This window comes from Rhinolophus ferrumequinum, chromosome 4 (genome assembly GCF_004115265.2).
Source record: "Rhinolophus ferrumequinum isolate MPI-CBG mRhiFer1 chromosome 4, mRhiFer1_v1.p, whole genome shotgun sequence".
Classification (NCBI taxonomy): Eukaryota; Metazoa; Chordata; class Mammalia; order Chiroptera; family Rhinolophidae; genus Rhinolophus; species Rhinolophus ferrumequinum.
This window is the reverse complement of record NC_046287.1, coordinates 78,071,183-78,132,517: the sequence shown is the minus strand read 5'-3', so window position 1 is coordinate 78,132,517 and position 61,335 is coordinate 78,071,183. Positions and strand designations below refer to the sequence as shown.

General features: G+C 43.5%; 2 protein-coding genes and 1 long non-coding RNA gene across 3 annotated transcripts; 1 reads left to right on the top strand and 2 right to left on the bottom strand.

The window, feature by feature from the left end:
• Positions 1-866: 866 nt before the first annotated feature.
• On the bottom strand, positions 867-4,130 carry LOC117021390 (claudin-22). Its single transcript, XM_033104493.1, has one exon. The coding sequence runs from the start codon at positions 3,465-3,467 to the stop codon at positions 2,805-2,807; it is 663 nt and encodes a 220-aa protein (XP_032960384.1). The 5' UTR covers positions 3,468-4,130; the 3' UTR covers positions 867-2,804.
• Positions 4,131-4,956: 826 nt separating this feature from the next.
• Positions 4,957-5,704, bottom strand: CLDN24 (claudin 24). The gene has a single exon (XM_033104494.1). It carries the CDS (start codon positions 5,679-5,681, stop codon positions 5,025-5,027), a length of 657 nt encoding a protein of 218 aa, XP_032960385.1. The 5' UTR covers positions 5,682-5,704; the 3' UTR covers positions 4,957-5,024.
• Positions 5,705-13,133: 7,429 nt separating this feature from the next.
• Positions 13,134-15,486, top strand: LOC117021772 (uncharacterized). The gene is made up of 3 exons (XR_004422913.1): positions 13,134-13,324; positions 14,985-15,174; positions 15,380-15,486. It is a non-coding gene; the product is annotated as an uncharacterized LOC117021772 (long non-coding RNA).
• Positions 15,487-61,335: the final 45,849 nt, after the last annotated feature.

The window sequence follows — 61,335 nt, the reverse complement described above, 5'->3', positions numbered from 1 at the left end:
TTACTTTGCAGCTCTCATGTAGGGGGTCCTATCCATAATTTATGGTAAGGAGTTGGGAGGCAAAGAGAAGAGTGTGCCTGGGAGGTTATTAATTTCATGTACACACTAAGTCATTTGTTTAAAAGAAGCCATTCTAGATGAACAAATTGAGAGATGTGAACTGACTAAAGCATCTTCCAGTGTAGAACTTAAGCTTACCCAATCCAAGCTCTTCTTAAAAGAAACAAATCCCCAGTGTAGCTCTGCCAGCATAAAGGCTTTTAAAGTAGTTTTATGCAATTTAAGTCATACTCATCACTCAATCTGTAATACTGGCAGAGGTGAATTTTGGTTAGCTATCTTATATAGCAAACTAAGTCAGTTTCTTGTTTTTTGTGTTTTTTTTTAGAAATGCAAAAATCATCTTAAAGGAATGGGCCCCTTTCGTATTCTGTGGCCCCCAAGTTCTATTCCTAAGCCTCATTAGCAAGAATTTTTATTTTCATGAAAGTAATTATACATATTTTGGAAAGTTCATTTTATCAGAATCAAAATTCAAATTAAGCAATTCCTGAGCCTAGAACTTTAATTATTTTTTCCTAAGTGTCCCACCACTTATATACAAATGTCTTTGAAGCTATAACTGGACGTGACACTAATTTGAACAAAAACCAGCCTCGTGAATTGACTGAGCACAGACCTTCAGGGCTGTCCAGTTCATTCTATTAGATGACCAAGGAAAACTAGAAAAAGAATACCATTCATCCTTGTCAAGGTCAAATGTGAAAGACAGAAGTTTATTTAATGTAGAGTTAAATGAAGGTCAGCTGTTTTCAGCTTCTTAATTTGACCGTGAAAATGTTTATAGAATATGTGTAGTTGTACCGTACGATTTTATTTTCTTCATTTATTTATTTACGGTCTTATTTATGTTCTGTTTAATATATAGTTCGGTTCTGGCCATTTTAAATGTTGGACATAGAAAAGCCTATATTGGAATATTTACAGCTTTATAAATCATCAGATTAGCTGTTTACTTTTTAAAATACAAAAAGTTTCAGACAAGTATAAAAGAATAAAATCTGTCTCAGGCTGGTAGTCAACAGTTGTGACCACGAAGCTTTTGGTTTTATTTTATAAAATTTGCTCATTTCTAACATGAGAAACTTATTTTAATATAATCCTTTTCCACACTTTAAAAATCAGCAATTGTGTTATGTATTTATAGGCAGCTTTTAACAATCCTGTCATATTTGTACTAACCCAAATGATTCACCGTGACAAAACATTTTAATAACTTGATCACAAAACCATACAGACAATATGAATTTTAATATTATAAATGCTATTTTTAAAGGTAGAATTTATTCTGCACAGGGTAAAAAGAATGTAATATTTAGTTCTCAAGTTTGAATTATCAGTATGTTATTACAATTTTGTATATCAGAATCTAAGTGTTACAGGTACAAAAAGAATGTTGCTGGCCAGATGAACAAAGTTTAGCTGAATCTCTCTCTGTAGCATGCAAATCAAATAAATTTAAAGTCTTTTTTTTTTTTGCTATTACTTTATCTATATTGTATTAAATATCAAAAGCTCAGGACTGAACTAAATATTTAATCAGGTTAAATTCTGAATATGTTTCTGTTTTAATGTCTTGTTTGTAAAGGTGTGCAAATACATCACATAGATTAACTTTGGTTTCTGCACTTTTCAAGTGTTCGTGGGTGGAAAAAAATTCAGTGAGTTTTTGTTTTTTTTAAACAAAGATACATATTGCCTAATACTTTATTTCAGTGTCGTTTATTGTTCAGTTAATTTCCCTGATTGGCTCAAACACAACAATTTACTTGAACCGTGTACCAAGCAAATATAAAATCTTTCATGAAAAATTCCCCAAGCCAGCAGTTTGTTTGTGAATACTTCTTGGTTGGATGATATGTATTGCTGATAAAAAAAAAAAAAAAAAAAAAAATCCAGAGTATTTTCTCTGTGCAAGCAAACGAAGGGCTCCAAAATATGAGCTCTGTCATCACACTGCCTGGACTGGCCCCAGGAGGGTCTCTGCCCATGAACCCAGTCCTGATCTGCAGTGTCCCCTGTGGCTGCCCCACTGGGGGAGGGAGGAGACGTTGGCCGTCTACAGCAGAGCACAGGACACAGAAGCAAAGGCACGTTTGTGTAGTAGATCTCACGGAATCTTCCAAAACAGAAGACCGCCCTCTGCTTCTGACATAGTAAATAAGGCTTGAATGGATGTGGACAACTTGTGAGAAAGTCTCCTCAGAGGCTCTGAGGTCTCTGATTAATAAGATGATGTGTCCCACATCTCACCTCTCCAGCTCTCAAAGAGCCAGCAGTTTTTTTAGTGTAATCAGATGTCATACATTTTAAATAAATATGCAGCAAGATTATAGTTTCATGAAGTAGGTGATCTTAAACACTTGAAAGAAGTAAATGATTAGCAGTAACATTTCCAATTCCCAAAATATTCATCTCTATGAATAACACCAAAAATATATAAGTACTAATAGAATGTTTGATTTACTAGTTTTGTACAATCACTGAATCTATTTTAAAACAAAAATTCGTCAGTACTGAGTATGATTACTATTAAGTATTGATTTGTTTTGGTTTCACAGTAGAAGATAAAAGTGGTTTATCGTTTTAGAAAGAAATCACAATTTAAGAAGCTAATAGCCACAGGGAGAATGCATTTTAGAAAATCATAAGCATAATGGCTGGGTGACCATGTATTAGGAAATCCTACCAAATCCAGGGTTGGGCGAGCATCTCCTGAGGAGTGGACACCACTGATGGCTGGCTTAGATTTTCAGGTGAGTGTTTTTCATCTCCAGGTGTTGATGGAGATACTGTGTTTCTGCCACTGCGTAGTGGCCAGAAGCTAGAGGAGCTTGGGTGGAGCAGGCCGCACAGTTTAGCAGACACCCTCCTAGGAGGAGAGAAAACCCAGCAAACCAGCCGATGAAGAGTGCTTCCCCAAACTCCCACCTGGGCACGATCTCTGGGATGGTCTCATCCCAGAACTCCTGGACTGTCCTGTGGGCGACCCAGGACACTGGAACAAGGGCTGCGATGCCTGCTGTCCAGAAGAGAATTCCTCCCAGGATTAACAGTCGTTTCTTGAGCTCTTGCTGTCTCTCTCCAATTCTCAAGCAGTCCAGCCCAAACCCAGAGACCAACAGGCCCAGAAATCCGAGCCCATTTGACAGAAACATTAAAATCCTGGAGATTCTGAGCTCGGCAGGCAGAGCCAGGAAAGAATCAAAGTCCTTGCACTGCATCCCCACTTCTTCTTGGATGACGCAGGTTTGCCAGAGTCCCATGGTCCAGTTTTCCATTTCATTTAAGTCCAGGTTGAGGTTTTTCCAAAGTGGCAGGTAGTTTGTAAGACAGGATAAAACCCATCCCAGCAAAGATAATGAAATTCCAGCCAATTGTGCCACCGTTCTAAATACTAAAGCCATTTAAAGTCCTGCAAGCTTTAGTCTAACTCCTACCTTTCGGTTGCTGGGAAAAGTGTGATGCTTATGTTATCACTTGCAGAGCTCAGAAATATTTTTTCATTGTGTATGTAGGAGGATTCTTGCCAGAGTTGCTATTGTTTGATTTTATGTTGAATAGGTTTCAGAAAAGGATAGGGAAATAATTCTGCAAACCAGTAATGCCAAGGTGTGGCCAAGATCAATTTCCTAGTAAGCAATTTGTCTCCAAAATGACACTAAGTGGTAGTAATCCTCCTTTCATTGTTAATGTTTAAATGGCTTTCATGTTGTTCCTGAGTTTTCTCACAAGTCAAAGAATTAAGAAGTCTAAATGCAAAAAGTTTAATAGACAGTTTCGGTTCACTTCCTACCGCTTTATGTCTTACTAATTGCGCCTGTCAGATTTTCATCTGTTACAGTTCTCATATTCTTGGTACATATATTGTGGTAGCACTAAATGTTACCATTTTTAAAAAATAGGTTCAAGAAAAGTATTTTTTAACCAAATAAATCAGTCTTATCACAAATCCCTCTAGACCTTAAATCAGGCCTATTTTTTTTTAATTCTTATATACGCCTCATAACGTGAAACAATATTGAACTAAATATTAAATCTGTTTACCTATATGCCTTTCTGTCAAATTCATAAACATGTGCATAAACACTTGAGTGTTTCTTTTTTTGTTGTTTTATTTTCTTTGCTTAAATATGCTTTCTATGCTGTAAAAAAGTTAAGCAAAATGACTTTGTAGGTTAGGATCACCACCTCTCTATACACAACGAAAGTATGTATATACAAAAGCTTGTGATTTTTAAGTAAACAAAGGACAGTTTTTATTACGGCAAATGAACTGTCAATAACTCAATATCAAGCAAAAGTTTTTTAATTGTTCATCTGTTTCAAATATAAAGCTTTTAAGGAAGAAAAAAAAGCTTTTGAGGAAAGAGACAAGAGAGATTTGCCAGTATTTTGAATCTGAGAGTATCAGGATGTACTGAATGAAAACCTTCCAGCCTCATAAAACCCTGTCACACATGGTGCCTTGTAATTTCCTAAAGACAAAGCACCTCTGATCAAAAAAGACCAAAGTTACTACTATGGAAATAGCACTTAGGGATAGACTTAACCTGTGGTTTGAGCAATGTAGAATGCCTGAAAGATTTCAGTTTGTTAGTTTTTCTCTTTAGGAAACAAACTAATTAGCATTTTCAGCTACCAACAAAAACAAACAAAAGTTTCTAATATAAAATTAACACATGAAAGCTTAATACTGACTATATTGGATATACCACCACATTTTTATTTAAATAACTAGATCAATGCAACTTTTTTGCTCAGACCTATTCAATGCTTAACGTAATAATTTTCTTTTAAATATAAGACTGCCTCATCTCCCTATTTGGAGAGGATGGATATCTAGGATAGAAAAATAGTTATTAAATGAGAAAATGTGAGCAGCACAGGTTTAGTTACATAACAAAGACCCTTTTCTCATGTACATTTGATGCAGAAAATAAGTCCCTCTGATCTTGTCCAAGTCACACTTTAGGACCTGCAGTTGCATTTTCCAGGCATGGACACTGTGTTTCTGCCACTGCGTAGTGGCCAGAAGCTAGAGGAGCTTGGGTGGAGCAGGCCGCACAGTTTAGCAGACACCCTCCTAGGAGGAGAGAAAACCCAGCAAACCAGCCGATGAAGAGTGCTTCCCCAAACTCCCACCTGGGCACGATCTCTGGGATGGTCTCATCCCAGAACTCCTGGACTGTCCTGTGGGCGACCCAGGACACTGGAACAAGGGCTGCGATGCCTGCTGTCCAGAAGAGAATTCCTCCCAGGATTAACAGTCGTTTCTTGAGCTCTTGCTGTCTCTCTCCAATTCTCAAGCAGTCCAGCCCAAACCCAGAGACCAACAGGCCCAGAAATCCGAGCCCATTTGACAGAAACATTAAAATCCTGGAGATTCTGAGCTCGGCAGGCAGAGCCAGGAAAGAATCAAAGTCCTTGCATTGCCTCCCCACTTCCTCTTGGATGACGCAGGTTTGCCAGAGTCCCATGGTCCAGTTTTCCATTTCATTTAAGTCCAGGTTGAGGTTTTTCCAATGTGGCAGATAAGTTGTAATAATGGATAAAACCCATCCCAGCAAAGATAATAAAAGTCCAACAAATTGCATTGCTACTCTAAAGACGAAAGCCATTGCAACAAATCTTGCGCGACGTTTGCCACCCCTATAGGAGCCACTGTCTTTTTTGTGGTTGACAGTAATGTGATGAGCTTGGTTCTATGCTGCCTGGAATATAAGCTTTGGTCATTAACTCCTTGGGCACTCTGAAATGCGTTTTTGTTCTTCTTGAATATAATGTTTCACGTAAAGGACGAAGGACTCTGTTAAAACTATGAGTTAGGCTTTCTGATAAGGATTTGATCTGTTACCTTCCAATTTGCTTCGTAAAATTATATCCCCAATGCTTGATGATTATAAGTCTAAGGATGAACAAAGAGGGCTCTATGACCCCTCACCCTAAAAGACAACAGAAATCTTTGTGCTTCAATATGGATTAATTAGATTTTAAGTGGTGATAAAAGGCCAGCTCTCTCTATAACAGGACTTCATTGTAATAGCTGAATCTGAGATTTCAGGATGCAAAACAAGCCCTTGTAAAGAAAGGTAGACTGTTTCCCTATAATCTTCACTCTCCTCAGACTTCCTTAACCTACACAAGGGCCTGGCCCACGTTTCTGAGTGTCACAGGGACTCAGCCGAGACTTGGCAGGAAAGTTTTCTTCAGATTCCTTTGAAAGGTAGAGGCTGGTTCACTGGGTTACTTAAAATGAAAAAGACAGAGGCTCATGCCCAGAGGTACTTAGTGAGGAAGGGAGTGTGCAGGGAAGCTCTGGATTTCACTGGGAGATTTTCTCTATCCTTGTTAAGGACTTGGGGTAAAGCATGATTTCTTAGTATCTGAAAGATGTTTTCTGTCCAGAGCTGAGCTGTCTTCACTGGCACTTAAGCCACAGAGACAAAGCAGCCCCAGCATGAAGACATGGTCTGAAAATAAGAGCCACAAGAGGGCTGACCGTTGAGGCCTCATCTTTGTTTGTTTGTTTGTTTGTTTGTATGTAGGCCACACCTTGAGAGCGTATTGCAAAGCTGGCCCCTCAGCACAGGACCTCGCAGGCCAGGACAAGCGGTCACATGCCAGGTTCCCAGGACTGCTCCAGGTGCTGCGGGGCCCAGCGACTCTCCACAGGGCCCATGGGCGTCCTGCAGCCACAGAGAGAGGCAAGCTGTGATGGGCCCCCGTGGCACAGCACAGGCAGGTCCCTAACAGGGAGCCCCTGCCCTGGGAGAGTCCCCTGGTGAAACAGAGCCACCACCCATCCATTCAGCAGGTGAGTCTAGTCCAGGACTAGAGAAGATCTTTTATGATGTAGCTCAATAGAAGATCAGAGAGACAGAACGCCATCCTGATGAAGCCAGACTAAGCATTAGGGTCGGGTTAGACGAACAGTGCTGGCTTCAGCGTTCGCCATCATTTTAAACATGGATTCTTTCTGAACTTGGACAGACTTACAGAATCCCTTAGGATATGTTACTGTCCTCAGTGGACTAAAATAAGAAGAGCCTCATCACCAAGGGATGGAATACCAGGGAGCTAGAGCTTTCCTTCCGGGAGGCAGGCAGGATGGAGAAAGTTCTAGAGAGCAATCATTCACAGTTATAGAAAGGTAATTCTTAATATCACATTGAACCCTTTTTTAATAGAATTGACTGCTCGGGGAGGTAAGGAGCTCTTTATCTCAAAGGTGCTTATAAAAGGCTAATGCTTACCTGTCAGGCCTCTCGTGGAGGAAACTTCTGCTATGGTGGGAGTTGGACTGAATAACCTCCAAGTGTCCTCTCAACTCATTGATTCTTCCAGCACTTAAATAAGAATTTTTTGAGCACCTCCCAAGCAGTAAGTGCTAAGGACACAACCACCTGCCCACCAGGAAATAAGAAAATTCAGAAAAATGAAAAGAGAGCCAGGTGAGGTGGGGAGTATTCCAGGCAGAGGAAATCCCAGGGCAACAAACCACAGACTGGAAAGCATAAGCCCCACCCCCAGCCTGGAGGCTCCCCTCTCCACATTTCAGGCCATGGATTAGCTGCTTAGACCATGCTGCTGCAGGATTTGGGGGGTGGGTGGTGCGGTGGAGTGAAATTCAACCAGAAAACAAATACTGTTGCCACCATACTGTTCAGCATGTGGAGAACTACGTTATCTCTGTCTCAGGAACATTAATCTAAAAGAAGGAGGAGGAGGAGAATGGGGAGGGAGAAGGAAGAGGGGAAGAAGGAGAAGGAGGAGAAGGAGAAGGAGAAGGAGAACCCTCTTAGAGCCCAAGATGTCTTTTCTGATAAACCAAAGATTTGGGTGATCAACCATCCTAGTTTGCCCAAAGCCACACATTCTAGGAAACTGGTCAGCCCAGGGCAAGGGTTGATAAATGTCCCCAAATAAGCCATCCCAAAATGGAGTCACTTTAACAATCATGTATGTTGCTTATGAATCTGTGGTTTGGGTGACACTCAGTGGGGACAAGTCATCGCTGCTCCCAGTGGTGTCGGCTGAGGCTGAATCACCTTGGATGACCCAGTCTCGGAAGCCACACCTCATCACTTGTGCCATTGCCTCCTGGACGAGGCAGTCACAAAGGCCTGCCCCATTCAAGGAGAGGGAACATGGGCTCCATCTTTCGATGGGAGAATTGCAAGGTTCTAGAAGAGCTTGTGGGACTGTGGGAAATACCTTTGTGATCATTTTTGGAAAATAAATCTGTCATGAAAAGTAAATCATCTTGACCCGTAATGAAGCTGTTGACCAAATCTAGATTCTAGGACATGCATGGGAAGCATTGCATAGAAAAGATGGTCCTTTTTTTTTTTAATCTCCTCAGTTTTATAATTTTATGCTCCAGATTAAATCTATGGTCACAACAAAACTCTCTGGGTTATGCAGACTTTGAGAGGTTTGGCACAAACTCCTGCCACTGCCAGCCTGAGCAGTTTACCTCAGCTGCTTGCCTGGCTGTTTCTGCCAGTCCGAGGCTGCCATCAGAGAAAGGCGTCGCTAGGGGGGCTCACTGATTCAGCCTCATGTGGTCAGGTGTGTGAGGGTGGAGGGTTTCTGAACCCCTAGTTATCTGAGGCCCCAGCTGAGATTTTATTCCAAGTCTTAAAAGGACCAGTGCTTGGAAAATAGTGCAAGATCTCAGTTCTGGATACTGAAGGGAATATCCTGTCATGCAGCGACCGATGGAACTAAGAGACAGAATAAAGTGTGATGATAATGGCCAGTGTTTATTGAGCACTTACTGCTTGTTAGGCATTAGGATAAGGGCTTTATCTGTGTGATCTTACTCATCCTCACAAGAAACTTTGAACGTAGGTGCTATTATTACCTCCATTTGACAGATAAGGAATCAGAGACTAAAATAAGCCAATTAGCTTGCCATCCACAGAGCAGAGAAGTAAGCCCGAGCCTATAGAATACCCAAGTCCAGACCTTAATCATTTCCTGCTGTAAAAAGCCATCTTCGGCCATTGTCACCATTGCCTTTCCATTTTGTCTGGAAGCTTTACCTGCTAACCCTCAGCTTTCATCGAGCACAGTGCTTCCTCCTTGGTCCAGAGTCAGCCGCTGAATACATCCGACAGCAGTGAGGGCTGAAGCCAAGAGAGCTTATGCTGGCTTTGGGGCTGTAAAATTAGACACTGACAGCAAAGGGGATTTAAGGGGAGGAATATGGGAATGTCCATCCAGGACACAACTTCCACCTGCTACACAAATAGGAATGAAAGCCCTCTATCTCGGGATGAGCTGGGTTCTTTCCTTTGTAAATCCTTTCTAAATGTTAACCTGGGCTCACAGCCCTCATGGTAGGCTAATTTCCAGTGAGCAAATAGGAACATCATTGCAAAGCAGTGACAGCGCTGGCACCTACTCTTGCAGGAGGTGAGTGTCTAGAGATCCCAAAGGCTTCCCCAACACTCAGACGCCACAGCAGCTTCATTTCCTAGGGAGCTGAGGCCTGGAGACCTGACACACCTGTTTAGGTCCAGTGTAAAGACTAAGACCTGGCCTCCAGGCTCAGATTCTGGCTCTTTACATGCTCCCCCACTGCTGCGTTCTGGCAGAAATCCACAGCCCCCGCTGGGGCCCCAGCCTTCAGAGTATTTGTCTTTTCTCTGGGAGAGAGACCAGACTCCCTGCACACATTAACTGATGAACACTTGCGGTGGTCTGAGAACTGCCCTAGAAGCCGGGGAGGGGCATAGGAGGTGGGAGGGCATGACTCCAAGTGGAGGCAACAGGAGCAGAGGCAGAGCTGTGATGGTAGGTAGCCCTTCTTTCCAGATCCTGGTGAACAGCCAGAAGGACGAAGTGGACAGGGGGAATGACAGGAGGTAACACTAGAAAACTGGGCTGGAGTCACAGTCATCAGTTACTCAACAAATATTTATTGAGCAGCTACTATGTGTTTGGCACTGTGCTAGGTCCAAGGGTAAGAGGGATGACTAAGAAATGCACAAGTCCTTGCCCTTCAGGTAGGGAGATTGACAATAAACAAGTGGAAAGGAAAGAACAAGGTGATCCCAGACTCTGATAAGATTCATGCAGGATGGTCTAAGTCTCTCTGAAGAAATAGCATGTGAGCCAAGGACTAACCAACAAGAAAGTCACCCAAAGACCTGGGGAACCATTCCAGACAGAGGCACCATGAGTATAAGCCAGATGGGACATTCTTGACCTATTTCAGGAACCAAGCAAAGGACAGTGTGGTGGCAAACCTGTGAGCAAGGTGAAGTGGGGATCAGTGAGGCAAGGACGGTGCAGGACAGGTGACGCCACCTGCAGGCCAGGAGGGTGGGGACCCGGGCTGAGGTTTCCGTGTCATTGCAGCAGCCTGGAGCATTGACATGGTCCAATGTCTGGTTTTTAATCAACTCCTTCGGCTGCCGGAAGGAATGGATAGGGCAGGGGTTCTTGCAGTGGAGAGGGTGTTGCTCAGTCTGGGGACGGAGTTGTGGAGATGCCGAGAAATGGAAGAATGTGTTCTCTGGAGACTGAGTAGGCGGGACCTGCTGATGAGCCCTGTGGGGGATGAGGAGCAGACAGTGACATGGGATGAGGAGTAGATGGCGACACTACGGAGCTGGGTTTTCGCCTCTGGGTGACTAGTGGCAACAGGTACTGAAACGGGAAAGACCCGAGGAGAGAAAAGGATGAGAAGAGTCAAGAGTTCTTTGGGTTGTGTTACACTCGAGAACTTCTCAGTCATCCACAGAGGGATGAGAGTAGGTGGCTGGACGGAAACAGCTGATGCGCAGACCCCCGAGCTGGAAGCCTACCTTGGGAGTCATTATCCTGTGGTGGTATTTAAGGCGCGGAAAAGACGTCATCACTAAGGGATTACGAGGGACGAAAGGACAGCGCACAACGAAACTCGGGAGTGCCAGCATCTTGGAGAGCGGTAGAGGAGGGTGAGTCCCACAGGTAACCGTGAAGCACTAGTGGAAAATCAGACGTGGGGTGCAGGAGCCAGGAAAGGAGGACGCTTCTCGTCCGGTGGCGTGACCGACTTGCCTGGCTCTGCTGAGAGGTGGAGAACAAAGAGCACAGCAAAGACTCTGAGTGGCTGAGGCCTGAGCCCATACTTGCCGTGTGAGAATGAGAATGTCCTACAAGAAAGGGGAAGCTACAAAATGATTGGGAGCAAGAGCTTGACATTATCAGGTTTGAGTTGAGGATGAGCTAGAGACCAGTTAGAAGGTTCTTCAGTAGTGAAAGCAGAGCTGGGAGACCTAATCTAGGGCAGGAGCCATAAAAACAGGGCGTCAGGAAGAGCTCATGAAGGCAGAATCGCCAGAACCCAGTGACCTGTAAGAGCGAGAGGAAGAGATTTCAGTACTAATGTATGGAAAGGGACAGCCTTAACCAAGATGAGAACTAGAGGTGCAGCAGGTGGGGACAGGTGGGAAGGCGGGGATGGGCAGAACTGAGCTCCATCCTGAACGTGTGGAGTTCCAGCTGCCTGTGGTCCACCCCTGTGGCTTCATGGGTCTCATGAGCAGGGGAGAAGCTGCAGCTGGAGGTGAGGTTTGAAGAGAGACCCATGAACAATAAGTGAAGCCCTGGGCTGGGATGAGTTTACTCACAGAGAAGATGAAAAGCAAGAGACACAGAGGGCCAAGGCACAGTGGACTGGTAACTTCTGCTCGCAGCCTTTTGGATTCTGCGGCTGACTTTCCGAACACCCAAGGGTAGATTCCTTCTGACAAGTGCCAGGTTCACTCAGGAAGGTTTGGGGCTCCATAGGATCGCATGTCAATCCTCCAACCTTAGGGAGCTCTGGACTTCGTTGACTGAGGGGTTGGGGTTGTGCATTCCAGAATGACTGCAATGTCAGCCTAAGGACTCTGGGAACCGGTCAGCCCAGCCGGGAGATGGGGAATGTGTTTCAGGGAACCAAAAGGTAAAATTTGAATTTGCATCGCTGCCTGTGTCCAGCTTGCCTGGGGCCATTAGATCAGCTTGCCTGGGACCACCATGTTGCACAACTTCCAGGATGGTCCTTTACATAGAATGAAATTCTGTTCCTTCTCTTTAAACAAGAGGTAGACTCTAGAAAACTCAAAAAGTTCTCAGTCACTCAGTTAACAAGTGTTTATTGAGCATCTACTGCCAGCCACAGGTCATGGTCGCTGCCCTCAGGGAGCTTGGAGTCTCAGAGTTTTGGCCTGGAAATCCACATTCAACGCCTGCATGGAAAAGCATCTGTGGAAAAACAATCAAATAAGTTAAGTACCTACAAGCATCTGGGCTTCTGGGAATCGTGCCCCCTAGTATGTCAGGGTCACTACACTCAGACACACACCAGTAAGAAGTGGGAAATCAGCACCCCCGGAGGCAGTGGAGGGGAGCCCAGGCAGGCTTCGGGGAGCTGAGCTGGGGAAAACTCTGCTACAATCATGCCTGACCCCTCAAATCTCAACAAACATGCAGCACGGTAGAGGAGTTCAGGTCACATGCTTACAGACCTATCCAGAGCAGTGAGTCTTCCCGGGGACCCATCTTAGCAGCCACCTGTGTCCCAGAGACCTTCGAACCAGCCTGGGGCACTGGAGGACTGGTAGTTCCAACTCAAAGCCAGGCAGGCACTGCCCGGCCCCAGGTGGCTGAGGCCCCTTGGGCCTCTCCACCAAGTGCACCTGCTGCTGTCAGGTACGCCTGTCTCCCCAAACAAAAAGCTCTTTGTTCTCTCAACAGGTTGTTCCATTCCGGTTTCCCCAAAAACAGTGTGTGAATGGGCCTGGTGGGAGATTTCTCTCCTAAATCCCCTTGCAAAAAAAATCCTTGTAAACCAACGATATTTTTTGTCATGGCCTTTTCTTTCATAAACTTGTTATCTGTTAATACACCTGCTCCCTGCTCAAGGGCCACCTGCTACAAAGGAGGGGGTATGTGGCCACAGCTCCACCCAGTCGTGGGGCCTAGCAAAATAAAGCTGTGCCAGGCAGTTTCCACAGGGGACCCTGCTTCACCCGGTCAATATAAAGGACCTTTGAAAACCCCACTTAATACTCCTAAAAATGGTCTCATTTCAGAATTATGACATGGATTTTTCCTGCCAAGAGGATGAGACTTTTCCATTAATCAAAAATTATTTAAGGGAAATGGAAGAACTTGAGCTCGGGAACCGGAAAGACCTGGGTTCAAACTCTGCCTCTGCTGCTTACACTTATGCGACCTGAGGCAACTTCCTTCTCGTCTCGGAGCCCCAGTCTCCTAACCGGTAAAATAGTAATAATAGGAACAACATGCCAGCATGCACAAGTGACCGGGAGGAGTAGGGATAATGACTGAAATCTCAGCGCACATCAGAGGCTTTCAGTAAATGTTGCTATTTTTATTTTGTGTTTTGTCTTTCAAATGCACCACCTGCGGAGGATGACATGAAATTGCATTTCTTCTGTGCTGGGTTATCGGTCATTGTACGCTGGCCAATACAGGTGCCTTTCCCAAAGTCTTTATACAACGGGATCCTTCTGAACTTGGGGTGTGTGCCAATGGAAAAGGCTTGGTAGGCGGGCTTGGCTTGGCTTGCCTGCGCCTGAAACCCATTCTTTCTCCTCAGACACAAGAGAATGGTTCTCTCACCAGCTGGCCCCTCTCTCATGCTGGGCCACCGGTGGCAGCTTTGTGTGACTGTCTCACTTGCCTGCAGATTAAGGGGATCAGATACCTGGGTCATCAACTGTGGTTCCTGTGGCCACCAGCCCACCTGCTTGACCTGAGGCTGAGACTGGGAGGCTGGATCCAGAGTCCGTGTTTCTTGCCAAGTTTCTCTGGGATCCTGCTTTGGGAGAAGGGCTATAGATATTATCAGCACGGAGATTTCCATCAACCTTAGCAGGAAGGAAAATTTTATATTTACGGGGAGAGAAATTGATGAAAGAGATGGTAAATGTGAAATACTTTGCATCTGCCCCAAATCTTTTCATCCATCCACCCACCCATCCATCCATCCAAACATCCTATCCTTCATCCATCCATCCTTTCATCATCCATTTACCCTTTCATTCCTGCCCTGGGCATGCCTGAGCTGAGTGCCAAGCGCACAAGGCACAGGGCAGCAGAAATGGAGAGACGGATCCTCACTGTCTAGTAGCTCACAGACCATTCAGAAGATGGACAAGCAAAGAGGCAATTAAATGCAGTGTGATGCGGATGAAGCAAGGGGAAGACAGAGAGAGAGTTGAGGGACGGCTTGCGGAAGGGAGGTTGAACATTTGCTGGGAGTCCTACACTGAGGCTGCACAGTCAGGGAGGACTCCTGCAGTGGGTGATGGTCCATGTCCACGCAAAGCACAGTGGGAGCCAACAGAGCAGAGAGGAGGAACAGGCAGTGCAGGCAGAAGGAACAGAATGTGTGAGGCCCAGCGGTCACAGCAGATTCCCAGGCTAGAGAGGCTGGTGGCAGCCACCAGGGAGAGCTGGACTCAGGGTGTCTTAATCTTTTTTGAGCCGTTGATCCTTTGTGCAGTTGCAAGAGGCCTATTGATTCCTTTTCAGAATAATGTTTTTAAATGCATAAAGTAAAAGAAATTAAAAACTATATAGGCTGACAAAGGAAGCCAATTACATTGAAATAGTTATCAAAATATGTTTTTGAATAGTACTAGATGTGCTTCTTTATTAACACATTAAATAACAAGCTCTGGCAGAGGGACTACTAGTACCGTAGTTTCCAAATGGTGACAAGTGTAACTCTTCCAGCATGTCTGCAACAACCACAGTGTGATATGAAAATATCTGTGCTTTCCTTTGGTGTCAAACCACAGGCACTATTAAACCACTATGGCTTATTGCCCACGCTCATAATGAAAGGAAATGCTAAATTCCGGGTGGAAGTTAGTGGAAAATGTAATTTGTCCCCATTTCCCATTTCCAAGGACCCTCTTCTTGAAGTTCACGGACTCCACGTGTACCAACACCTGGCCCAGCTCAGTGCCTCCTGCCCACCGCTCTCAATTCGGACGTATCTGTTGTTGTTCATTGGCTTTCTCTCCTCACTAGGACGTGAGCTCCCTCTGGGCAGGTGTCCATCTGTCTCTTCAGCTCTATCCTCAGAGCCTGTTAGGGGTAAGTCTCTGCATATGTTAAGTGCTCTGTAAATGTTTGCTGAATGAGTGAATGACTCATGCCACACTGAGGATTTTCAGCTTTGGAAAGGGATTTGGGGGTGGGGGTGTGAAGAGGCATGAAGAGATTTATTTGTGAATTTCAGAATGTAGGGAAAAAAAGTCTCCAAGATGCTACCGTATCTGCTCCATCTATTCTGATCCAGATGAGGAGCCAAGATGGATGCAGAGTGACTGCTGCTTTTGAAGTTCGTGTGGTGACCTTGCTGTTCCTATCATCCACTCAGCTGACACTTACTGAGAACGGACCAGATGAAAGTCACTGTGGGAAGAGCTCTGCCTCACCCTAGAGTTTGGAGTATGGTCCACAAGCAATATTTCATATTCAAGAATTGACTTGTTAATTAATCAAATAGATATGTAACGTGAGCTAGGAGTGCTCTGGGCAGTTGGATCTGGCCCCTCCTTGACAGAAGGTGTACAGTCTTATAGGGAAGAAGAGACATCCTCCTAATAACTAACATCCAAGGTAAAGATGGGGAGTGCCATAGGCCAGCTACAGATGAAAGGAGATGTATCATAGGGGACAGAGGGCCAGCCATGGAAAAGAAAGATATAGGTCGATTTGGGAAAACACCATTAAGAAAACGCCATTTGAGCTTAGCTCAGGAAGTTGGGCAGAATTGAATAAAATTAATTTTAAATGGTTTATTCCTTTCCAGTAGAGAGTGATTCCAGATTGAAATTCTTTGCCTTAGTCCTTGATATTTCCTTATTAAAGGTCCAGCTCAAACTATCAGACACTGTGAATAAACCGTCCCTAGCTGAATTTTATGTACCCCATGTGTCTTCAGCGTTTGATTGGACAATAAAGCAATCATGACCCCTTGCATTATTTGAAATTTATTTCTGTGAAGGTTTCAAGGTGAAGTTTTCAAACAGTTCCATAATCCTTATAAGAAGGAAAAGATAAATATATTTTATTTCACGCGTGGAATTCATGCGACTCCTACTTCACGCTAATAACAAAGGAGAAAATCATGTCGAGGGTGGGGGTAGGGGTGGGGATGGAGGTGAGGGTGTGGGGGGAGCTTCTTGGCAAATTTGAAGACCTGCTGTGGAAAAACAAAAGGAACTCAAAGTAGGAGTACATCTTAACAACCAGGGATGTAATTTAATGTCAAAAAAATATTAGAAAATATGAGATATAGTGTTAATATGTCACTAATTTGAAGCTCAAAAGAACCAGAAAATAATGGACTTTGAATTATAAGGATATGTATTAAAGCAGTGTTTCTTAAACTTGAGGAATTTATAGGGAAATAAGTTTTTGGTCCTCTCTCAGAATTTGCTCGTGAACCCCAGTTTGAGAAAACAATAACTTAGGAAACTTAGTCTTTTTATGAAAATATCTAATGTAAATTACCATTGTAAGTTTTCTCTTTATAATTGCTAATTTTAAAAAAAATTATCACTACGACGAAAATACAAAATTAAAAGCTAGCAGATGTTGAGGCATCTATGATTTTCAGTTTGAGGAACTTTATATTCTAAAAAAATATGGTTAAATAAATAGGATATCTGGTTGCCTGAGAAAGAAGAGTTGCTACTGTCTTTATTTGATATACTAAAAATTAAATTTTAATTATAAGCAGTTAAAACCTATGGTAGAGACAAAATAGTAGAATCAAGGATTTTATTTTCACTTATTAATTTAATTTATATCCCACCTAACCTACTTTTCTAAAAAAAAAATCTGAAGTTGTCTAAGACAATTATAAATTGCAGAACAATACTATTGCAAGAATTTTTAGTTTTTATTGATTTATCTCTTCCAGAGTATTGCAACTTAAAATTTTGAAGATCACATTGAAAGATTGCTTTATGCAACCATTTTTAATATTAAAGACATATTAAGTAAACTCTTTGTTTCAGTGAAGACTAATGTGCAGTCTGTTTAAATTATTAAATGAAAAAGTTGTTAATGTATTTATCGTCATTGCAGAAAGTTAAAATGGTCATGGATGGGAAAGAATATTCGCTGTGACCAGCCCATTCTGTGTACTCTGACAAGTGGCCTGTTTCTCTGTCTGCCTTCCCTGCTGACTGGATGCTTGAGGAAGTCCTTGAAGGCAATACCATATTCTATGTTTTTCTGGAAGTTTCTTCTACTCACAGCACATTTGGTTCTTCTGAGATCATTTTGCCATGGCCACTCAAAACATAAAATATGGTTGGGCCACCTCCCCTGGCCCAACAATGCCCGTGCTCTCTCTTCTCTGCCAACTAAATTCCTGAGCGCTTTGGTTTGGACCACCCTAGGTATTCTTCTTGTTGTTCTGAGACCGAGCTCTCAGCACAGTTCTCAGCTCTAATCATTTTTTTGTTTGTTTGGTTGATTGGTTAGTTGGTTTTTGTTTTCCTTGCAGTGGCTTCAGATTTGAATTTCTGCACCGACCCCAATGCAAGGAACCCTGCCCCCACCCTGCCCCAGTGTAGTGTCTAGAATTTGTGGTTGCTCATTCGTGTTTGTGAATTAAACTGAATGAAGTGTGGCAATGAGAGTATTCAGGGACCTAAAGTGGATTGTGATACATGTGTGATGTTTGGAACATCTTTGTAGATCAACATAAAAGAAAAGGAAATCTGCTTCTGCACAACACAGTTTTAATTGATAATTTTTGTTATTTTTTTATTTTCTGGCCTCATTATATAAAGGGATTCTGAGGTTGCTAGAACAAAGACTAGAGCCTGAAATATGTTTGGAAGAAACGACTCTAGTTTTACCAAAGCTGCAGGATAACTGCCAGATCCCAGAGCCCTTGCCTTGCTCCTGTACTTGGGAGTAAGTCTCACCCATCTCCAGCTTCCCAAGTGGAGAGAACCCAAAGGTTCTTTTGTCCTGGCTATCGCGTAAATTTCTGGTCCAACCTTGGATTGCTGTAAATACCAGGGCTAATTTATCCTTTCATCATCACGTATGTTCATTCATCCATCTATTCTTTCAACAGGTTGAGCCGTACCCCAGGCACTGTATGGGGGCAGAAAGGAGGTGGGTCAACATGGTCACAGCCAGTCAAACACAGCCCAGTGTGACAAGTATAAGAAAGAGGAAAGGACAGGATGCCGTGGGAACACTGAGAGGAGGTCCTTACCCACACGGGAGGTCCTGGAACAGATTACATCTAAACAATATGCATGAGCAAGAGCAGTGAGATGGAGGAAGACATCCAGGCAGAGGAAACTGCAGGTCTGGAGTCTGGGCGGCAGGGAACCCCACAGTGTATGGATGCCTCTCCCATCAGGATCCCCTTGGCCAACCTCAAAAATCTCCACGGTCAGGAATGTGCCCAGAACGGAGGCGGCCTCCTGTGAGGAGCCTCCCAACTGAGTGCCATCTGGGTTAAATTGTTCCTCCATCTGTGGGGGGCTCAGTCAGCTGCATTGGCTCCAGGTGGGTGGAAGGGTGTTATTCTCCCCAGCTGGAGGGGAGGTGTTGGATGCATTAGGGCCTGAGCCTCAGCACACACACAGGGTGAAATTTCCTCTTTTTGCACGTGGGGAGACGCAGAGTTGAGCTCCCAGTCTCCGTGTAGTTCCCCAGAGCACCCCTCTGAGACCCACAGAACTCCATTTTAATCCACACTTTCATGAAAACCAAACTCATCACATTAACCCCAACCACCTTCTGGAAAGGTGGGTAAGGAGGGTCTCTTAAGGGTGAGTTTGCAGGTCCAGACTAATATCCAAGAATTCTTAGATTTTGCCCTCAGGGACAAAGCAAGTGGAGTCTGCATTCATGGAGTCACTGTGAGATTCGCACATATGGTTCCTTAGAAGTCACTTAGGTTATAGGGAAAGGACACCGGGCACTGGCAGGGTTGCCTCCTGATTGACCCCTTTCTTTCATCCCTGGGTGCAGCTTGCTGCATTCTTTCATGCTAGGATCCCACACAGACCTGTGGACATCTGGCCCATGCCAAGCTGATGAATTTCAAACCCCCAGCAATGACAGAAATGTCGCTTAAAACAAACCTCCCCTCTATTAAGCGAGCACAAATTTTTTTTTTTTTAAAGAATAAAGTACAATGCTGGCAGGACTTTAAGGAAATAAGCACATTCAAACACTGCTGGGGGCTCTTTGTAGTGGTTCTCTTTCTTGAGAAGAATTGGACGATATGTAACAAGAGCTACAGAACTCTCTGACCCGGTAATTCCACTTTGGGGACTATGATATAGGAAAATAATTCCAAAGGAAAAAAAACTTAATATGTACCAATATATACACAGCAGCAGCAATTTAATACAGACTAAAACTAAAACCACCCAGACACACAACAACAATAGAGGGAAATGACTAAACAAATTATGCAGGGACATGAAATACTCTATAGCCATTAACAACCCCAAGTACATGAACCAAATCAGTGCATACAAGTCTGAATATTTAAGCAATGATAGAATGTAAAAGCCACATGTGCGTTCTGAATGTAACCATATTGTTTTTTGAGTGTGTAAGTATTCTACGAACAAAACATCACAAGATAACCAAAAACTAAATAAGAAATAAGGCTGCCATTTGCCAAACCGCTTGGTCTCTGATTTGCACATCATACTTGCACACCTGCCTCATGCAGAATAAACCTGTCTCTTTTCTCAGAGCACTGCCGGCCAGCCAGCCCAATGCCAGGGAAGCCACTTGTCTCGTTTCCGCTTCACATGGTGCCCAGCAGGAACTGAGAAGAGGGAGGAAGGAAATTTTCAGTTTGATTTAGAATGGCCCCTTCCCCTTTGGGACAATGGGGCTGGCAGTTGTTGTGCTGGGATGTGCAGAAGTTATACACAAAGAAGTAACACAAAGAGCAACAACTTAATGTGTAAGATATTTGGGGTGTAACAACTAAGAAAGTTATGGGCACCAATCCTGTTGCAAACTGGGGCTTTTGGGAAACAGCCACTACCAATTCTCTTTGCTTTATTGTATGACTATTAGATTCCAATCCAAAGACTATTTTTTGTGTAAGTGCTTTGTTACGATATAATTCATATACCATACAATTTTCCCATTTACAATTCAATGGTGTCTACTCTTCCTTGTTGTAAGCTCTTGGTGCAGCTGAAATAGGTCAGTTCTTTTCTGCCTGGGTCATGACAGTCCAGGATTTCTGTTTTGGGGAGACATGGGAGACTTACAGCCTCCTGACCCCCAGCTCCCAGGAGCCGAGCCCACAACTCCCTTCCCTCAAGATCACACCCTTGTAATGTGTCACCCTACTTGCCCCCGGGTAGCACCCCTTCCTCCACACTCTGGCCCTGCCTCCTTTCTCCCCACCCCAGTTCTTGTAGGGGGAGAACACTGTAATATTTCTTCACTGAACCCCACTTCCTCCAACCCCAGCACATTGCTCACAACATCCTGATTTGGGGCCCAGTGTCCTGCCACACCTAAACACCCTCAAACAGGACCTTCTACAAAAGGGGCTTGAGAAATGTACTGAGTGTCTCGGCCCCTCGGCCTCACATGACAGTGGCACAACTCGGTCTTACATGTGAGAAATAAGACCTACTGTGTTCCTTCCCCCCTTCCTACTCCCCAATGCTCCCACCCTGGGTCTCTATCTCCCCAGGCAGCTTGTATCGTCGCCCCAGAGAATGCTGGGTACCGGGTGGGACACAGGAGGGAGGCAGGTGGGACACTGAGAGCAAGAACTCAGAGCTGCCTCCAAACACCAGGCTCTGGGTAAGGAGCTGGAGAGAAGGGGGGGCTATCGTTATTTAATAAAAAGGCATCATTGGTGTGATTTTATTTACTAAGTGTGGGTTTTACATTTTTATTTCTTAGAAACAGTTTTCACCTCAAATCACTGAAGAACATACAACGCTCACTTTGGTCTCTTCCCACATGTAGTCTGCTTCTTTTGCCAATCCCCACAGTGTTCTTACCCTGACTGTTTTATCAGTCTCTGCATCTGAGACAAAAAGCCATGCATAATACCAGAAGAACATCATTACTTGTCATCGCAGAGCCAATACAAAGCGTACTCCTCAATGGGTGACAACTGCCCAGTGGGGTGGACGCAGTAGAGGGCCCATCCAGTGTCTATTTCCTCCTTATTCCTTCCTAACAGATCTCTCCCCCATCCCAGCTTTGTTTGGTTAGCCGCACCTCCCCGAAGGCAGCTGTGTGCCTAGAGGAAACCGAGCAAGCTCATCTCCAGTCAGGGTGGGCTGATCTTACTCGCCTCCCTGTGATTGGTTCCAGAGAGGACATGGGACCAGATTCCAACCAACAAGGAAATGTTTCCTCTGGCCTAAAGGAGATGCGCAGAAACAGATGGTCCTTCTTCTTCATCTTGAGTAGGAGACGTGGAACTGTCCCAACCAGTTTGCTTCCAGCCCGAGGAGGACATTGAGGATGGCAGAATGGAGAGAACCTGGGTCCTTGGTGAGACTAATACACGGAGCCAGCTACCCGAAGGCTGCCCTACCTCCTGACTTCCTGTTATGAGAAGACAACTTTGCTTATTGTTTAAGCCAATTTGAATCCAGGTTTTAATTACTGGCAGTTTAAAACATCCTAGTCGACCTTAATGGGGAGGCCCAGTTTTCTCTGAATTTATAACAAGGGAGACTGTTGTGTCTACCTAGCAGTAATGATTGTATGGTTATATCTATGTCTATATCTATACCTATATCATCTATATCTATATTTATATCTTGGTGGGGAGAGAGAGAGAGAGAGAGAAAGAAGGGAGAGGTTTTTTTCTAATCAAGAAATTTCTTCATGATTTTTACATTTTACTTTTTCCTGGATAGGATTAAAATTTCAAACCATCTGACTTAACACCTGAGGCCTATGTAAGTAAATGGAGAAAAACCCTGCGAGAGCGAGCAAGGGAGCCCGCCTCCGTCCTGGCCCTTTGGCCGAGGCTCAGTGCAGAGGAGTGGGAAAGCATCTGAGTGGACAAAAGGAAGGCTCACGTGTGCCCTGAGTGGAGGCTCTTGGCCCGGGGAAGCTGCAGGAGGGCTAATTAGAAGCGGGGCGTCCTACGGATGGTTTAGGGTGCATATTGGGCTTTCTCTGATTGGTCCGAAATCAGAAGCAAAATTAGAGAAGCTGCCAGTTATTAATCAAGTCCAAGCCATTAGGGGCTGATTGCCACAGGGGTTGTTGTTTGACTTCCTAGAGCAGCTGCTAGGCATAACAGTCGGACAGAGCAGGCTGGCTTCCTGGGCTGGTTACTGTAGGTAATGGGTTGGCTTCCTGGATTGGTTATACAGGTTGTGGGTCAGAGTTCTATTTGTATATATGGTCCGACCACTGTCTAGTTGTATATTCACGTCTAACCCAGGTGCAGGACCCAGTGAGTGCTCCACCACACGTCTGCACAGCTCTACTTGTCCTCTCTAAGCCTCAGCTTACAATAAGCTGGGGCTAATCATTCCCTCGTTCAGGTGGTTGTAGGGATTAGGTGAAATAAAGCACCTGTCACAAACTAGGCATTAAGTGATGGTGTCTGTGCATGGTAGGTGTGTGGCTAGTAGCATCTTCAGTTTAATTCGTGCTGTAATCGATCCGCGACGTGAAGGAGATTAGCAGCAGCTCACATTATGAATCCACTGACTTAAACAGAACATCACGGCTATGCACTAAGAATTTGCAAACCAGGAGTCCACAGACTAAGACTGTGTATTTGGTTTGACTTGCCCAGTATTTCTTTAAAGTTGAGACAGCATTTACCATTGCTGATGTGGAGACAGAGCCCCAAAAAAGCAGTTTCCAGGCTCTCGGACTCACATAGAAAGGTGCTGGCTCAGGTAGTAAATGGCCATCAACTGTGATCAAGTGGCCATCAGCTGTGGCTAGTTGGCCGTCAGCTGTAACCAGTGAGCCATTGGGCACTAATATAAGTGCCAAGGCTAGGCTAGCAGCAAATGGGGGCTAGCAAGAAGATGGTGGCTGAGCCTGCAAGCGGCACAGTGAGGGTTGAGAATTGTGTGGCTCCTGTTCCTGTGTCTCCAACCCAGCCGCCAGCGAGAGTATAGTGGTGTGACTCCCCTACCTATGGCTCCGTGGGTGTTCCTTTTTGGCCTCACGATGTCCTGCATTCTTATGTGGGGAGCGGGAGCTGAGACCCCGCAGGCTGCCCCACATGACAGCTGAGAATCCACATTTTTAAGAAAGAAAAAAGAAAAGATTTCGGGCTTCTGTTGAAGATTCGGAAGGCTGTATGATAGCAGCGGGGCACCCTGGCCCATGGCTGCGATCAGCAGGGCTTTCCATGTGTGTGGACAGCTTCTCACCGCTCCCACCGCTGCCACTTGTCTGATACCAAACCCTCCCTCCACCTCCACTGTGTTCTTTATTACAACTAGAAAAGCTTTCACACTTAACCATTTTGCTCAGGTCTTTTAAACTAATGACTTCTTAGTCCTATTTTATATTGCCAACAGCTTCTTTCCTAGTAAAATAAATAGAAAGAATGGATATTTGAAAGTCTTAGTCCATCTATTCCAATAGTTCTGCTTTGAATGATATATGTTGTCACATTTTTTGGTTTTTTTCTTTTAGGATATTTTGCGCCCGGAAAGCCTAAGCTTATGTTCCCTGGAGTATCGGCCACTCTGTAGGCAACGCCCATCAGAGTTCAAGGCCCGGTCTCAGTCTGGGGGCCTCTTTGGAAGCTAAGGAGTGGAGAGGGATGAGCTCCATGGCAGAGTCAAGGGTACCCCTGCACCCCTGGTTGACCACTTCTGTGTGCTGACGTTCCACCATGCAAATCTTTTCCTCTCATCTAGTCTTAAGCAAGCAACACGGGAGAGACAGTCTCCACATGGAAACTGAAGAGGGTAGAGGAGTGAATGGAGCCCCAACCATTTCCATCCACCTCCCGCCCTCCCCTTCCTGTCCTGACTTTTGTCCTGCCCTGAAATTGGTTTGCCTCGGACGCTAGCACCAATGGCCTGATTGTTGCTGCTGATTTCTGTGGCAAATGGACAGGCAAGGATTATCCCAAAGCCTCTTGGGGAAACAGGAGAAAGAAGAGCTTCTGAGTTTTGTTAGTTCCTCTAATCTATGCCTCTCTCTCCAGGGTTGGCTGGGAGGTGGGCAGCAGGAGCTGCTGATCTTGACTGGAAGCCTTCACCAGTTTTCTTATTGTAGAAAACCACCTCTTTGTACCAGAGGCAGACTTCCATGATGTAACTAAGATTAAACTTTGGGGCCCTTTGCCTGCATATGCACATTCCAAACTCTGGGAGGGTGCCTAGCAATTTGTTCATATGCTCTTATTTTTTTGCTCAGTTTGCAAGAATAAGATATTTTCACTGCAGTTGATCAAGACCACAGCTTCTTCCTACCCTGCTTGTCCTTTTATCACCCTTCCTCTCACTTTTCCTCCCACCCACCCCCATGTTGGTCAGCACTGGAGCATCTCCTTTTGAGGGGCTTCAACTAAATAGAAAATGAGTTAGGGGTACATTTAATTGAGGTTAGTGGAAACAGTTACTTCCAAGTGTTCAGCTACTGACAGCCCGTCCCAGTGTAGGAGCCCCTAGGAGCCCCCACCCACTGTGCTGCCTCTCCCAGCACCATGGCTAGAAGATGCTGGCCCAATGGCAGTACAAATGTGACATACAGGGGCTGGCACCAGAAATATGCAGGCAGCGTGAGGAGAAACAAGTTTGAAATGTACAGAGCCAAAAGCTGGCCTGTGGAAAATCCTTCCAATCCTCAGATATACAAAATCATAAGTAGAGGATTCAGCTTTCATTAACACCTTGTCAAAATGGAAGTTCTCTCCTGTTTGAAATATAGTTCATAATGCATTGTACACCACTGTAAACACACCATATTTCTTTTGACGGGGGAGTGGTATGAAGTAGAATTTATCAAAATCCCTGTGTTTGCAGACACAAATCTCTAGCAGTATTTCAAGCAGAAAGTGCATCTGTGTGTGAAGCTGCATGTTTTCTGTATTCAATGTATCGTGTCAAATCGTGGTGTATCTGACACATCTTTTGTCGTGATGACGTCTGTCAGTTCTAGATAAAACATTAACACATAGCATTGTATGAACACAGTGAAATAATCTGAAGAGACAAGTATTTCCAGTGACAAATCTGCCCATATTTGTCGGTGAATCAATGTACTTCATCCAAGAGTTATGTACTATCTCATCTGTACAGCTCAGCACAACAAAGAACAATTTAAAACGCACTTGAATTGCTCGTGAGTATAGCTTCATGTTGCAATTCTTTTCTTAAGGAACACCCTCCGTCAGGCCCCACAAAACTTGGATCTGCCTGTTCTAAATACCCATGTCTTGAGCTAAAGTGGGAAAACAAAAGATAGATGGGAGGAGCACGTTTCCATTAAAAGAAAAAGGTACGTTTATTTGTAGGGATAGAGTATTCCTATACGTGTACGATGAACGTAAAGCATATCTGTATTGATTTTTCTTAAAACTGGCCCACTTTACTCATTCGTGTTACCTACCTGGCCCCCGTGAGTATCTAACTTTGTCACCTCAAAAATTGTGTGAGCTTGACTCGGAGGCAAATGACAGCCAAATACAGTAAAAAGGGATGCACATGAGCTTTCAGTCACTGCTGATTTGTGCACAGTCCTGTTCACACAGGAGATAAGGGTGATGAACTTGCTGAGCAGAGCAGAAGCTCTCTCTTATCAGACAAGAGCAGAGCTGGTAGTCATTTCATGAAAACAGTCACTTAAAGTGGGGAATCATGAAAAATAACACACGTTCACCTTGATCATATTACTTTACTTCCAGAGACACAGAGATACCATCATCCGCTCCTCTTGTGATGTCAAGCCACACTGTACTATGAGAACGGGTCAGCTGGCCAGAGCATCTCTGACGTCTGGGCAGGAACCACACTTGAACTCAGCATCCACCAGTTCCACTCTTGGTTTCTTTTAAGTGGAGTAAAAGCTTACGGCACTTGAGAGTTTCAGGTGCAGAAGACATCCAGATTGTTACGCTTTTTCCCTCATCTTCTTTGATTGTCTCGCCGATACCTGATATGAGAGCAATTTTTGGTTATTTACCTTTATCTGTTTTTCCAAGCATTCAAGCAGTGTTTTCATATAAACAAACTTTTTCCTACTCACAGTTAATCAGTTTATGTGAGATTTAACTAAACTATAAATCAATACCAAAAAAAAAAGAGACATAAACGGGGTGGAAATAAACACCACTAATTTGAGGTGAGCACACAACACAGCTGGTGAGAGCAAAGTTCCTGGAGAGCAGCCCCCAGGCTGACGCTTGCTGCCTGCGGTATCCGTCACAGGCTTCCCAGAGGACTAGAATTCATTCAATTAGACTCCTGCATAATTAGGAGAGCTTCGGGCTGAATATCTTCTTTTAGTGGGCACAAGGCAATGTGGTGCGGTGGGAAAAGCCTCATCACTAAGACTCGGGAAACCTGAACCCTAATTTGGCTTGTCTCCTAACCATGTAACTTGCAGGAAATCTTTTTCACTTTCTGGTCCCTCCCACCTGCCAGGCTGATCCATGGGGCTGCTGAAGAACCGCGTGATTTTGTTTCCTAATTCACTGGGTGAATAGAAGCAATCAGAAGAGCACTTGTACACGCTCCTAGCACCACACCTTCTTACTCTTGTGCATTCCACCTGTCTACTATAAATGTACGGTATCTACCCCCGGCTTTCCCTCCTGGTAGGTTATTGGGACAGTCACTGCCCTTTTTAAGCCAACCCCTTTCCTTGACCCCCTAAATCTCATACTCTCTAGCAATTCTCCCCCACCCCTCTCTCTCTCTCTCTGTTACATCATATATTTTTCCCTCTTTACTGACATTGCCCATCTGCATACCATAATTTCTCTCACTACACAACAACAACAAAACCCTCTCTTGCTTCAACAACCACCTTACATCTCTCCTTCCCTTTATAGCAAACTCTAAAAAGACTCATCTATACTTGCTGTCCACAATTTCTCTATCCTTTCTCTCCCTTGGACCCACGCCAGTCAGGCTTTTGTCCCCACCAGCCCCCTGAAATAGATAATTTCCTCTTCTTAATTGACCTAGCAGCAGCACTTAGCACTGCCTCCTTGAATCACTTTCTTCACTTCCATTCCAGACTAGCTCATTCCTCTGGCAGCTCCTTCTCAGTCTCTGTTATGGGGTGAATTGCGTTCCCTATACAAGATATGTTGAAGTCCTAACCTCCAATACCTCAGAATGTAATTTTATTTGGAAATAGGGTTGTTGTAAATGTAATTAATTAAGATGAGGTCATAGGGGAGTACATAATTTTGGTTATGGGGCCCTAATTTAATACGACTCGTGTCCTTATAGGAAAATGGCCATGTGAAGACACAGAGAGAAGGCACAGAGAGAATGCCGAGTGAATTGGAAGGAAGAGATTAGAGTGATGCTTCCACAAGACAAAAAAAAACGACAAAGATTGCTGGCCTTCACCAGAAGCTAGGAGAGAAGCATCAGATTCTCCCTCACACCCCCTGAAGGAACCAACCCAGCTGACACCTTGATTTCAGACTTCCGGCCTCCAGAACTGTGAGACAATACATTTCGGTTGTTTTAAGGCCACCTACTCTGTGATACCCTGTTATGGCAGCCCTATTTCTAGTGCAGTCTCCTTTTCTGGTTCCTTTTACCTTAACATTGGAATATTCCAGGACTCACTTCTTGGACCTCTTCTCTGCTCTACAATTGGTAATCACATTGGATCTCAATCGCTTTAATTCATACCTAACATTTTGAGTACTCCCAACTTTATATCTCCATCTTGGTTCTCTCTCCTCAAACTCCAGGCTCACATATCCAACTGTCTGTCCAATGCCCCTCTTAGGTGACCATAGGCACTCAAGTGAATGATCTCCTGATTCCTCTCCTCCCTCTGCCTTCTCCATCTCCTAAACTCCATCCTTCTAGTTTCTCAGGCCCAAAATTTTGCTGTAATCCTTGCATTTTCTCTTTCACTCATACCCCTCATTCAATCCGTCATCAAATCTTGACAGTTCTAACTTCAAATGATCCAGAACTCACCCACTTCTCATCACCTTCATCACTTCCACTTCATCTCCTTCCGGAATTATGCAAATGCCTCCCACTTCCTCCCCTGCCCCTTTTCAGTCTATTCTCTACCAGCAAGAAAGCTTAGCCAATAAAAACTTAAGACAAATTGCAATAGTGGGAATCCTAGAAAATATCTAGCAAGTACTCCTCAAAACTGTCCAGGACATCAAAAATAACGAACGTCTAAGATACTGCCACAGCTAGAGGAAGTAAACAGACATGGCGACTAAATACAATGTGGTATCCTAAATGGGACAAAAACTGTGGCAGTCTAAATAAACTAGGCATTAATAATAGTGCATCCATTTTGATTGATTAGTGGTAACAAATGCTTCATACTAACGTAAAATGTCAGTAAGAAGGGAAACCAGGTGTAGGATATATAAGGGAATCTCTACACTATCTTCTCTTAAAATGTTCTTTAAAAATAAAGTCTATTTAAAAAAATGTTTGAGTCCTTTCAGTTCAAAACCCTTTATCTGTTTCCCAGTCCTTACGAGACCCTCTGGCTAGACTCACTTCCTCTCAGACCTTTCCTCCTAGAGCCTTTGCATTTTCAGTTCCCACTTTCTAGAACAGTCTTCCTTTACAGGTGCACATGGCTCACTCCCTCAGCTTCCTAATTAAAACCACAACAGTCCCTAAGCCTTCCCATCACTTTCCCTACTTTATTTCTCCATACCACTTATCAAGATGTAAAGAACTTATTTATTTACTGGTTTATAGAATGTCCCTCCAACGCCAATTAGGATGTAAGCTCCATGAGTGCAGAGATATTCTGGTTTGCTTTGTTCTCTGCCATGTCCCCAGCACCTAGAATAGTGTCTGACACGTGGCACACACTCACTACAAATTAGCTGAATGAATGAATGAGGTGTGTGGGACTAGGAGGGGATGCTGCGGTGCATTGTAACGGAGGGTAGGTGGAAAGTCCAGGTGAAGGGGGAGGGACCAAAAGAACAGCAAAAGCCAATGGCGTGGACAAAGGCATATGGGAGGCCTATCTGGATTTAACAGAGCAAGGGAAAGCAGGACTATGATTCTGAACTCTGAGGAATCTCAGAAAACCACACACTCAATCATCTGACCTACTGTGAGGATACCCAAGATGGCACGTATCCAAGTTCATCAGGAGAAGAGAGTCCCCAAGTCCCCGTGGCCTCACAAAAACCAGGCGGCATGATCGACATGTCTGGTTTATGATTCTCCAGGCTAGTGAACACAGGCAGGAGGCAAGTCAGGTCTCATTTTAATGTCCAATGAATTTCACTCCAGTTGGCTTGTCTGTAATGTTCTTTGAAAATGTCAAATTTCATGCAGTATGTAACTTGTGTTCATCACTTGCCATCTGGTGAGTTGGGGCAGATAAAAATGTACCCACCATACAGCAGTTGCTTTATTCACTTGGAACTTTGTGACTGATCTCTTAGCTGAGACCAGCCACGAAAGGAAATGGATTGGCCGTCCTCAAAACCATCAAATCTACCCAGACAGCCCCTCTGCTTGGAGTTTCAGATATTGTGCCAACAGATGCGCATGAGATGACATCAGTGTGTTAGCATGACAGAAAAGCACGTGGCAGACGTTAATCTTGTGTCCATTTTTAATTGTTTTTTTTATCTCTTATTTTGAGTTCGTCATTTACTGAGCTTTTTCACCACATCTCTTACGTGACTTGCTTCTAGCATATGAGAGGAATTGAAGGATGCTCTCCTTTTAACAGCAAGAAGTCCTAAGACCTGCCTTTATTGCTTCCCAGTTATGTGGGGCCTTTCGCAGAAACTTAATCAGAATGTCATTGATAATTTGGGTTCCGTAATCAGGGCTCTTTCCATCGTAAGTCACAAAAACTTATCATGATCACGTTAATCAAAAAAATGAAATGTACCAACACATGTCACTGGGAAGGTCCACACAGGCATTGCCTGCGGAGCGGACTAGACTCAGTGACCGACCGACCTCACCGTGCCATCAAGCCTCTTCCTCCAGGCTCCTGGCTCTGGTATTCTCATTTGCCTCTGCCTCACCTGCATTACCTCCCACCCAGGCTCACGTGAAACGGCTTTCTCTGCTCTTTTTGTGTTCTGTATTGAACTGACAACAAACCCGCAAAGCCCTATGAACCAAGTGAGATACACAGGGAGTCCATTCATGTTGTGAAACTAAAAGGGTTACTGCCAAATCCATGGGAAACAACAGTGAAAGAGTTCTACTAAGCTTCTTAGGAGAGGGACCCCCACCCCCCTGCATGGATGCGAGTGTGCAGGAAAATAATAAGTACTCACTCAGGTTCTAAGAGAAAGGGCACAAGATGGAAGAGGAGGTCTGTCCTGGGATCACAGGTGACAGCCAGGCTCTTGGATAGCTGGGGAGGGGCCGAAGCAGTGTCCGGCCCCCAGATCCTCTCTGCTGTTTGAGGAGCTCTCCGGAGGTCGGAAGTCAAGGAGTGCCCAGAGAGAAAATGAGAGGAAAAGAAACTGAGATTCAGAAATAGAAGAAAACCATGCAAGGGGCAAAGTTGAAATGGATGGAGGACATGCATTCCAAAACAGCTACAACTTTTCAATGGAAAAGTGCTCTCTAGAATGATGGGCCTGTATCAAATATTAATAACTCCTTCCAGGGCCACCAGGTGACCAGCGGAATACAAGAATGGATGACATGCAAAGAAAAGGTGTATTCACTTGCTAGGACTGCTGTAAGAAATTACTCCACACTGGATGGCTTATAACAATAGGAGTTCATTCTCTCACAGTTCTGGAAGCCGGAAGTCAGAAATCAAGGTGTGGGCTGTGCTCCACTTGGAGGACCGAGGGGAGATTCCGTTCTGTGCCTCTCCGGCTTCTCGTGGCAATTGGCATCACTCCATTCTCTGCCTCTGACTTCACATGACCTTCTCCTCTTCAGTCTGTCTCTTCTTTTTGCAAAGACAATTGTCATTGGATTTAGGACACACCAGATAATCCAGGATGACCTCATCTTGAGATCCTTAACATAATTATATCTGCAAAGTAGATTTTCTAAGTAAGGTCACATTCACAGATTCCAAATGGACATATTTTGTGGGAGACCACCATGAACCCACTGCTCAGGGACTTCCAGGTAGCAAGGTAAGTGGAATTTCTGTTCCATGGATAACTATTAAAAACGTTTTCTTCTGTTTCATTTTACACAGGGCAGTGGGAAAATAAGAGTTTAAAAACTAAAATAACTTCAGAATGCCTTCCTCTTCCAATGGGTAATGAAATAATTTTAATCATTAAGAGATGGTTTTCAATAACTTTTGCGTGGCCACACATGCAAAAGAAACCTTGGGAAAGGTGGCACTTTACTGGTGGAGTGTGAAGCTTTGCAGGCTATCACGAGATAAACTTGATCACTGGGGATTTCAAATCCCAGCCTACAGCTCCGAACTCCCCCCTTTTCATTCCTCCTGCTCAGAAACACTCCAGCTTTTGCATGTTTGCACCTATTTAGTACATGAGACCCCACAGCTTCTCTGGTCCTCAAAGCCGTGCAGAAGTAGAAAGACCTTCCTCTTAAGCTTCTTGCAAGTCATAGTTATTACAATTATTTTACCAATCCTCAAAGTGAAAGCAACGAAAAGCAGAAAATTCAATCAGTCTGTCACATCTATACAAAGTTTGGTTGCCTAAAGATATCCTGAGAAATTATGAAGAGACACCACCCAAAGAAGTAGGAGACCGGGTCGAGATTAGAAGTTGTCTAAAGAGCGGAATACCTACTGAGAAACTGAGTGAAAGGGTTAGGTCTCTGCTAGGTAGGAGCATTTAAGGACACCCTCCCCCCGGGCCCTGTATGCTCAGCGTCAACCCTTTCAAGGATGCAGACTCAGTGTGGGAAAGAGCTCTTACCCTGCGATGGTCTAAAGCCAGGCGGCAGTCAGAGCATCAGACACCTGTAGGCCTGGTTACTCACAGTGCTGTCTTTGGCTTGTGTGAGCAAATACAGTCACAGCCATTCTCTCAAAGCCAGGACATGGTCTTTTTTCTTTTTTGTGATGGGGCAGGAACCGGTGGTTCAAGAGCACACAGAAGACAGAAGGATTGCTTTTGGGCTTTAAAAATGAACATAAATGCCCTTTTCCTTTCATGATGTCAGGAGAGAAGTACGGGTTAAATTATGTCATATACTCGATCACACTTGGGGGTTTTATTATGTTTGTATATATGGGCAAACTCCTTTCATTCTCTCATGCAGATCATAACACCATGTATCAGCCATTCTCTCTCTCTCTCTCTCTCTCTCTCTCTCTCTCTCTCTCTCCCAGCTGTTGTTTGCTTTTTCATATTACAAAAGTAATACAGCATCATCTCTTTTAATGTAGAAACTCTAAATAAATTTTTTAAAATCATCTGTACTCTTACCACAGAAGGAGAGCCATTCTGAACACTTCTGGCTGTGTTCTTGCAATTACATTTTTTTTAATTAAAATGTATTGGGGTGACAATGGTTAGTAAAGTTACATAGGTTTCAAGTGTGCAATTCCGTAATACATCATCTCTATATCATATTGTGCGTTCACCACCCAGAATCCGTTCTCCTTCCATCACCATATATTTTAACAATTTTTTATTGCTAGCTACACATACGTATGGTTTTCTTACAAAAGATGGGTAAAATACTCACTGTTTTTTCTGGCTCTATTGGACCTATACATGCGTGTTAGCACGAATACTTTTCCATGGTTGTGCCAGATTTCATCTGCCCACCTGCAGTTGGTTGAATAGTGCCCCCCTTCCAAAAGATATGTCCACCAGTCCTGTGAATGTGACCTTATTTGGAAAAAGGTGCTTTACTGCTATGATTGAATTAAGGGTTTCCATATGAGATCGTCCTGGATTAGCTGGGTAGGCCCTAAATCCAGTGACGAGTGTTAGAAGAGAAGAGACGGGGAGAAGAAAAGCGGAGAAGGCCATGTGAGAACAGAAGCATGGATGTGAGTGACATGTCCACCCGCTAAGGAACACCAAGGACTGCTGGCAACCATCAGAAGCGAGGCGACAGGCATGGTTTCACCCTCAGAGGCTTCAGAAGGAAACAACCCTGCGGATCCCTTGATTTTAGACTTCTGGCCTCCAGACTGTGAGAGAATAAATGTCTGTTTCAAGACACCACGTTTGTGGAGATGTGTTATGACCGCCACAGGAAGCTACTCCACCATACGCCGCTCCTGCAGACCCTCTCTCCGCTCCCCTCTGCCCTCTGCCTTGTACCAATGCCATCCACAGGGCCTATTATCTTTGTGGTTGTTTTTCGCTCAATCAAGAGGAGCCAGAGCCAGAAGTCAGAGCAAGAAAAGAGCGTATTTATTCTCCTGGCTTCCGCTCAGCAGGGTCCCGTGGGCTGGCCTTGTCCCTGGCCAGTGGCGTTGCTCCTCTCAAGGCGCTCCATGGATCTCTGGGGTGGTACGTTCTGGTGGTGTCACCCCCTGCACAGCCCTTTGGGTGCAGGATTGGTAACAGCCCTGCTGCTGCTTGCCGGAGTCCCTGCCCTCTCCCTTATGGCTTCTGTTGTGACTCACACTTGCATACTTAGTCCTTTTGCAAAGAAACCCTCCTTCGATTATCCTAATTCAAGATCCTCATTGATATGGTATGCCTTAAATAGCCTTTTCTACCATCGTGTTTAATGGTCATACACTCGTTCATTGTGTGACTAAGCCATACAAAATTTATTTATAATCCATGAATTAATTAATCCTTTATTATTATACACTTCGGAGGTTCCAATTTATTTGCTTTTATAAGGACTGTTTCAATGAGGATCTTTATAATCAAATCATTTGACAGCCATGATTATTTAAGGTAAATGTCTAGACAGGCATTTATGTGAACAAAAAATTGTAAATTGTTAGCAATTTATTTAATATTGCTACTTAACATTAATTATAATTAATTGGTATTTAATATGAATTCTTTATAAATTTTTAATTCTAAAGTTTGGGCTACATGGCACAAAATTGCCTTCCAGAAGTTTTATATCAGCTTACACTCCCATCAGGAGCATGGGAGAATACCTATTTCCAAGCACCAGTTCCAATCAACCTGTTAGATAAATAAGGAAACCCAAAGACCAAGTGGTCCCAGGTTTTGCCACTAAATTCAAGGCTTTTCATTGTGAACGTGGGGATGAAAGAAATTCGCTTTCTGAGCAGTGACTACAGCTTCCCAGAGTGGAAAAACATCTTAAATGAGAGCAAAACAGGTGCCTCTCCTCCAGGTTATCAGGAGCTTGTCTGAAATAGTTTGTGATGAATGGTTTAGGTCAATGAGAGGGTGAGTCCAATTAAGGAATTTTAGTAGAGAGGAGAAATCGGCTGCCGGCATGAGTAAGTGAATGGCCATTATTGCCTGAGATTAATGCATCAAGCCCGGCAAATAAAGAATGCACTGTTTGGAAGAACAGATTAAAGAACATGTCTGAAAATGGACGTCCGCCCATATGGGAGGGTCATTCTAACTATAGAGTTTGTGGTTTTCCCTCATGACATTGACCTTATCTTCAGTGAGTTATGATGTTTTCTGGGCCTCAGCCTTGCGATCTCTCACTGAGCTGACCTCATTGTGATAAAATAATCAGTCAGGTTCGTCATCGCCATCTATCTGGGCAAACCAGGAAAAATAAAAAACAAGCAACTGTGTAACAGATATAATTTCATTAGGAGGCTTTTGTGGTGAGATTGTGGGAACTGAATTACAGTAATTTCTTAACCTATTCTGAAATCTCAGAATCATTCTCTGCTATTTAAAAAATAAATCTGTCTAGGCGGGGCCAGATGGCTCAGTTGGTGAGGGCGATCTCTGAACATCAGGGCTGCCAGTTCAATTCCCACACAGGCCAGTGAGCTGCGCCCTCCACAACTAGATTGAAGACAACGAGCTGCCGCTGAGCTGCCTGAGGGGTGACTCGGTTGGTTAGAACGCGCTCTCAACAGCAAGGTTGCTGGTTCAATTCCCGCATGGGATGGTGGGTTGCACCCCCTGCAACCAAGATTGAAAACGGTGGTGACTGGATTAGGAGCTGAGCTGCGCCCTCCACAACTAGATTAAAGGACAACGACTTGGAGCTGATGGGCCCTGGAAAAAAACACACTGTTCCACAATAAAATAAAATATCTATATATTTTATTTTATTATATATATATGCATATGTAAATATATACATATGCATATATATATATAGATATGTATCTGTATAAATCTGTCTAAAATTATGCCTGTTGTAAACTTACTTCACATTTCACGTTGCACAAGCAGATTTGAACCATGACGTTCTGGGTAAGTACAGAAAAGAATTGTGACTGAGGGTGTCTGCCTTGGAGCCACCGTGGAACCTTGCAAGGCTGTTTCAAATCCCAAGGTATTGTATGCCAATTATACCTCAATTAAAAAAAAATCCCAATGTAGCAATTTGTTCAACTACAGGACAGGAAAATCAGCATGCATCCAACACCTTAAAGAAATTAGGCTATGGGAAAGAGAAGATGTTGAAATAAAAGTTGAAAATAAAACCCACCATCCTAAAGACCATCCCTACCCTCAAAAGTGAGTCTACCTTCAGTTAACTGTGACCCATGGCTTTTCGTTTCTCATGTCTAGCCCTCACCTCTTCAATACCCATGTCTGTGTATCCTCCTGGTCCTTCCTTCCTTCCTTCCTTCCTTCCTTCCTTCCTTCCTTCCTTCCTTCCCTCTTTCACTCCCTCTCTCTCTCCTTCCTTCCCTCCCTCCTTCTTTCCCTCTTTCATCCCTTTCTTTGTTCCTCCTTTCCCTCTTACCTTCCACAGGTAAACAAACATTTCTAAGGGCCTACTAAGCCCCAAGCACTGTTCTGGAAATGTCTAAAGGACATGGTCTGCAGGTCTATCCTCTGCCCTTTTCCAGAGGTAGCGTCCAACAGCCATTTTCTCTGCAGAAACCAGCGGACAGCCCCGCTCGAGCCCAGCTGCCACCTCACCTCCTGGGTTGACTCCTGCCATTCATCCTTATCAGTCCATCCCCACCCAATCTGAGTGGCTGACCCTTAGAAACTGGAAGGGGCAGTTATAGAGCCACTGATGATTTGTGGCTGAGATCCCAGAGCCTGTGGGGGAGGGGGGATCTGTGGCAGTTTCAGTCTGAGGAATGTCTGGACTGAAGGGAGGGAGTGTTTTTTTTCTAAGATATTATGTCTGAGTAGGAGTAATAAGCGCAATAGGGCTTATCATTTGTAGCTTAAGAAAATGAAATAATCTCTACCAACCCCTATAATCTATATTTACCCCCAAAAGGAATAAATTGGCAAGAAGTCAAAGGAGCAAGATATCTAAGAGAAAGAGCAGTTCCTCCCACCCCCACCCCTCACCCCTTTCCACCACCCCACCCGCACAGACGCCGGGAAAGCATTAGGCTCGCTTGAGCAAGGGGCTAGGCTCTGACGTGTGTAACAACAGAACTCCAGCTTCTCCTCCCCTCCTCCACTCTCAAGAAATAACAGAAAAGAAAGGCATCTCCCCTCATGTATTTATTCATCCATTTCTTCACTCAGCCCAAAAATGCAGGCTCGTGAGTTCAACCGCCTGGATTCAAATCCTGACCCCAACACTAGCTATATAACTGACCTTGGGAATGTTACTCAAACCTTTTGCGCCCTCGTTTCCTCCCCTGTGAAGTGAGGTTATTTCTAGTCCCCACCCTATAAGACTGTTGGGAGGAGTTAAAGAGATAAGACATGTGAAACACGTAACAGATAGCGCCTGGTACCAGGTAGGAAGTAAATACATGTTGTCTCTCATTAGGCAAGAAATGTTTATCAAGCACCTGTTACGTTCCAGCCCAGGAAGTCAGCCCTTTCCCTCGGCCTACTGGAAGATGGACAAGAAAACCACACAGGCAATCAGTGCAGCCATCACTGCCCGGGGAATAAGGAGGATGGACATCCAAAGCAGGCAGGGATCATGGTAGACACTCAAGGAAGACTTCCCAGAGGGAATGACTGTGCACCAAATTCCTAATGACAAATAAGATTCCACTAGGTGAAGAAAGGTGGAGATAGGAGAGAAAACTCCAGAGAACAATAGACATTTGCTGATGGTTCTGTAAGGTTAGAGAAGATCACGGAAGGCTACCAGTGGCAGAGAGGATGCAGCTGAACCAAGAAGGGTCTTTTCTTCCATCCTAAGGAATTTGAACTTTATCCTAAAAGCCAAGGGGAGACCCTGAAGGATTTTAAACCAGCTGACCCCGGGAAGAGTTCATAAACCAGCATTCCACTGTCCACCCTCACCTTTGTAGTGTATCTGAAGGAAACTTGTGTTTTTCTTTTGTCATCTCAAAAGTATTTGTAGTAACACTTGTCTGGGTCTTGGATGGTAGCCGAGTTTTCCTGAAGCAGTAGTTATGATTTCGTATAGGCAGCTGGCTAGATAATACATGCTTGCTGCTGCAAGATTTTCCCCCCCATTTCTTTTCTCATTTTGTGCAATCATTTCCAAAAAGGGTCCACCAATTGTATTTCCTTATCTGAGGTCCCTGATGTGGATGGACACACAGCAGGGCCTTTTGCAGCGTTTAGGGCAAAGCACTTGGCTGAGCTGTCAAGTCAGTGTGAGAGTAATCAGCGGATTTATTTGAGGAAATGTATTTATGGTAGTAAATGGCTGTTCTAAATAGGGCCATTATCTGGCCTTTTCGCTGTTGTTATAAATGTCCCTCCAGAGCGTGGATGCCCACAATAAGTCCATAATGCTTCCCGGACATGACTTCAAGACAATATATATGCTGGTTCCAGTCAATGCGCATGCATGTACTTGGGTAATTTCAGTAGTGTTTCTTGAATGCTTAGGCACAAACTCAATGCCAGATACTTTATTAAATGTTTCTAGGGCGATGAAAGGCAGAAAGGGAGGGGAGGCGGGGAGACTGAGATTTGTTGAATAGTCAATGGAGACTAGGGGTGGAAATGCAACCCTAAATTATTCATAGCTTGGAATGAGCCAAGGAGAAATCATAACCATATATCCTGGAGACTTCAAAGGATACCATCTTTCTTCTGGTCCCGGGGGTGCCCTCTCCACTAGAGTTTAGTGAGAAAAAGCTCAGCGGAGTGGGAAACTTCCACGGGATAAGGGATAATCTGCACGCAACAGGAGGCTGAAACCTCTCAGGCTGATCCTCGGAAGGCCTTGGATAGCTGCACCGCCATCAAAATGAAAACTCTGGTTTACATGGGTGTAAACCCCACTCCAGATACCCTGTGAGACAAAGCTGCTTTGAGAGTTCTTACAAAATGTCTGTGCCAAACCCCAAAATGCCTTTTCCCTACACTCTTGTTTTGCTGCCCCACCTCAAAAGCATGCACAATAGAAATAGGAACAGATTCTTAAAAGTGTGTACCAGTTTATCCTTATTTTAAAAACTGTGTATATATAGGCAGAAGCAAGTATAACAGAAACGTAGCAAACATCCATACAGGTAGGTGCCCCTGACTGATTTATCTATGTATATTTAATGAGGAGAAATTACTATTTAAAAAATTAAACTGCTGTAGCATTTTCACATTCTAGGGGAACAAAGCATTACTCAAAGTCAGTGGCATGTCTGCTTAAGGAAAGAAGTTTGGGCCTTTTGGTCAGCAAAGATGAAGCCCCTGTCCAGTCTCTGTGCGTTGGGATTAGGCAGGGGAGGGCAAAGGGAGAGAGAACGAAATTGTTCTAATTAATAAAGTAAGGGGAACACAGGCACGTTCAAGAGGAAAAAGGTTTTGTGTGGGCCTGTGGAAGACGGAAAGAGGAGCAGATGTGGAGGAGAAGGGTCTAGGAGAGAAGAGGAGGCATGAGAAAACATGGCAGCAGGCACAGACACATGAGAGGGACAGCTGGTGCGAAGGACACCGTGGCAGTGACCGTGAGGACCCTTGAGGGCTGTGATGTTTGAGATTCAGTCACAAGTCATTGCCCCTTCTGAGCAGTGCTGTCGGAGCCTTCTTGGGCCCTAAACATTCATCAGAGTCTGGTGCTTTTAGTGCTTTGGGGAATGAGACGGAGCCATGGTGTGGGGCAGGCAAAGCAGGGTGGGAAGAAGGAGAAGCCTTAGGAAGTGAGAAGATGGACAGGACACCCAGGTCCAGTAAGAGGAGGAGTCTGTCGCGAGAAATGACTGTGGGGATGTAAAGTATACTCCCTGCTCCTAATCTGGGAAATCATCAGAGGAAGGCCCAGAGCCTCAAGCAAGATTGTTTGGATATTCAAGAAATGAGGGATTGCTGAAGGCTGGAGGACTTGGGGGCCTCCAGGGGGCTGGCACTGGGTGACAATTAGGCACAATCATGTGTGTGAATCAAAAGAAAAGAAACCCCTGTGATTCATCGTTTCCGGATTTGCTGTTCTGAATCTTCATTGGGCACAAAGTCAGCTTATGGCCCGTGATGCGTTCTTATTTCCTTGGCTTTTATTAAATGCCTTTTCAATTTTTTTTTTGTTTGTTTGTTTGCTACAAAGGAGAGAGCCTCTAGTAGGCACAATTCCTTCTTTTTAATTCCTTCAATTAATGAGGTGCTAGTTTCTTGTGTTCTCTAATTGAAGCCATTCTTCCTCCTTTCACAAGTGCAACACATAATTGTCCCATGTAGAGAGAAAGGCCAAACCGGAATGAACAATTGCTTTGTTTTCAAAATGGAAGTGGTGTTATTGGCTTTTCATACTATACAAGGAATTTTTAGAAGAAATTTCCTTTTATGTCAGACAATACAGAAATCTAAAGAGGAAAATAAAAATAACCTGATTTCTTACCACACAGCTTTTTTATTTTACAAAAATTCTATGATAGATGGTGTACAGTTGTATAATTGGCTTTATTTTTTTCTATAGCTCTACATTGTGAATACGGATCTTTCCATGTCAATAAATATGGATCATCATTTTAAATGGTTACATTGTATTCTATTGGATAGATTATTTATTTAACCAATCTCTCATTTTTAGACATTTTAGAAGCCATGAAGAGGTAAATGGCATTTAAGAACATTTTTGCACACTTGTTTGATTGTTTCCTGGGGATACATGCTAGTAGGAGGTATGCACTAATTCATTAACACACGTATTGCGTGCCTAACACACATCTCTGTTGATGTTGGGAATTGAAAGATGATCAAGACAATCCCTCCTTCAGAATTAGGCATTAAACAAGGAACTCAAATAAAGTGTGATGCGTGTTTTCATGGGGGAAGTACAGAGTATTTTATTTCAAATGAAATGCACTTTTTGTAAGGCTCTTGCTACAACTTAGCTAATTGTTTCCCCAGAAACCTTATGGTAATGTATCATACCCCCAGCAGGTTTGCAATTACCTGTATTCTTCCTTCCACAAGCATGCCTGTGAACCTACATTCTTTTTAATCTTTGCCAATCCCAAAGGCCAAAATCGCTTCTCATTGTCGCGTGCACAGCAATTAAGGATATATATAGGTTTCTGGTTACTTTTCTATTGTCCTATTAATTTGTAAGAAGACACTTAGTAACCCTACCTTGTATTGTCCTATTAATTTGTAAGAAGACACTTAGTAGCCCTACCTTCACAGTATACTATTTCAGAAAGCTGATTGTTTAATATCCCAAAGATATGCTTAAATTTCACACCTTGAGCAAATTGTTCAGAAGTTGAAGTTAGTTCCTTGTAGCCTCCTTTGCCCAAACCTCCCTGACTTCACTGTGCTCCTTGGCAAGCAGCCCTCACGTTTCTGTCCATCCTCTTCTCTCAGCCCTACTTTCCCTGAATATCCACCATTGCTTTGTAGAGTTCGGACAAGACCTTCTCACCAATGCACACCTGTTCTTGACTCGTTCTGCACAAAATGCATCCATACAGAAAGCTTTGGGTGGATGGAAAGAGGGAATAAAAAGGGTAAAGGACTTACCATGTTTCCCGGAAAATAAGACCTAGCCGGACAATCAGCTCTAATGTGTCTTTTGGAGCAAAAATTGATATAAGACCTGTCTTATTTTACTATAAGTCTGGATATAATATAATATAATACCAGGTCTTATATTAATTTTTGCTCCAAAAGACACATTAGAGCTGATTGTCCAGCTAGGTCTTATTTTCAGGGAAACACAGTAGGTAATAATCCAGTCTAGAAGAACCTGGGGATGTTAGTAAATCCCACAATAGGCTTATTTAACCATTTCCTGGGCTACAGTCAATGTCACTCATTTCTGTTCTGTAAATCAATCTGAGAAATAAAGTGCCATTCATTCATTCACTCAATATTTACTGAGCTGTGCAAGGCCTAGTGACTGAGGATACAATATGTGTATATAATTATATGTAGATCATAAATTTTTATATATTTCAGCTATTGTTACACTGCAGTGGACCTGCAGACTTGGAAAGTCATTTTCCAGTAGGTGGGTTTGACAGGTCCCACCAAGAGGTGAACAGTTAGTTCACTGTATCGATCTTTAGGGTCTGTATGTTGAATCCCTCAGCTGGAAAATCAGACCTCAGTAGCCGAGCATCTGGAGAGGTGCTTTCCTCAGTACCAAAGGGAGATCAGCTCCTGGGTGACCTGAATTCAAAGGGCACCCATCACAAAAGGACAGCCCTGGGGACTGTGGAGTTGCACTGTCCTGTGAAGTGAGGATATCATCATAGTAGGAACAGAAATCTGTCTTTGGGAAATCTGAATTTTGCATATTACTGATATTTTCTATAGCTATTTCATTTTTGTTTTCCTTTGTCAATGCCCTTTTTGAAAATGCCAGCTTGTATCCTTTGTACTAAGAGATAGAAGGGAAACTTTGTGGGTGCTCATGCTAGACTTCTCTTTTGGGGGGAGTGGAGGGATTCACTCCCTGGGCACAGCGAGGATGAACAGAGGCATTAAAGCCATGTGACTCCAGTGTAGTTCACCTCTTTACACACAATAATATTCTTCTTCCTCCTCTTCCTCCCCTTTTCTTTACTCTTTTGTTTTCTTTTCCTTTTTTTTTTTTTTTTGAGATATCCCCACCCCTTTCTAATCCATAGCACAGTGACAAGCTGAGAAGTGGCTATACCTCTTGAGACCCCAAAAGAAACTATGTAGAACAGGAAGCTGTTCTATGCAGAGCACGGGGGCTGCCACAAAATGGAATCATCCTTTGAAAGCCCAGAGGGGCACCTCTGACTATTGCTTTTTACCATAGTTCTTCCTGAATTTTTTACACTTCAATGGAAGAATAATATCATCCTTTGATTTAATTATAAGTAGAGCTTTGTTCTTTCGAGGCAAGAAATCCTTAGCGATAGGGCCCAGTGAGAAAATACAGAGGTTATTCTAAGGAGACCAGCTAACTGGAATCCTGAGCCAGATTTAAAGGGCAGTGTCTCAGGTTTTTAATTAATTTCAATATAGTTCCTGCATTATTGTATTTTCTTTGTGTTTTTGTAAATTATTTTTTCACGGATGATTGGGTTATTTGTGCCATCACTCTTGACAGGAAAATTTGAGTTTTGTTTGCACAAAAACCACACAGCATGCCTGAGCCTGAAGCAAATCAATGCAAAGATAGACCTAACCCTGGGCAAGTGGTTTATAATGGCTCTGCTGACAGCCAGGCAGCACACACTCCGCCATTCAGACCAGCATTAGGGGTGAGGAGGAGGAACAGGGACAATTTGAACCATGGCTCCAGTGTTTGTTGTCAGTGTTGGAAATAAATTGTTGGGATTCAGAAAAAGATCCAATTGTGTACAAGTTATTGTAGCTTGACAATCCTCATTATTTGTTTATTGACTTTTATTTTTAGACTTTAAAAATGTTCCTATTGTTAACCCCTCCAGGCACATGTAAAGTAGCAATAAAGTTACACAACCAGTAGGCTGACAACAACAGCCAGAGAGCCAGCTCCTGAAATTGTTTAAAACCAATCTCAAGTCACTTTCTCTCAGATCAAATCCAGAGGCAGGAATCCATATTCTTTGTTCTCTATCACTAAAGGTCAGAATACACATCAGATACCAGAGGTCACCAGCATAAGGGTAGTTTGGCATTGAAACTTGGTCTATAGCAGCAAAGAGGAGAACAAAGACCTCTTTACAAGTTTGTTCATTGATTTTTGAGGGCCGGCTGTTGGAATCCTCAGCCACAAGACCAGAGAGTAATGAAGGTGAGAAACAGGAAGTCAGAGGCCCTGGTACAAGTCTGCAAATTAACTATTAATATCTATGCCACCTTAAGCAAGTCGGTCTCAGAGAGACTCAATCTCTCATCTGAAGAAAAGAGGAAGAGGTGGGAGGCTTGGTGATGGAGATGGGGAGCACTCATCATCCATGCAATGCCTTTTTATTGGCTCCATGTGTGTGCTAGAAATTGTCGTAAGCACTGTGAATACGACTGTGAACAATAGAGATAGAGGCCTTGCCTTCTTGGTCATGTCGGTGACACTGAGAAGGGAACAGACAATAATAAAAGTGTGATAACTACAGGAGAACCAGAGAAATTCAGGATGTCAGGGCTCCGACACCGACTAGGGGTTCAGGACAGCCTTCCAGGAAGAGCAAATCTCGACTGAAACCTAAAGGCTGAATCAGAGGTTATGGGGACAGAGTCCCAGAGAGCAGTTTCCAGGATCTTGGCCTCACGTGGAAAGGTGCTGGCTCAGGTAGTAGGTGGCCATCAGCTGTGACTAGTTGGCCATCAGCTGTAACCAACTCGCCATAACTGCCGTGGCTAAGCTAGCAAGCACAGATTGCAGCTAGCAAGTGGAGGTTGGTGGGTTGGCAGAGAAGCGGATGGCAGATTGCGGATGGTGTGGCTCCTGCTTCCTGTGCCTCGCCCTGCCGCCAGCAGAGACTATAGTGGTAGGACTCCCCTATCTGTGGCTCCATGGGTGTTCCTTTTTGGCCTCACCATACTCTGCATTCACCTGACAGGAGCAGGAGCTGAGACCCCACACGACAGAGGTGGACAAGCGTTTGCAGGGTAAGTGCTCCAGGCGCAGAGGAGCTGAGATTCCCATGCGTGGAATCAGCAGTCGGGGTCGGTGGAGAGTGGACCAGCGAGTTCTGCCTCTCCCCAGCTAATCCCAGCCGTCCAAGGCCACGGCCAGCAGGGCGCGGGAGCCCCAGGTGCCCTCGCCCTCTCCGGTGGGCCTGCACTAAGGTTGGTCCGGCCTTTACTTCACGGGTGGCTGGAGGAGTGCGGCCCTTGGGAGGGTTGCCAAGGTGGGGGGGGAGAAGGGGGGCCATCCGGGAAAGGTGGTGTGGTCACCAGAGCCTAGAGCTAGGGCTGCAGAGGAACCAGCCAGCGGGGCAGCCGCGCCTCCCCCCACCCCCTCCCCGTCCCTCCCCCCTCCCCCACCCCCCTCCCTCCCCCACACCCGGGCTGGACGGGCCACAGCCTGCTCTCGGCAGCCTGCAGGCGGCGCCACACTCCTGGCCGGGGCCGGGCCTCAGCCGCCACTTTCTCAAAGGCCTTGTTGTGTCCGTGTAGCTGGGCAGTTAGTTAGAGGTGACCAGACAGGGAAAACCCTAAACGTTCGGTGATTTTGTTCCCTGGTTTGGGGGCCTATTTGACATAAGTGATTTGGCTTCGCTATTAGGCCCGGAAGTTATGTTCAGACAATTTAGAAGAGCTAGCACGATGTGAAAAATACCACTGACCTGGGTGGGGAAACTTCAGTGGCCCTGAGGCCTTATTTAACAACTTCCCGAACCCTCAACTCTGTTGTCCCTACCCATTCATGACCCCTCCCTTTCCTCCTTAACTAACAGACCCCCCAGTCCCTGTGAGCTGCCCTCCTTTGCATATTCCCAGCTCACTTTCCCTTCTCTTCGTTTTTTGAACTGACCTGGCAGCCTCCTACCCTGGTCATATCCAATTCTCCACCAACACTCTGGCACCCACGCAGCTGAAAAAGGCTGGAGAAAAACCACCATGCTGCCGCCCTGCTTTAAAGGCCTGGTCAGGGAGCTCCAGTGGGCCCAGGCATCGCCCAGGGACCCTGCCTCCTGTCCTGTGGGTTCACTCTGCCCTCATTTTGATGGCTGTTTTGCAAATAGTCTTCTTCCCAGACCCCCAAAACCTCTTCTGTGGATCTGATGGAGACAATCACAAGAGAAGTCCCATAACTGCCACCCCACATACACCCACCAACCCATAAATTTCGTCCTTTCCGCTGCTAACTCTGGGTGAGCTGGTGGTGCACCTGTTTAAGGCCAACCTCTCATTTCTATCCTGAGTCCACCCTTCTCGTTATGCAAGGGCATCATGCCAGCAGTTAGCCTCTCTCTCTACTGTATCAACAACTTTTCTCTTTCTACCAGACCATTCCCACCAGGGTACAAACATTCTTCACATTAAAAAAAAAAAAAAAAAAAAAAAAATTTTAGAAAACCTCCCAGCCTCTACCTCGATTCTCCACTCCTCCTATTTACAGCAAAACTTCTCAGAAGAGTTTTCTCTGGAGCCTGTCTCCAAATCCAGTCTCCAGTCAAATCCTGTTGGTTCTACATTCAGTATATCCAGCATATGACATCTCACTACCTACCACTCCTGCTGCCAACACCCAGGACCAAGCCACCGTCTCCTACCTGGGTTATTGCAACAGCCTCCCTACTGGTTTCCCTGCTTCCGCCCTTCCTTGCTCCCTTTTAGCAGAGAAAGCCACTCCTCAGCTCAAAGCCCTCCAATGGCTTCCCATGTGCACTCAGAGTAAATTTACACTCAGACCGTATAGGACCCTCACAACATCCCCACGCTCCCTCCCACTCCGATCCTATCTCCTCACCCCTGGCCCATCCCCCTGACAGAGCCCCAGCCACCATGGCCCCCTTACTATAATGCTCTTCCCCTATAAGGCCACGACTCACTCCCTCATCTCCTTCAGTTCTCTGCTCAAATCTCCCCTCATCAGGGCAGCCTTCTCTAATGAGCCTATTTAAAATTGCGTCCACACCCACGTTTCCTCATCTTCTTTTGTGCTTAATTTTTCTCCATAGCATTTATCACCATCTGATATACAAACTATGTATTTTGTCACTTCATCGCATGTCTTCCCCACTAGAATGCAAGCTCTGTGAGAGGAGGAATTTTTTTGTTTGCTTTTGCACTACTCTATCTCCAGTATGAGATCATACAATTGCTATATGAATGGCAGATATTAATATTATCATTAGGTGTTCCTAGGAATACAACTGAAAGTAGCTTTAACTCTAATTAACCCATTTTACTAATATGAGACTACATTAAACACATAGTAATAGGCCTTCAGGCAGGGTATAATAGCTAAGCTATAAGACGGCTCTCTGTGACTCTTATGTCCCTGCCTTTGTATAGTCCCATCCCCTGGAATCTGGTTTGGTCCTGTTACTTGCTGATAAACAACAGACTTCAGCCTAAGTGGCACTACATGAATTCTGCAGCTAGGTCAGAAGAATCGTTACAACATCTACCATACTGTGTTGGGTGACTTGCTCTTGGGGAAGCCACTGCAAGAAAGAAGTTCTGCTACACTGAGATGGCTATGCTGTGAAGAGGTCCAATTTAAGCCGGAGAGAAGCTTTGTAGAGAGAAAGGCACCCAGCAAGCGCGGATTGCGGCTAGCAAGTGCGGTTAGCAAGCGGATTACATTGTGAATTGTGTTGATCCTACTTCCTGTGTCTCACCCCTCCCCCGGCGAGACTGGGGTGCAGGAAGACCCCTCATTGGAGTACTGGCAGATGTTTGTTTTTGTCTCGACCAGCCACCATCAAGAATATAGGGGTATGAACCCCCTATCTGTGGCTCCATTGTTGCTCCTTTTTGGCCTCACTATATTCTCGTCCACCCACCGAGAGCGGGACCAGAGACCTTGCATTACAGCAGTAGATAACCAGAACAGAGGCCAACCTCAAAGGTAGCCCTTTCTAGAGCCTGTAGTGCAGTCAGATTAGCCAAGGCTGCTCAGCATAGGTGTGCTCTGCTTAGAAAAACTCCACCTTGAGAAATTTTGTTTAAAAGAAATAAATTAAGGCCTTAAAAAGCGTTGTCTTATTCCAAGTGCAGCTTCCCAGGCACTCAGAAGCATTCATTAGGAGGGTAATAGCTACTTACCAGAAGCCTCTGAGCAGGAAAACAGAAAGAGAAATGTTGGAAATAACTACCTTTTAAAGATAATTAGGTGCCAGGTAAAGTATCCTAAAATTTATTAGTGTAAGTAGATGAGAAAATTATGCAATGACCAAAATTGAATTCACACACAACCTTTCAGGAACAAACACAGATATCAGATATCATTAATTATAGTTGTACTGCAAAAATTAAATCTCAACTAGAGTAATCCAGGTCACTTCACTCCCAACCTGCTTTAGCCTCTATTAACCAGCCTTGGACATAACCAAAGAAAAACAGAATTGAAACTAAATTTTCCAGGCTGGTGGTCTACATAGCCCTATTTTACCAGATAGTTGCCAAACTTCCTCTTTATCTAACACCTCTGAAGAGGAGCTTCTGCTGTTTATGTCTAATGATTCAGTAGTTCATTCAGAAGGTCCATTAACCCCCAAAATCATCAAAACCAGTCAGGAGTAGAATAAAGTTACACGGTTTAGATATTATGGAAGATTACGGAAGATTTAGAAAACATTTACCCTTTTTGTTTGTAAACCAAAGCATTGGCCCAATTCGAGACTCAACAGAGCACCCAAATACAGTAGAAGTGTAGTACATGAACTGTCAAAAAATGAAGAGCATTCAGTTCAGGACTAGAAAAAGGACTCGTACCCTGCAGGGAAGCCTGGCCGCTGTGTGGTCAGGCACCCTGGCCCAGCACGGTTCTGATGAGCTCAGTGCACATGGTTTTAGTATTCTGAGAAGGAAGGGGGTTGCAAAGCTGACCTGTCCCATGGCTGGGGAAGAAAAAGATGAAGGACCTTTCGATGTTTTTATTTAAGGCTTTTGCTCAACAATTCGATAAGAAGATCCATTAACCCATGAAGCCATCAAAATGTATCAGGAGTAGAATACAACAACATGCTTTTTAGGTATTATTAAGGACTTAGGGAATGTTTATCATTTTTGTTAATTCGCATTTTCCTGTCATCAAAGGCAGGTTGAACAAGCCCTCCAACGGGCCGGGCATGAATGAGAAGAAAATCAAGATGAGTGAAATCGGTAAGTGCAACTTTCTTCCTTACGACATTGTTGTTTACCTTTCCTCTAAAAATTGATATCCCCTGCTTAAGTCTTGGAGAAAAAGGAAAGACTATTTCTGACAAAGAATTCTCCTTTACAGGGCTGGCCATGCACAGAGGTTGAGAACTGAAATGTAAAATCGGCTAGGTAAATGGATTGGTTCATTAGAAAGAAAATGAATCAGGTTGGAGCTCTCAGCTCTGCCTTCACCTCCAAGCAAGGTCTGCAGGAAAGATACACCTGGCTCCTCAAGGAGTCAGAGCAGGAAAAGAGGGAAGGAGGACGGGTTATGGATACGTTAGGGATATAAGAAGTGTGGGACACTTGGGTAGTGAACATTTTAGAAATAACAGAGCTACAATAAAAGAACTGTTGGAGGACAAATGATGGAATTGAGGCCATCAAGGAGATGGAGCTAAAAAGCCCATGGAGATGAATTGGAAAGAAAAATACAGTCAGAGAAAATGAGGGAAAGAGTGTGATGGGAACACGTAGGTTTGCAGCTGCTCTTCTGTTAGCAGTGACGACAACATAATGAGAAAAATGAAACAGAACCAATTTAAAATAAAAGTCATCTAGGAGACCCAAAAAGGAAGATACTTTATAGTACATTTCATTTTTTTTGTGTTGATTTTGGTTTTGGTGAATATTTTTAGTATAAGACTCAGATGGATGTCTTTATTAGTAAAATATTTCTGATGATTTCCCTCCCGCCACCAATAATGGAAGAGAAGCCAACGCCAATATCAGACAACACTTTGGAGGAATTCTGAAACTTGTACGGCTATGGCCAGCTGCTGGCTCTCTGATCCTGTAGGTGCTGGGGGGGCTGGTGTTGGTGATGGTGATAGGGTGTGTGTGTGTGTGTGTGTGTGGTGGGATGTGCATGGTGTGTTGTGCATGGTGTGCTGAGAACAACTAATTCTGATCATCAATTATTCCAATGCTGGGTGACCGGTTAGCTCAGTTGCTTAGAGCGTGGTGCTAATAACACCAAGGTTGCCGGTTCGATCCCCACATGGGCCACTGTGAGCTGCACCCTCCTTAAAAAAAAAAAAGAAAAGAAAAGAAAAGAAATTATCCCAATGTTGGGGGAAGTTTCCACACCACCAACTCAATTCTCAGGCACCACCTGGGTCCTACCACTCAATTCTGACACTACCCACCCGGCAATAGTATCAGATTCCCACCGGATAAGGGCTCATCTTACAAGACCAGCCCCCACCACCATTTCAAACACCAGTCACAAGTCCAGGTTGTCACCTGTGCCCCTGATGGACTGGCATAGGTTGGAGGTTCCCATGATCTCCTCCTTGGGGTTGATTAATTTGCTAGAGCGGCCCACAGAACTCAGAGGACCATGTCACTTACTAGATCACTAGTTTATTATAAAAGGGTATAACCAGTAACAGCCAAAAAGAAGTGATGCACAGGGCAAAATGTGCACAAGGAAAGCGTGCAGAGCTCCCATGTACCCCCCACCCCAGCACACTGTTCTCCCTGAATTTCCATGTGTGGGCCGACCCAGAAGCTCTCCAAACCCTGTCCTTTTGGGGTTTTCATCACATAGGCGTGGTTGATTACATCACTGACCACTGGCAATTGATTCAACCTCTAGCCCCTCTCTCCTCCCCAAAGGTCAGGCGGTGGGACTGAAAGTTCCAAACGTCTAACCACATGGTTGGGTCCCCTGGCCAGAGCCCCAGTCTTGAGCTACAGTTCCAAAAGTCACTTCATTAACTTAACCAAAGACACCTTCACTGCTCTCATGCTTAGGACATTCCAAGGATTTTAGGAGCTCTGTGCCAGAAACAGGGATGAAGACTAAATATATAGTTCTTATTATAAATCACAGTCTCCCACGGGTATGTGAGAGATGAGCATTGATACCATAGCCTAATCCCCAGGCTCATCCTTCTCACAGTATTGCAGGTGTCTTCCTAAGGGGTGAGGCCCTCCTGGGTGGCCAGGCGTACCTGCCCTGGGCGTGATCAAGGAAGGCAGTGATGGACATGCCACAGGTCCACAGGTCCAGAAAGACTGAGGAGGAGATCCCAAAAGGGAGGAGCCCAGAAGGGCCCCTCTGTGAGCAAAATGAGCTCACAGATTAGATTAAGAGAGGCAGAGAGTAAACAAATGTAAATCTGCTCTGTGATCTGAGCAGAAACTTCCTGGGCACCCATGTCGGTAATTTACTTTTAATTACATCAAAATTTTTAAGATGAGAAATGAATAGAGGACTGTAAAGATGGATAGAGATGGGATAAACATGTGTAGTAAAATGTTAATGATAGACTCCAGCTGCTGGGTATACGTATGTCCTTTAAAGTCCTTTCAACTTTCCTGTATGTTTGAAAATGTTTATAATACAATGTCATGGGAGAAACCAGCCCAGGTGAGCATGATCTTAACTGGAATCCGGAAATCAGTTAGCACGTGTTCCCTCCTCCCTTGGAGCTTTGTTTCAGCAGCAGTTCTTTTTCAAATGTACACATCCCACATTTACTCATTTCCTTGGAGCGAATTCTCAAGGTCCCTCTGAATATATTCAACCTGCCACTAAGAAGAAAGAAATGGTAGCATTAACCAGCATGACATTTCACAAGAGACACTTTCGCTGAAACTCTCGCTGGTGAACTTCCTAGAAAATGCTCCTCTTCTCTTTATGTATAAGGTCATTAAAAGAAAAAAAAAACAAAAGGTGTTTGCCTAAGCACAGTTTCATACATGGTGGGTGTTGGGAACTTTTGTTGAAGTGTTTGTTTCCTAGAAGTCTGTCCCGACCTTGGATGATTACTGACCTACCACCCAGAAGGACCCTGACACTGAACAGCCAGTCTTTTTCTCTGTGATATGAAAGCCCCCATGTGTGAAATGAGAAGCTGATGCCAGAAATACTGGTGACAATCAGGGAAGCAAGTTAGTATCTATAGAGATAAAATTCAAGATGCTAAGAATTTGAAAGTATCTGTTTACACTGCCCTAGGCCTCATCACACCCCCACCCCAACCCCCATCGGTTATAAGAAGGGACTGAGCACTGCATTAGAGAACGAGGTTGTTTTTCAGTTCTTCCACTTGCCAGCTTCGTAATCTTAGAGAATAACTGTATGGACTCTTAGCTTTCTACTTGCCAGCTTCGTAATCTTAGAGAATAACTGTATGGATTCTTAGCTTTCTTATCTTGTACAGTATGGAGAGGATAATGCCTATTCTGCAAAGTTGTGATAAAGGTCAGGTGTGATCACAAATGGAACAGAGCCCAAGAATTGTGGGCACTAATTACTTCCTGATGTTGACTGGAGTCAATCAGTAATCCACGCTGAACCTGCCAGGAGGGGCAGGTATCTTAAGGAAGGCACAGTTATAAGCCTGGAGGCTAGTCAGATGGCTCAGAAGAGAAACAGAAAGAAGTGTCGAGAATGAGGAGACAGACCGGGCAGACAAAAAGAGAGCATAAGGTTTGCAGCATGTTAGTTAAGAGTGAGTGCAGGGAGATTTGCTTCTGGTCATGACTGAGGAAACTCCTAGAGGACCAGCAGATAACAGCTATAAACTCTGGAAAAAATACAAAAAAACAATACTTTGAAGGAACTGGGAAATGATCAAAAACAGGAAGAGTCTAGAAGAAAAGATTGGCACTGATTGAGTGTATGTCTTCAACCACAATCTGAAACCTACAGAGTGGCTAAAACTTAGGGTGATTAACCAACCCAGTTTTTCCAGGGATGTCCCAGTTTTAACACTGAAATCCCATATTCCAGGAAAACCCTCAGTTCTGGGCAAACCAGGATGGCTGCTTACCATACTAAAATCCCAACAGAAACCTTGCAGCTTTTCTGGCCTGAAGAAACAGTAGGAAGACTTTGGAACAACCACAGCCACTAGAAGGGAAGGGGAATGTCTGAAAGGACAATAACCCCGAAACTGTGCAACTCTGCCCAAATCTCTGGCTGATTCTGAACCACACATGGCAGTAGCAGACCCAAAGTGACCCAGCTAAAGATAGAAGAACTGAACTGAGATTTCAGCTGCTGCCCAAGAGACAAAGTTTGCAGTCTGAATCCAAAGAAGTTAATTACCTGGTAATTACCAGCCTTGGGAATTTAGTTTCCTCTGCCCTTACTCGCTGTAATCCTCTGATAATTATTCTGTGAAACTGGCCCTTTCATTTAGTCCCACAGCCCACCAAGATAAGTGACATATGTCAGACTGAAAAGGACAGGGACCATGTCATTCCACTCTCAAATGGGATTAGAACAGAAACCAAGAAACAGAGAAGCAAAACAAACCAACAAACAAAAAATCCATAGGTTCAGACAACACAATGGTGGTGACCAGAGGGCAAGGGCAGTGCTGGGAGACCAGAATGTGTATAGGGGGTCATCTATAGGGTGACATATGGAGACTAGACATTGGTGCTGAGCACAGAAGTTGTATTATAATTTGTACACTTGAAATTTATATAAGGTTATTAACCAGTGTTTGCCTGTTATATTTTATTTTTAAAAAACACAGCAGTATGTTTTGGTCTGCTACAAAACAACAACAAAACCAACACTGTTCAGAGGTATTTAACAGAATCGAGTCTCCACAACATAATGTGCACAATGTCCAAGACACAATCCAACATATCAAAAAACAATAACGTTTGACCCATTTTCAAGAGAAAAGATCTACCTTGAAATAACCAACATGTTTACATCAGCACACAAGGATCTTAAAGCAGCTCATAGACTAAAGGAAAATATACTCACAATGCAGGAAAAGATAGAAAATTTCAAAAGAGAAATAGACACTATAAAAAGGAGCTATATTAGTCGGATCTCCAGAAAAACAGAACCAATAAGATGTGTTTATATAGAGAAATATTTATTTTAATGAATTGGTTCATGTGATTGTGGAAATTAGCAAGTCCAAAATCTGCATCGTGGACCAGCAGGCTGGAGACCCAGGGGTGAACTGATGTTACAGTTCAAGTCTGAAGGCCATCAGGCTGGAGCCCCAGAAATGAGCCAGTGTTACAGATAAAGTCCAAAGTCAGTCTTCCATAGATCCAGGAAGAGCCCATGTTGCAAATGAAATCTGAAGGCAGTCTGCTGCAGAATTCCCTTTTGCAATGGGGAGGTCAACCTTTTGTTCTAGTCAGACCTTCAACTGATTGGATGAGGCCCACCTACATTATGGAGAGCAATCTGCTTTAAACCAATTTAGATGTAAATCTCATCCCAAAATACTCTCACACTAACATCAAAAATAACATTTGATCAAATATCTGGGCACCATTACTCAGTCAAGTTGACAGAAAATTAACCATCACAGGAACCAAGCTAAAATTCTTTTTAAAAAATTAAGCAGTATTATCTGAAATAAAATAAAGAGAAAAGTGTAATATCTGAAATTAAAAAAAATGTGATAGTTAAAAAGAAAAAATTCCATTTCATGACTTAATAGCAGAATGTAGATGACAGAGGAACAAGTCAATAGAAGTTAATCAATCTATAAGATGAAAAAAAAAGTAGTTTAAAAAATGAAGACTCTCAGAGACCTAGCAGACAATAGCCAAAGGCCAAACATACATGTAATTAGAGTCCCAGGAAAGGAGAAAGAAAATGGGGCCAAACACAGAAGAAATAATGGTTGAAAATTGATGAAAGACATGAATTTCCAGATTCAATAAAAATCAAGGAAACTCAAGCAAAATAAATATGAAGAGAGCCAGGCCTAGGGATAACAGTCAAATGCTGAAACCAAAGATAAAGAGAAAACCTTGACAGCAGACAGAGAAAAATGACACATGAAGAAATAATGATTCAAGTAATCACTGACTGGTCATCAGAAACAATGGGAGGTCAGAAGACATGGGGAACAAAACCTGTAACGAGCTGAAAGAAAAATTAACCCCCAAATTCTATATCTTGTGAAAATATCACTCAAGAATGAAAGCAAAATGAAGACATCTTCAGATAAAACAAAATTAGGAGAAGTCATTGCCAGAAGACCTGTACTATTAGAAGTTCTAAAGTAAGTTCTTCAGGCAAAAGAAAATTGTATCCCATGGAAATCCAGATCTTCAGGAAGGAATGAAAAGAAAAAACATGGTTAATATCTGGGTAAATATAGAAAACTATTTTCCATTTTAATTTATTTAAAATACCTGTGACTTTTTAAAGCAAAATCTATAACATTATTTGGGCCTATCAAGCTAAAAAGCTAGAATAATCTGTCTGGAAGTTGATTCAGGGCCAGTGCCTCCACAACAGAGGGAAAACTCTCTGGTGGCTGTTAGACACCAGACAGAGAAAGAGACAAAAGTTGCAGCTTCTATGGATAGCCAAGACTTTAGCACACATAAATGCAGCACCTCTGTAATAGGAAGACCTCCAAACAGAGCAGTTATTGAAGCCTTGAAGGCCTGAGCACTATCTAGCCTCTAATTTAGAAGCCTCAGCAAAGGATTCCCACAGACTGTACTTGAAATCATGTGGATTATTTGTAATTTTGTACCTCATATGACAACTACCATTTGCATCTGCAAACAGAGATAATTTTAGTTCTCTTTCTGGTTTTTATGCCCTTCGTTTCTTTTTTTTTTTTTTTTTACCTTATTGCAAGGGCTAGGGCCTTGACGAGAAATGAAAAGATTGGACATCCTTACTTTGTTCCTGATCTTAGGGGGAAAGGATTCAGTATTTCAGCATTAAGTATGATGTCAGCTCAAGGTTTTTTGTACATTCTCTTTATCAGTTTGAGAGAGTTTCCTTCTCTCTTTATGTGGCTAATAGTTTTTTATTTTTGTTTCTGTTTTTGTTTTATCACATGGGTATTGAATTTTTTCTAAATACTTTTTTTGCATAAATTAAAATAATCATATGGTGTGTCTCTTCCATCAATAGAATAAATTGCACACATTGATTTTTTTAACGTTAAATAAACTTGCACTCCTGAGATAAAATCTACCTAGTCATGATAATCTTTTTTATATATTGCTTGATTTGATTAGCTAATATCTTATTGAGGATTTTTGAGAGATATCCTTGTTGAGGATATTCATGAGAGATGTTGACCTCTAAATTTTTTTGGTGTTTGTTGAGTTTTATTTTTTTTAATTGCAGTTGACATACATTATATTAGTTTCATCTGTACAACATAGTGATTAGACATTTATGTAACTTACAAGGTGATCACCCTGATAAATTTACTACCTATCTGATACCATACATAACTATTATGTTATCAACTATGCTATACTTTATATCCCCATGACTATTTTGTAACTACCAATTTGTACTTCCTAATCCCTTCCCCTTTTCCACCCATTCTCCTAACCTGCCTCCCATTTGGCAACCCTCAGAATGTCTTCTTCGTCTATGAGTTTGTTCCTGTTTTGTTTGTTCATTTATTTTTATTCTTTAGATTCCACATATAAGTGAAATCATATGTCATTTGTCTTTCTCTATCTGACTTGCTCTACTCAGCATAATACCGTGTAGTCCATCCATGTTGTTGCAGATGGCAAGATTTCACTCTTTTTACAATTGAATAACATTCCATTGTATATATGTACCACCTCTTCTTTATCCATTCATCCATTGATGGACACCTAGGTTGCCTCCATATTTTGGCTCTTGTAAATAATGCTGCAATGAACATATGGATAAACATGTGCCTTCAAAGCAGTGTTTTGAGTTTCTTCAGATAAATACCCAGAAGTGGGATTACTGGGTCCTTCTTTGTCTCTTGTTATAGCCTTCATTTTCAAGTCTATTTTGTCTGGTATAAATATTGCTACCACAACTTTTTTGTTTTGTTTCGGTTTTCATGTAATATCTTTTTTCCATCTTTTACTTTCAGTCTGTGTCTATCTTTTGATCTGAAGTGTGTATCTTTTAGGCAGCAAATAGTAAGGGTCTTGTTTTCTTATCCATTCAGCCACCCTATATCTTTTTTATTGGAGCATTTAATCCATTTATATTTAAAGTAATCATTGATAAATACATAGTTATTGCCATTTTATTATTCATCTTTATGTTCTTCCTCTCCCCCACCCTCACTTCTTCTTCTTAAAGAAGTCCCTTTAATATTTCTTGTAATACTGATTTAGTGGTGATGAATTCCTTTAGCTTTCTCTTGTCTGAGAAGCTCTGACCTTTGATTCTAAATGATAGCTTTGCTGGGTAGACTAATCTTGGTTGTAGGTCCTTGCTTTTCATCACTTTGATATTTCATATTAATCCTGTCTGGCCTGTAAAGTTTCTGTTGAGAAATCAACTGATAGTCTTATGGGAGCTCCCTCGTATATAACTAAATGCTTTTCTTTTTTTGCTTTTAATATTCTCTTTTTGTCTTTAACCTTTGCCATTTTAATTATTATGTGTCTTGGTGTGGGCCTGTTGGGGTTCATCTTGTTTTGGACTCTCTGTGCTTTTGGAGCTTCTATGTCTATTTGCCTCACCAGAAGGCGAATTTGTCTAAAGAATTTTCTGTCTTGATTTCTTCAAATAGGTTTTCAATTCCTTACTCTCTCTCTTCTTCTAGTACCTCTATGATGCGAATGTTGGCATGCTTGATGTTGTCCCAGAGACACCTTAAATTATCCTCATTATTTTGGATTGTTTTTCTTTTTGCTGTTCTAATTGGGGTTTTTCTGCTACCTTCCCTTCCAAATCACTGATTCAATCATCTGCTTCATCTAATCTACTGTTGATCTCCTCTAATATATTTTTTATTTCAGTTATTTCTTTGGTTCTTTTTTTATATTCTCTATCTCCATTTTTAAGTTTCTTGTCTCTTTGCTGAAGTTCTCACTGAGATCATTGAGCATCCTTATAACCAGTGTTTTGAACTCTGCATCTGGTAGATTGCTTGTCTCCATTTTGTTTAGTTCTTTTTCTCGAGTTTTGTTCTGTTCTTTCATTTGGGACATTTTTCTTTGTCTCCCCATTTTGGCTGCCTCCTTGTGTTTATTTCTAAGAATTACATAGGGCTGCTGTGTCTCCCCAGTAGAGTGGCTTATGTAGTAGGTGTGCTGTGGGGTCCGGTGGTGCAGTCTCCCTGGTCACCTGAGCTAGGTGCTAAAGGTGTATTCCTTGTGTGGGTTGTGTGTGCCTTCCTGTTGTAGTTGAACTTTGGTTGCTGTTGGCACATTAGTGGGAGAGATTGACCCTCGGGCTGACTGGTAGTTAAAACTGGCTATGACTACAGTGCAGGAACTGTTGTGCAAGGGCTAACCCTACAGAGCAGAATTCACTTTAGCTGGGTTCTGGTGCCTGCCCACTCTGCCCTTTGGGTGTGTCATCCATGAAAGTGGTGCTTTGGCTGGGTCCGAAGCTGCCAGCCACCAGGTGTACTGGCCCTAGGGCCTTTTGGCAGGGGCTCTGCCACAGGCCAAGCTGCAGCCTGTGCCCTGCCCAGGGCCACCTGGAATGAACCACAAAGCACTCTACAGATGCTGCCACCCACACTGGGCTTGGAGGTGCCTGGGAGAGGCTTGGCTGTGAACTAAGGCAGCTGCCACTAGTGCTGGGCTTGGGGCTGCTTAGCAAAAGATACAGACTATGCCGAGGCTAGATGCTACTTGTTTGTGGTTTGTGAACCTTTGAGAGATTTTAGGAAAGTCTGCAGCATGAGCCAAGACAGGCCATTTGTATGGAAAAGCCACTGCAAGCAGCCTCGGTGGGCCTGCAAGTTGGGTGGGGTGGGGTCTCAGGGAAACACCATGGTGGGGCGAATGGTGTTAGTCAGCTTTATGGAGACTTGGATGTGGCAGCCACCTGTGTCTGCATGCTGAGGGGAAGGGAGGGCTCAACAACGGAACAATGATTTCTGTCGTCACTTCTATCTGGGAAAAAGTTGCCTCTCCAGCCCTCACCCTGGTTTTCCAGACAGAAGTTATGGCACTGGAACTCTGGGCTGGGGAGCCTGGTGTGGGGCTGGGACTCCTCACTCCTCAGAGAGAACCTACACAGCTGAGATATTCCTCCCAATTTTTGACCACCATCCTTTGATGTGGGACAAGCCCATTCTGTGTCTCTGAACCTCTTACCAGTCTCGATGTGGCTTCTTCTACATTTCCTTAGCAATAGGACTTCTGTTCAACTAGGCTTCAGGTGATTCTCAATGATGGCTGTTCTATAGTTTAGTTGTAATTTGACATGGTCGTGAGAGAATGCAAGCACAGTATTTACCTACTCCACCATTTTTACCAGAAGCCTTCATGTTTGTTGAGTTTTAGAATTAGGACTATGCTGATCCCATAAAATAAGTTAGAAATGTTTCTGTCTAATCTGTTCTCAAAAAGAATTATTTTTTTCTTAAATATTTGATAGAATTCACCAGTGAAAAAATATGAGCCTGTAGTTTTCTTTCTGAAATTTTTGATAACAGATATCAAATTTAATTTCTTTAATAAATATAGGGCTATTCAAATTTTCTGTATTATCCTGTGTCAATTTATATGTTATTCAAGGAGTTTATCTAATTTCATCTAAATTCTTGAATTTTTGGCATAAAGTTGTTCAGAGTACTACCTTATTCTTTTAATGTTTGTAGGCTCTGTAGTGATAAGCCTCTTTTATTCATGATAATAGTGATGTGGGGACAGAGTCCTAGAGAGCAGCTTCCAGGCTCTCGGCCTCACGTGGAAAGGTGCTGGCTCGGTTAGTAGATGGCCATCAGCTGTAATCAGATGGCCATCCACTGTGGTTGCGTGGCCATCAGCTGTTACCAGTTAGCCATTAGCCACTAATATAACTGCCATGGCTATGCTAGCGGGTTGGTTGGTTGGCAGAGAAGCAGACTGTGGATTGCAGATCATGTGGCTCCTGCTTCCTGTGTCTCCAACCCAGCCACCAGCAAGAATATAGTGGTATGAACCTCCTCTCCATGGATCCATTAGTGTTCCTTTTTAGCCTCACCATATCCTGCATTCTTGTGCAGGGAGCAGGACCAGAGACCATGCATGACAGGTGATTTGTATTCATTCACGTTGCAGCATATATTAACACTTAATTTATTTTTATTACTAAATAATATTTCATTGTATGTACATTTTATTAATATTTATCCATTCTTCAGTTGATGGACATTTGAGTTTTTAACACTTTTTGGCTCTTATGAATAGTGATGCTATAAACATTTGTGTACACGTTCTTGTGTAGACTCCTCTAGCTTTTACACTGGTTTGCTACTTTGATCCCAACAGGCCTTCCCAATTACCACCCACTTTCAGTTCCTTATTGCTATGTAATTAAGTGAGGATATTATCTTGGTTCCTGCCCTTGAAAGTAAGTGGATCATGCAGCCCAAGCTGGATTAAGCCTGGGTTAAAATCTTGAGGCTCCCCAGACACCTGGACATTCAGGCAGCCTGAATTTGGAGTACCTGAGCTGCTGCAGGAGGTACAGAAAAGACAGAGCAGGTGCAGAATTTTATGATTTATTGAGAACACTTGCTTAAGAATTGTTGAGCGATATGTAATTATTCAATTTATGCACATATTGTTAAGTAGTATCATTTGCCTTTTAGATTAGCTTTCATCGTATGCACACTCTTTTCTCTGTGGAAATCCTCAGGACTAGTTTGTTATGTTCTGGAGGAAGAGTTCACCCCTTGGAATCCATTTCCTCCTCTGCAATTTGTATTAACTCCAAAGGACAAAATGGTAATAATGTATTTTTCTTTCACATTTTTATCATTTCCCTTACCCAGAACCACTTCCGAAGTCTGCAAAGGTTCCTCATGTTAAATGAGAACTTGGCAGTCCTTCATTTTTTATTTTCCTTTTAAAGGGCTTGTGGGTGAAATTATTGAAAGAACTTTATATGAGATAATAGACCAGGTCTTGAATTGACTTAATAAGTAAAGAAAGGAAGGAGCAGAAGGAGGTTAACTATGTGTGAATTTATAGATGTTTTGGTGTCTGGGGTCCATGTAAATAATATATTACCTCACTGTAAATATTAACTCTGCTAGAGTCTAGGTCTTTAAACACAAATTACCATGAGCCCCAGGAACGAAGGGATGCTCTGCTCTTAATGATCTTTTTAACATTAGCTCCAGGTACTTAGGACCCTGCAGGGAATTCCTGGAATGTGTCCTCCTTAGCATGCTGGTTTCCAGTGTTGAACAGTTTGTAAAGGAAAAAAAGACAAGGAATCTTCTCTAAAACACTCTAGCAATTAATCCTTTAAAAACAATTACAGTAATTGCTATTTACCTGGAGACTCCAGGCTTTTAAACATTGAGTAGCTAATATTGTTTAAGGTAATAAGAGTGGGATCTTTGACCGAAATTATTAGGAGTAGAGGCAAGGTTTGTGTGGGGACACACGACTCACACATGTCCTTCAGCTGCTAATGCAGACCCAGTTTGGCTTTCTTATCTCTCCTGGTCTCTCTGAAAAAAACCACCATCTTTAGCACTTCCTGCTGGGGATGCCATTGTGCCACCAGGTACCAGGCTTTGTCTTGCTGGTCCACATGGTAGGACTGTTCCTTATAGGTGATGTCGCTGATGGCCGAAGTGCTCATGGTTCCCAATGTATACTGTGCCAAAGGGAGTCTCAAAACACTATTGTTTTAGCCCCAGTATCTTACAGAGTGTATTCAAACAGATCTTTCTTTTTTCTTTTACTCATAGCCTTCCTCTCTCTCTCTCTCTCTCTCTCTCTCTCTCTCTCTCTCTCTCTCTCTCTCTCTCTCTCTCTCTCTCTCTCTCAGCGTGTGTGTGTGGATGTATGTGTGAAGCAGACTGGGCCAGGAACAGCTTAGAGGAATCGCCTCCTCCCCATGGCTTTCAGAACCTCATCATATTCAATTTCTTCCTGTGCATGGGTCTCTTTCCAGGAAGCTCTCCAGCTTTTGCAGATGGGGTTGTCTGGTCACCAGACCAGTTCTCCAGCAGTAACCCAGGCAGAGTTCC

What these genes read in the sequence shown, in the direction of transcription:
- LOC117021390 (XM_033104493.1), bottom strand. Translation starts at nt 3,467, where the DNA reads ATGGCTTTAGTATTTAGAACGGTGGCACAATTGGCTGGAATTTCATTA.
- CLDN24 (XM_033104494.1), bottom strand. Translation starts at nt 5,681, where the DNA reads ATGGCTTTCGTCTTTAGAGTAGCAATGCAATTTGTTGGACTTTTATTA.